This window comes from Pinus tabuliformis, chromosome 9 (genome assembly GCF_031772625.1).
Source record: "Pinus tabuliformis cultivar Carrire ecotype Pingquan chromosome 9, CPIR1, whole genome shotgun sequence".
Lineage (NCBI taxonomy): Eukaryota > Viridiplantae > Streptophyta > Pinopsida > Pinales > Pinaceae > Pinus > Pinus tabuliformis.
This window is the reverse complement of record NC_142307.1, coordinates 2010177437-2010249525: the sequence shown is the minus strand read 5'-3', so window position 1 is coordinate 2010249525 and position 72089 is coordinate 2010177437. Positions and strand designations below refer to the sequence as shown.

Sequence of the window (72089 nt, the reverse complement as noted above, 5' to 3'; positions counted from 1 at the left end):
TCAAAATCTAATTCTAGGGTTCAACGTTACCTTCTGTACCAGGTAAGGGATTGTGTACCTGAATTCAGCAAAGCCCTGTAACCACTGCACAAACAAATGATATGAGAACTCCACATGAAATAACTGACACTATTTTTCATGCCTGTCATGTCAAGAAAAAATATAAAGGAAAAATATACCTGCTGTTAGGTATTTTTACGGCGACATCTCAAGCAAGCTAAGAAGGATAATAAATTATCACCAAAGTATTATGGTCCGTACAAGGTGTTGCAAAAGATTGGTACTATGGCATACAAATTGGAGCTTCCTGTAGCTTCTCGAGTGCACCCAATTTTCCATGTTTCATGTTTAAAGAAGGTTATAGGTGACAAGCTCCCAGTTCAAACAATATTGCCAGAACTTGACGAGGAAGGAAAAATTATATTGGAACCAGAAGCAGTCACAGAAACAAGAACTCGACAGCTACGAAATCTATCAATTTTCGAGTATCTCATCAAGTGGAAGAACTTATCCGCTGAAGATTCCACATGGGAGGATGAGAATTTTATACAGAAGCATCCAGAACTACTCAAGCGTTGAGGACAACACTTTTTTGAAGGAGAGGGGCATGTTAGGTCCCTATAATACTAGTGATTACCCCATTACTATTGTAGTTGTATCCCTTATTAATATTGTTATGCCCCTATTGTCCCCATATTGTTATTACTATGCCCCATAGAATCCCTCTATTGTTATTTTTGTGCCTTTATATTATTATTGTTAGGTCGGCTAGGTTATATTGTGACTCCTTAGACTCCTATATATAGAAAGGAGGTTTTGTCATTTGAATCATCAAAGAATCATTCATTTGTGTAATGTAAAGGAGGTTGCCCCCTCGAAGAGGCTGAATTCTAAGGTGTTGACCTATCTTTTCTATCTTTTTGTGAGTTGGTTTCATAACACCTGCAACCGGTAGTCGTAGAGGAGGTTGTACGATTACTGCGAAATGAAAAATCAAAAAAGATTTGGTCACTTCTGGACGAAATATCTCATTGAACGTACTCCACATTCGCTAGCGTTTATGTTTTATTAAATCCAATGCCAATGGCCATGGGTTTCATCCGGTAGCAAATCAAATCGGCGGCCCAAACAATTCAAATACACACAGAGGAAAAAAAAAGTCATAAAACAAAGAGATCAACCAATACACCAGAGAAAACAAAAATGCAATAAAGAAAATGGAAAATCAATCAGCATGGCCACGCTGTAGATCAAACAAATAAGAGAAAAAACAAGCCAAGCCCTTCCGATTAGGGAAGAAAATCAAATGAAACTACAACTATGTTCGCTTATGAAGTTGTATTTATGAGCGCTCCATTCCCAAGGGTCACTCCAATTTAAATTATTTTGTCTTTTTTACCGACAACTTTTTCGTGATTGCGACAATGAGTGTCCATTATAATTTTGCAATTGTTTTCGTTCGATTCCAAATATATGTTTAGTAAAACAATAAACAGATATGTTTAAAAATAGTGACGTGATGGCTGACAAAGCTTGGGAAAGTTTAAATGTCGTCATTCAATGTTTTATATTATCAACGCAACAAATTTTGTAATATAACGATTCTAGTTGTTGTGTGTGATATAAAGTTGCAACATTATTATTCCTTGCAGTAGTAGGGTAATAACGTATTAAAAAAAAAGTTGATGTTGACATTAAATCTAAGTTGTCCAAAAATTTATGAAACTTTTCCAAAGTTTAACATTATAAATTTAAATTTATTATTTTAAAATCATATTTAAATTCATTTATCTAAAATACTATTGGTTCAATTTTTTCACCTCTTATTATGTAATGATGGCAGATGTACTTCATTATTAATTTGTATTGTACAATTTAATGTACAACTTCCACTCTAAAATGATAGATGTACTTCATCACTATTATTAACAAATCAAAATTAAATATAGTGGCATATATTCGGTACATATTAACTAATCAGAATTAAATATAGTGGTGTATATTAGTCACAAGAAAGCCAAATCTTTGAAATTTCCAACCCCACAAGAAAACCAAAACTTTGAATTAAACATAAATATGATTATTACATGGAAGGTGTTTTAAAGGGGAGAGTTCCTCTTGGGCCTTCATCGTCTATCCACGACAAATCAAGTGATGCCACATACAGGAACTTTGTATCTATAATTAATTTCCGTCCTCTTCCTATGGTACTCTCCCACGTCTCATATTGTTTGCTTTGTCGTCGGGTTTACTTTGTCGTGAAATTGCGGAGAAGGAGGAATGATGACCCAACTGTCATTATAATTATTTATTCAATGTTATTATCTCAGCCGCCAGGCCAGGGATAACGCAATAGGTATAATATTGACTTGACATTAATTCAATCAAATTATGAAATATTACGGAGAAGGAGGAATGATGACCCAACTGTCATTATAATTATTTATTCAATGTTATTATCCCAACCGCCAGGGACAACGCAATAGGTATAAGATTGATTTGACATTAATTCAATCAAATTATGAAATATTTTTCAATGAACTAAAGTATAACTTTAACCAATTAATTTTATATTTTTACCGATTATTTTATTTAAATCTATATATATGATATAATTAGTTATTTATTAGCAAATTCCTAATTTGGCACTTCCCAACAGTATTACCTAAGTTATCTCTCGTTTGTCATTTCATTTATGAAGATATCAGATACCTGTCATATTTGCCTGTGGCAGGAAATAACGTGGAAGCAGCCCGGGTCCTGCAGCACGTATTTTTTTATTCAAAACATAATTGTTTAGCCTTGTGTACGATGTGACTTTCACCCTACTCTATTTAATTAAAATTCTTCACCACCGTGAGCTAAGCAAATCTAGAAATTTGCAATTGAAATTTAAATTGCAAAATGTCTAGAACGGATTAGGTAATAATCCACATCAGCTGTTTTGGTGAGCGAAGCAAATCTGGAAATTTGCAATTGAAATTTAAATTGCAAAATGCATAGAATGGATTATGTAATAATCTTTGAAGTTTTTGAATTGAGGTACATTAAAAATCGTCAAATGTTTTCAACCACAGAAAAAATATTTCTGCCTTATTATTATTCCCTACGTATTAAAAAAAAATGATGTTGACATTAAATCTAAGTTGTCCAAAAATTTATGAAACTTTTCCAAAGTTTAACATTATAAATTAAAATTTATTATTTTTAAACCATATTTAAATTCATTTATCTAAAATACTATTGGTTCAATTCTTTCACCTCTTATTATGTAATGATGGCAAATGTACTTCACTATTAATTTGTATTGTACAATTTAATGTACAACTTCCACTATAAAATGACAAATGTACTTCATCACTATTATAATTTATAGTTTAGTAAGACCTCACATATCCTAACCAAGTGTAATATTAGATCGCCCAAAGGGCAAAGGGTTATTGCACGGATTCTGAACATCTGGTCATAGAGTCTAATAAACATTAATGCGCACAAGTTCTGAGGACATGTACTCCAAGAAAAGCGATGGCGAAGTTCAATAAATTGCAATGGGCACACGTTTCCTAGCCCACGAGTATCCTTTATATTTAGGAGGACAAATATCCTAATAAATGTGATCTTTAACAACTACCGAAAATATACAAAAATCTTAGAGGGGGGCAAGCATAATTAGCATTCAATCTTTATTAATGTATTCGTTGAGATACAATAATTGATTGGTGTTTCAAATTTATCGAATTTTTTGAAATCAGTGTTTCAGTGGAACCATTAATGTTTAGGTACAAATAATTGTCAATGTTATTAACCGTTTACTTATAAGTTATTATTTATTATTGTGCAATCACGAATTAAGTAAGAAGTATGGAATAAACAAACTAGTTTAATACTTAAAATTAGGTTGGCCCTAATCAACATTTATAACATGTGTTTATGTAAGTTTATTATAATGATACATCTTATAACATTTGTGACATGGGCCTCTAATTTAAGGATACTTAAAATAAGCAAGAATATCTAGAAAGTAGCCCTTGTTCAAATACAATAATTAGTTCATACATTTCAGAATTCAATCACTGAACTAAGCTGCAGGGAAACGCTAGCTATGTGGCCTTGTTTCCTGATATCTTCCATGCATTTGTATAAAACCTCATAACTCCTCTCCATTAAGAGAGATTGGCACACGTTCCTATTCTTAATTTTTAATAAATTAATTTTAATTTAAATTAATTTGTATTTTAAATTAGTTTAATTAATTAATTTAATTATTTGTAATTATAATTTAATTTAATAATTGTAATTAATTAATAATTATTTAATTTTAATTATACAGTTAATTTAATATTAGAATTTTTAATTAAAAATGCGTAATTTTAGTTAAGGAATGCATTTTTTAGAATTTTTGTAGTTTTGACACTTCAATTTTGAAAAGACATATCTCAAGATTTAATTGGCCAAATGAAACTCATAATAGCTTGTTGGAAAGATAAGACTGAGGAGAATAATCTAGGAATGTTAAATTTAGCAGATTTAATCATTTAATGACCCAAAAATGTAGTAGACGATAAAAATGACGAATTAAAACAACAATTGGTTTTTTCCTGATTTGATTTGGGCAAATTTCATTGACTTAGGAAAACTGCTACAAGTAATTCATTCTCTAGTATTGATTTAAAGGCTAATCAAATCCATTTGAAGCAATCGTGGCATGGAAATTTCTTTGGATTTTATCTATTTTGATTTAACAATTTCATGAGAGTTTATTTTTCTAATTTCTAATATGCAATTTATTTATTTATTGGTTTTTGGCAAGAGATCTGTTGAATGGGATTAAACGCAACATATTGGGAAAAATGAGAGGGGACCAACAAGGAAAAAGATGGAACAGTGGCAGTAACAACTTCAACAGTTCTCCATTTTTAGTTTTTTATTTTGGTAATTAAATAACATTCCGGATAATGAGGAAATGGTTCCTCTTCCCTGTAACTAGAGGCTCTAAAACACTTTTGTAAAGGGGATTATAGATGTAGGAAGGAGGAAAAAATTCAGAACTGGGTTAATGGGGATTTTCTTTTTCAAATCTAGACTTTGTATTGGGGGCAGAGCTTGCATTATTGCAACTCTTGCTTTTAGTGGCAAAGTTTTTGATCTATGAAACATTGTTGGAGATCAGCCCAAGGAATAGAGCAAGGGACCAAGTTTCATTAGTTTGTAGTTTGAATACTTTTATTTAAATGCAAATATCAATTATGTAATGACATGTTTGTGTAAAGTTTTCTCATATTGTGCATTCTTGTTTGATGTGAGGATGAATGTCTATTGGATTAACTATCTAATTCATTAGCTTCATAGATTTGCTTTTAATTGTATCATTTGCTCAAGTGTTTAAATCGTATTTCTGAGTAAATATTTAGCTATTCAACTCTCGGTTGGGATAGATCTATATCTTCTTAATCGAGATAGATTTAGAATTTATTTTTTTTCACCTGCACTGTAGAATAGATATGCATTTAGATTAGAGTCTGCATTTTAGAAGTCCCCTTACGTAGGGCAGACCTTAGTTGCAGCTTGGATGAGCCATAGAGTTAGCTTAAGGATCTGCTTGGTTGCATGTGCACAAGAAGAGGGTAGATCTGATTTCTCTCTTTCTAATGGTAAATAATAGATATATTATAAGCCAACAAGGAGAGAGAGGGGGTAACTCGACCCAATTAAACTAATTGGAACCACTACATTAAATGGATAAGGGCTTAATTGGGGCTCTGATCGGGTGGTCTATCTCACATGTTGATGAGGTCATTTTCTACCATCAACACCTTATCTTCCCATAATACATTTGCAAGTGACTTATGCGAATTTCTTTGATTTTCATTAACAATTTTCTTGATGATTAGAAGTAGGTTTTATTTGTCAAACCATTACATTGAGGATAATAGTTGATAGAGTATCTAATTTTGATTCCTTTTCCCAAAGAAAATTTAAATAAATTTTAGTGAATAAAAATACGATGTGTTGTCCAAAAATCAAAGATTTTGAATGCCAAACCTTATAATATCTATTAATTTTTCTAATGGAATGGCTTCCATCCATCTGGTAAAGTAATTAGTTGTTATCAAAATGTACTTGTGCAACTGTAAAGAATTTGGATTGATCTCTCCAATGATATCCATTCTGGATTGTTCAAATTTTCGATCTGCCATCACTGGTTGTAATGGGAATGCATGTTTTTTTCTCTTCCAACTGAAGTTGGACAAACATTGCACTTTCTAGCAAGGGATTTGTGATATTACTTCAATTCTTTGAGGTTTTATAACATTTCCAAACTTATAAATAATGAAACCTAAAAATTTCCCTTCAGTCAAGACTAAGATAATTTTCTTAGTATTAAGGGAAAGACCTTATTTTATGTAGCATTCAAAAATATATTTAAGATGATTGAATCTATTTTTTGAGAACACGGTTACATTTACAAGATATATGATCATTGATTTATTGATCTATTGATTAACCCTCTAAAGGAGATTGGCACATTACAATGTGGCACAAACATTAACTAATCTAAATGACATTTTTTTATATACATAGGTGTCCCATTTGGTCCAAAGAGTATTCTTCAATTAATCATGTCTAAATACTAAAATCTTATTATAACCTAAAAATCCATGTAAGAAAGACATCATTTGAGATCTTGCAACATATTGCATAATTTGTTCAATTAGTAGAAGAGGAAATATATCATTTTGAAATGATTTATTCAAATTTCTGAAATTGATATAGATTTGAATGTCTCCATTCTTCTTTCTAACTAGAACCTATTTTAGCTTCTATTTTAGGTTAATGATGTTCAAAATAGAGAGTGTCTAGCAGGAAAAATGATTTTAGCTTGTAATAACTTAATTATTTTTTGGTTTGTTGTTCCAAATTAGGGTGGATTTTGCTCAATTTTTGTTGAACATGTTTAACATTTTGTTTAAATGGGGTTACATGTCGAACAATTGAAATAACATATGTTTTCAAAGCATTGCATGCTCATGCAAATATGTCTTTATATTTTTTCAAAACTCGAAGGAAAGAAATTTATTTTAAAGATGAGCATCATAATCCAAGATTTACAATTTGAGGTTTTTCTTTAGATCCTAAATTAATAACTTCGAACTTCTTCATAGGGGAATTGTTCATTTTACAACTAGGAATTTCTTTTATATATCTTGAAAATATATATATATATATATATATATATATATATATATAGGAATGACATTTTCTAATTTGGCTCGTAAATCTAGTAAAGGTTGATTAATTTCCAAATCATGTTGATTCTCATCAATTATTGAATCTTTATATGTGTCTTAATGTGTAAGGAAGTTTGAAATATGATCATCGTCACTAAAAATTCCCCGATCAATTATATTTTCTAGAATAGATGACCTAAACAATAACTCAATGGAAAATCTATCATGAGAGAATTCTTCAAATGGGATAATAAGTTTACAGGCAACATTAGCAAGCAAATCTACATCATAATTATGGGCTCTAGGTACAAACATAATATTAAAAATAGTAAAGTGAGAGATCAAATCACAAACAATTTGTTGGTAATTCTTGAGATGATTAGAAATACAATGAACGGCATTTCCTACTTGTATAACAACAATCTTAGAATCACCATAAACTTTAATGCATTTGAAATTTAGATCAATCACGCTTTTCAAATCTTGAATTAATGCCTCATACTCTGCCACATTTTTTTTTTTTAAAAAGGGGGATAATCCCCGTAGAAGAAGCTTTATATTACAATATTTACATATCTGTACAACTGATATATTCGTACACTCCGTTGTAACAACAATAACCCGGCAAGAGTCTTACATATGTTGCGTAACAGCAACCCATCATGTCACAATTCGAACCCAGGTGGGGAGGGCAACATTGCACCGTCCCAACCACCCGGGACAACAACGTGGGACAGGCCACATTGTTCATACATTAAAAACACTAATCTGCAAGCTAACATGGTTCTATTTCTATTAGAATGGTGTAGAATACAACATGCTCCTGCACCTTGGTTAGATTTTGACCCATCAAAACATAAAGACCAAAAATATTTATTTACAACCGATTCGAAATCTTCAAAAGCAAGAAATGCACATTTCAAAGAATCAATCTAGGAAAAATTTACAATGTTAGATTGAACAGATAAACCTATGAATGGTGAATGTTCTACAACAAAATTCCCAAAGAATGAATCAATACAATAATCGTTTAAAATGAAATTTTAAAACATTATTGGTTCATTTTCATCTTCAATCTATGTCACAGTACGTTTCATATGTTTCTCACATTTACTTTTATTTGGTAGGCTTACCATTATATGGTAACCACAAATGTGACCAATCCACGACAAAAAAACCATTAAGTTTCTTTGCCCAATCCCTACTTAAAAGTAACCCTTACGACTAGAATGTTGGCAACACTTATGTCAATGATCTGATGAACATTGGGATTGGAGGATAATATAACATGTACATTTTTAAGCTCACTTAATACATTTACCTTTGATCTATCCAATTGTACAATTTATGTAGTAAATTTTTGTGTTTCACCATTAATTTTCTTACATATAGAATATGGTTGAATATTTGATGAAGTACCAAAGTCTTTTAAACAATTATGTACATTTCTATTTAAAATCTCAAAAGTTAACAAAAAAGGTGGTGCGTGAGAGTTAGATTTGTACCCTATGAACATAACATTAGCATTAACTTATTTATTTTTATTTGAAGAAGAATTTTGGATAAATTTTACTTTTTCTTTACTTGAAGTTGGAGCAGTTTGTTTTTCAACATTATTACTCTATAAAGCTTTGAGCAGATTATTTCTCCATTGTTTTAACTTTTTCAATTCAAAGAAGGAAATGTTTCCCTAATTATTTTCATGTCCTTAGTCATATCAGAGTCAAGTTGACCTGATATCACCATCGTCCTTATTACTAATTTATCTTGACGTAGAGTTTTCTTGGGAAGAGTAGAAGAGGATGGACCTTATGTATTTGTCTGAGGACCTATGCTTCTATTTTGAACATCATTAACCTCTTTAAGAGATTGATCCTCATCATCATCATAAATATACCGTCAACAACAACCCAAGTAATATTTACTTCAAGAAAGTGTTAATTAATCTAGTCATTCTCATTTTCTTTTTCTCCTTCATCATTTTCTTATCATCAACATAAGAAATCAGATTACCATGAGGTGTAGTATTTCTCTCAACAAAAGGTCTCCATGGTCTTTTATAAGTTGATTCTTCTACTACATTTTTCTTAATACCAATTATGTCATTAACTATATTTTTAACTAGCCATTGTAAACTCTCCATATCTAATTTTTCTTTACCTTTATTTTCTTTTGCTTTTGTAGTTGAAACTACTTTTCTAGTAGTTGAAAATGTTATTTTGTCTTCTACTAGAGCTTTGCTAGCAATGCTCATAATTTCTTTCTTGATCCAGGGGATCAAAAATATGCTCAAAAATAGAAGTGCTCAAAATCACCTGAAACCAATGCAAATCATAGATCTCATCATTCTGAATCCAACAATGCTTGAATCGCCTCAATCTGACACTGTATGTGAAAGTTATCGAGTTCTTAAGTTTTTGGTAAACATTTAAAAAGTCAACTTGCAGGGTTGATTGGGCTTTTGATTGGGCGAGTTGTATAGTGACGTGGTGTCGGCATCATTAGGCTGACTAGGCAGGTATGGTGGTCATACCTGCCAATCCTGTGTTGACATGTGGCAAGTCGTATAGGTTGAAATGGCAGATTTTGATTAGTTGTTGAGGTTTTGGTTGGACCAATTAGGAGGCACCACATGGCCAAATGGGGGGGTGCCACGTGGCCCTCAGGGCTTGTGTAAAATTTGGTTAAGGGTATGACCGACCTTAGTGGGGGTTGAACCTACGACCTTTAGCAGCATAACACAATGATTTACCGCCACACCATACAGTTTGTTCTTAACATATAATGACAACGATTATTAATAAATTTTAACCATTAGTAGGATTTTTATTTTTTTTTGGGGGAGGGGGGGGGGGGGGCTGCACTAGTGGGCTCGCCTTACCAGCCCTGGCCCCAAGTCACATTGTAATACATAAAACTATGGGCGGGATGAGCACATGGCCCTAGCCCCAAGCCATATGGCGATACCCATGACCAAGCACCGAAGTGGAGGGGGCGAGTTGTTAACTTAGCCCTCGGTCCCATACTCTTTACCATAACCATGGGCGGAGACTCTGGAAAGGAGCCGATGTGTGGCGCCTAACCTGCAGCCACATGGCCCCTCACATGACCAGGATTGAAGAAGCCGACAGGTGTGTGGCCTATGGCCTGCGCCCCTGGCCACATTGAATGCCATGTGACTGTTAAAAGGGTCAGAAGTTGGGGCCACGACACCCAACTAATAGTCTGACAAATTACACCAATCACGGTGGAATTAGCATTGAAAACAAGCCAATTTCTCACCTAGAGGTTCTGCCAAAGGAGGAAAACATTACCAGTTTTTCCAATTTTGTAGATTTGTAGGACAAAGCAAAGAAATGAAGAAAGAGGCCTAACTTGGCCATTTTTTAGCCTTTTTGAGTCCAAGAAGAGCCTACACAAGGGTTTTTGGATGTTATGGACACAATGGAAACATTATTTTTGTGATTTGAGTATTGTATGTTGATGTAATTGACATTTTGAGCATATAATGAAAAGGGCCAACATTGGAAGTTGGACCCGCAAACATAACCCAAGAGGGGTGAACTCCGTCATCAAATTGTTGTTTTGTGATGTTGCATATTGTATATTTTTCTTTCATTATTTCTGCAAAACTTAACTAAAATTACTAATTTTATATGCTTTTGCAATTTAGCTCAAGACATAAACTATCTTGCAAACTTTTTCAGGAAACCTTCAATTTTTTATTTCAAATCAATTTGGTATCAGGGCCCTGGTTGTTTTAAAGGTTTGATTGTTTTTGCAAGTGTGTTTGAATTATTACAAGGTCCAAGTTGAGAAGAGGAGAAGGAGTGCTTGAAGAACCAAACCCTCAAATTGATTCAAGGAGGTCATAAACTACAAAAACTCCACCAGTCATGGCACATGAAGAGGGACAAGAGATGATGTCTAAGGATGACAGAGCTTTCATAAAGGCTTTCTATTATATGTCAAAGATAGTAAAAGTGTTGTACAATGAAAGAAAAACAAGGTTACAATGAGAGAGTTCTAATCAACAAAAAGGTAATGGTGGTGATGGGAGCAAGCCTCCACCCCCACCTCCTCGTCCACCTCCATCTTCACCTCCATCCTCACCTCCTTCTTCACCTCCTTCAACATCTAGACATACTTGATGTCAAGTTTGAATTTCCTATGTACAATGGGGAAGTAAATGCTGAAAAAATGGATAACTGGGTTCGTCAAATTGAAGTCTATTACATGATTCAAAAGATTAAGGATGATGTTACAAAGATCTTGCTTGCTTCTCTTCATTTGGAAAGTTCAACCCTCATCTGGTGGAAGGCTAGAACTCAAGAAGATTTGAAGAAAAGTGGTAAAATTATCTCTTCTTGGAATTATTTTATAGTTGCATTAAGAAGGAAATTTTATCCATTAACTTATGTGGTGTTGATTTGTCTTCACAAGCCACTCTCCTTAAATACATAGGTGGATTACATAATTATTTGAGGCATACTATAATTATGTTTAATCCCACCAATTGGCCTAAACCCAACAATGTAACAAAATCAAGGAGCTTCTTGGGAGCAACCCAATCTTGGAGAAAATTTATCGCTAACTTCTCAATCATTGCAACACCATTAGATTCCTTGAAAAGTGTGAAACAAGTATTTCAATGGGGAGACAAGTAACATAAAGACTTCAACACATTGAAAGAGAAAATCAGTACAACACCAGTTCTAGCACTTCCAGATCTTAAGAAACCATTTGAGATTCAAACCGATGCAAGCAATTATGCTATAGAAGCAATTTTGATGCAACATGGTAAACCTATTTGTTATCATTTTGAAACCTTTACCAATGCAATAATTAACTATCTAATTTATGATAAATAGTTGTATGCTTTGGTGCAAAGCATGAAGAAATGGAAGCACTATTTGATGGGTAAAGAAATGATTATTCATATTGACCATCAACCTTTACAATATTTACAATTGAAAACCAAGCTACAACAAGCTAGACATTCCAGGTGGATGGGATTCCTACAATAATTTCATTTGGTAATCAGGTACAAGAAAGGTATATACAACAAAGTTGTTGATATGTTATCAAGGCCTATTGTTAATGCATCTATCATTCTTAAGCATAACTCAATCATGCATGGAATTTATAATGAACAATATGCTCAAGATGACAATTTTAAAGATGTTTATGCAACTTTGATTCAAGGTAAACATGTTGAAGAGTTGGATTATCATGTTCATAACAAGTTGTTGTATTATCTTGGCAAGTTATGTGTTCCACAGGGTGAAAGAGTCAATGTCAAAAGGGAAGCTCACACTTCTCTTATTGCTGGTCACTTTGGTGTAGGCAAAATGGTTGCTCAAATTCAGAGGTATTATTATTGGCCTCACATGAATGAAACTATTTCAAGATATGTAAAGGGATGATCCATGTGTGCTACTATCAAGCCTAACAATAAGAAATTGGGTTTGTACACTCCACTTATTATTCCTTCTTGTCCTTGGGAAAGTATTTCAATGGATTTTGTAGGAGGACTACCAATGCCAAGAAAAGGTCATGATTATCTATATGTTTTTGTGGATCGTTTCAGAAAAATGTGTGTATTGATGCCATGTAAGAAACGTATTAAAACTGAATAGAACACAATTTTTTTCTTCCAAAATGTATGGGTTCACTTTGGGTTACCCAATTCTATTATTTGCGATCAAGATTCTTGATTTATCGGGAAGTTTTGGTCAAGTTTATGGGAAATCATGGACACAAAGTTAAAGAAGAGCACCACATTTCATCCACAAACTGATGGCCAAACAAAAGTAGTGAACAAAACAGTAGTGCATCTCCTTCGTAGATATTGTGGTAAGCATCCTAAACTTTGGGATGAGCATTTGCATTACTTCCAGCATGCTTACAATCATGCGAAGCATTAATCTACGCAAGTATCTCTATTTGAAGCTTGTTTAGGTTATTTGCCAAAGTTTCCTTTGGATTTCATCTTTGGTAAAAATATTGCAGTAGATCGACATAGTGACGTGGACAAAGCCAAGCATTTCATTGAACAAATTAAGCTAGTGCATCAAAGAGTACACGAATAACTAGAGAAAAGCAAAGCCAAGTACAAAGCAAGACATGACAAGCATCGAGTTGATCATGATATCCAAGTGGGAGATAAATTTGGGTTGTATATCAACAAGGAAAGACTTCAATGTGAAGTTAAAGATCTCAAGCCAATCAGATATGGCCCTTTCAAAATTTTGAATAAGATTGATAACAATGCTTTCTGATTAGATTTTCCACCTTACATGCAAATTTATTCTGTTTTGAATTTGGAAAACTTGAGATTGTATGAGCCTCCAATTATTGATGATCATGAAAAGAATGTTCAGATTCCATATATTGAAGATTTTTCTCCTGAATATTTAGATGAGTTGCAAGAAGACTCAATTCTTGACAGGAGAATAAGGACTTCACGTAGAGGCAATGTGTAGTATCTTCGAGTGGGGCTTAAATGTACCAATACAAATAAAGAAAGGTGGATTCAGATTTAGAAAGTGAGGGAGTTTTACCCTCACTTACTTGCTGAGTAAAAACAAACTTTTGGTGGTCCAAAAACTGTCAATGGGGAGGAATGATCCAGGGGATAAAAAATATGCTAAAAAATTAAAGTTTTCAAAATCACCTGAAACTAATGAAAACTTGTAGATCTCGTTGTTTTGAATCCAACGACGCTTGAATCGCCTCAATCTAGAAATGTATGTGAAAGTTATCACGTTCTGAAGTTTTTGGCAAATAACTAAAAAATCAGTGTGCAGGGTTGACTGGGCTGCTGACTGGGCATGCCATACAATAACATGGCGTTGACTATGGTCAAATGGGCCAATTGTGTGCTGACACATGGTAGGTCCTATAGGTTGAAATGGTGCATTTTGATTGGTTGTTGAGGTTTTGGTTGGACCAATTAGGAGGCGCCACGTGGCCCTCGGGGCTTATGCAAAATTTGGTTAAGGGTTTGACTGACCTCGGTGGGGTTCGAATCCATGACCTCCGAAAACAAAATGCAATGCTTTACCACCACACCACATGGATAGTTATTAACATATAACGACAATGATTATAAATAAAGTTTAACCGGCGACAATTTTTATTGGGGGGGCGAGGTGGCCTGGCCGGCCCTAGCCCCAAGTCACATTATAATACATACAAACATGGAGGATAAGTGGAATGGGCTGAGGTAAGCATGTGGCCCTAGCCTCGAGCCATATGGAGATATGCATGATCGAATGCCGAAGCGGAGGGGGCAGGCGGTTAGCCCAACCCCTGGTCCCATACTCTTTACCATAATCATGGGTAGAGACTCCAGAGAGGGCCTGTGCGTGGTGCCCATCCCGCGGCTACATGGCCACTCACATGACCAGGAGCACGAAAGCTAGAGGGCGTGTGGCCTTTGGGCATACCATACGACCGTTAAAAGGGGCAGAAGTTGGCGCCACGACACCCAACTAACAGTCCAACAGATTGCACCAATAATGACGGAATCACCACCGAAAACACCCTAGTTTATCACCTAATAGTTATGCCAAACGAGAAAAACATTCCCAATTTTTCTAGTTTTATAAATTTGCAGGACAAAAAGCAGAGAAATGAAGAAAGAGGCCTAACTTGGCCATTTTTTAGCGTTTTTTAGCCCAAAAAGAGCCTACACAGAAGTTTTTGGGTATTCTGGATACAATGGTGACATTATTTTGTGATTTGAGCATTGTATGTTGATGTAATTAACATTTTGAGCATATAATAAAAAAGGGCCAACATTGGAATTTGGACCCACAGATGTAGCCTAGGAGGGGTGAACTCCGTCATCAAATTGTTGTTTTGTGATACTGCATATTGTATATTTTTCTCTGGTTATTTATGCATAACGTAACTAAAATTACTAAGTTTATGTGCTTTTGCAATTTTGATCCATTGCGCACAAGACATAAACTAGCTTGCAAACTTTTTCCAGAAACCTCCAATTTTTAATTTCGGATCATTTCTCAACTTGTAGAATTTCTTGCATATTTTCGTTCAATGTGTTCTTAGCTACAATTTTAGTGACAATAAAAATTGATGAAGGCAAAGTTGTAGTGTAGAATCTAATTATAACGTTAGCAGTTGGTTTAGAATCATTAGGGATTTTATTTAAAAGAGTTAAAAACTTATGATTAAAGTCCCTAATCTTTTCCTTAGGGTTCATTTTAATCCTAGATAATTCTAAAACAAGAGTAGTTGGAGATTTATCATCACCAAATTTAGACATGAACACATTTTCAAAGATCCTTTGGCTTATGATTGAACCCGTTGGTAAGGCAAAATACCAAGTTGAAGCTTTACCTTCAAAGATATAAGGAACAATTCTACAAACAACATCTTCTTGTTCTACACTAATCGGGCTAACAATAAGCATAAACTCGTTAATGTGATCCTTGGGTGGTTGTCTATTATCGAGATGAAATTTTGGGAGGAGCTTCTCTAGATGTTTAGGAAGATCATGTTATACTCTAGTGACTTGGACAACACTTAAAGATAACCAAAGCCTTCTTTGCTTTTGAACTTTAGCCATGCTTCTAGGAGTTGAATGTGTTGAAGATGACTCAAGACCAAATAATAAATGTTGATAAGGAGGACTACCTAGAGGAGTATATCCAAGGGGTGTACTAGATGCTAATAAGGGTTCTACCTTAGTATTATAACCTTTTTGCCACTCTTCTTCCCAATTAGAAAGTGGATTAGTTTTAAAAGAGTGAGGGGTAACAACTAACTATTCAACTTAAGTTTTCTCCCCTTTAGTAGAAATGCTATATTTGATTCGTTGTTGGCCAAGTTGTCTAGTCTATGCCCTTGTTAAAACACCTAATTGTTTAAACTGAGGGGGAATAAGCAACACAATATCTTAATGATTCCATAAGTTGGGATCTCTTTTGGACTGGTTTTTTTCTGTAATGGAAGTTTCCCTTTATATAGATGATTCACATGACTCTGCTATTTGAGGATTTTGAGCAAGTATTGACGACACAAAATTAGATCCTAAAGTTGTTTGAATAATTTGAGAATCTTTGCTAGAAACTGACTCTATTGTTTGAATTAAGGATGTTGTTGATATTTGTGAATGCAAATTATTTTTATGTGAAGATTTACATGCCATTTTAGTATTAAAGCGCCAAAATTGTTGATGTCTAGAAATGTTCCTTGTAGATAATGTGGAAAAATCACTCGGTCAAGGAGCCAAATTAGAACCATAGTCATTTGGGTTAGTGATTCTCACTAGTGTGTGGGCCCGATTGGCACTAAGGGATTTCTCCTTGAGAGCAGATTTTCATTATACCTTTTCTAAGTCCTAAATGAAACTTAATCGACTGACATAAAATAAATTAACTAATCTATCTTATTCTAAACGCTAACCATCCTAAGAGCATAAATGCAATTTAAAGTATGAAATTGAAGATTTAAACGATTTATTTTTCGAAATAATTCTTTAAATTGCATAATTTGTTAAAATCGTTAAGAAATTTACTGCATAACATAAATAATTACTGAAAGGAATAAATATAAAAATAACCAACAACAAACATAAACACAAATGTTTATCCGGGAAAACCCCAAATCCGGGGAAAAAACCAACCTAATAAGATCTCATTAGCATTAGCCAAAACCCTGGCCAATCCAACCAAGTGAGCCTTCACCGCTCATCTCCAGGTCTTGCATTACAATGAAGTCCTTCTAGCCTTTTATAGGCTCCATTACATATAGTACCACATGCAAAATACTATGGGTGCACAATACCATGTGCCCTAAAACCATCACTGTTTAACCTGGTCAACTTTGACTCTATCCTGAGTCAAGTTTATCTAACAATTCCCCCCTTAAACTTGACTTCGGGTTCCTTGACTAACTCCAACCAAACCTGCTAAGTGAGACAATCCTGCTCACTCTAGTTCTTACCACCCTCAGAGTTTTTACCCGGGGTATTTTTAACCCGACATCCCCCCTATCAACTAGGTCTAACTAGACTTTACCGGTGATCACCGAGGGGTACACATGCCTTACCAGGTCTTACAGTAGTATGCCCATTTACATGCAATAATTTTGACTTCATTAATTTATTTTTTTGTTTATTGCTGCTGCGATTCTGATCCATCCTCTCTCAATTTGATTTGCTCAAAAACTTCTATCAAACCGCTCCAACTGCGAGCCCGACGAGAACCTCGTAGATTCCAGCACCGGTGGCCTCACGTAGACGAACAATTTTCGAAGCCGCATGAACAATTTTCTTCTGCTGACCTTCTTTAAATAGCCGCTTGAATCCCGAACAATTCGTCAGCATGTTCCAAACCGGTAAATATCGAAAATGCACTGCGATCCCTGGCAGTTATGACACTATCTTCTGTGCATTCTCCTCGAGGTTCTTCCGTGTATGATTGTTCCACCATTATTTTCAAACCCAGATCTGTAAAAAGGCTGCATTGATCTCATCAGGCACTATAAACCCCTGGCATCAAAGAATCCATTTGAAGCCAATATCTGGCTCTGATACCAGTTGTTAAGAAATTTACTGCATAACATAAATAATCACTAAAAGGAATAAATATAAAAATAACCAGCAACAACCATAAACACATAAACACAAATGTTTATCCGGGAAAACCCCAAATCCGGGGAAAAACCCAACCTAATAAGATCTCATTAGCATTGGCCAAAACCTTGGCCAATCCAACCAAGTGAGCCTTCACTGCTCACCTCCAGGTCTTGCATTACAATGAAGTCCTTCCAGCCTTTTATAGGCTCCATCACATATAATACCATGGGCAAAATACTATGGGTACACAATACCATGTGCCCCAAAACCATCACTGTTTAACCTGGTCAACTTTGACTCTATCCTGAGTCAAGTTTATCTGAGAATCTTTGCTAGAAACTGACTCTATTGTTTGAATTAAGGGTGTTGTTGATATTTGTGAATGCAAATTATTTTTATGTGAAGATTTACATGCCATTTCAGTATTAAAGCACCAAAATTGTTGATGTCTAGAAATGTTCCTTGTAGACAATGTGGAAAAATCACTTGGTCAGGGAGCCAAATTAGAACCATAGTCATTTGGGTTAGTGATTCTCACTAGTGTGTGGGCCCGATTGGCACTAAGGGATTTCTCCTTGAGAGCAGATTTTCATTATACCTTTTCTAAGTCCTAAATGCAACTTAATCGACTGACAGAAAATAAATTGACTAATCTATCTTATTCTAAACACTAACCATCCTAAGAGCATAAATGCAATTTAAAGTATGAAATTGAAGATTTAAATGATTTATTTTTCGAAATAATTCTTTAAATTGCATATTTTGTTAAAATAGCATAATAAATTTATAATTCAAATAAATAATTTTTTCACATGGAAAAATCATAATTTTCATTGATAATATTAGAAAATTACATGTTGTAGATGTTAATAGCATATGTAGAAAAGTGAGCATAAGCCACTTATAGTGCAAACTCCAAAAATAAGTATCTGTCAAAGGCCCGAAAAACAGGCTTCAAAAATGTACAAAAAAGGGGCAGAAAAACCCTAGCAAATCAGGGGCCAAAAACCCCACAAAGGCAAACAAAATGCTAGCCGACAACTTGTGACACAAATACACAAAACCATGGCGAACTACCAAAACAAAATATATCCAAGGCACAGGCCGCCCAGAAACCTGAAACAAAAAGCCTTGAAAAAAATAGGGCAGTAAGAAACAGGGCATAAACCCACAATGCAAGCCAAATGCACAACACTAGAGAAGGCAGCACCATCTGGACCACGAACCGCAGACCACGACACCAACCCTCGTAGGAAAACGTGCAAAACGCCTCCAAGAAACAACGATGACAACAAAAGGAAGCCCCAAAGACCTATACAAGAGAAGGAAAGGCACGAACCAGGGGTGGAGGCAGCTAGGGTAGCCACCTCACCCTTACTCCCTCAAACTCTCCCCTTGAATTGCAGGCAGATACCAGAACCAACTATTCTACCATCGAGCAACAACGACAACTTACAGGAAGCCATCGAAGACCATGTCATGAAGCATAGGAGAGGCACGAACCATTTGCAGAGGTGGCTAGGGTTCAGCCTCCTTGCTTCCGCTCCCTCAACTCTCCCCGATCACCAATTCAAATAAATAGTTATATGCAATAATAAATTTAAATTTATTCATACTTTATTCATTATCAATTTAGTTAAATCATATCAACTCAAGATATTAAAAATAGAGTGAAATAATCATGAATAACTCAAAAATCTAATAGTAGTGCAGACTTTCAATATACAATAATTATTCAGAAAAAAAAATGAAAGAAAGACAACAATGATTCAATAAAACCTTTATTCAGAAGCATGTATAACAATACCATACAATTTAAGATAAAGCATCAAACCATTCTAAAGACCTCACAACCTTCAATGGCAAGTCTTGACAATAGTGCACAAGTTTGTCTTCTCCAGAGTATTTGACTCCTATATTCTGATCAAGAAGAGCCATATTTATACAATAAATTCAAATAACAAAAGTAGAGAGGACTACTCCATATTTCCATTAACTAAAACTAGACATAGGTAATTCGTCTGATTAGAATGATTTCATAAAATTTAGATGATTTGTTTACCATGCTATTAAATTCTTCCTCATTGCACCTTGATTTGGTGCTCTCCTTGTGCAAATTATTTTGGATAAGGATCAAATTCAAAGGTTTTATTTTGTCCATGGGATCATTAATTCTAGAACTCTTTGCTCGAGGAATTATTATTATCTTGTATAGAAAACCTAAGTATTGATTAAAATTATAGAATATCCAGCGAATGAGAAGCAATACAAAATTTAACCAGATACTCGTATTACACTAATTTCATGACCAAATCCTTAATTTTACCATAAATCGATTAATGTTGATCTACATTAATCATAATTAAAATCCTAATTAATGATATCAACTATCAATATAATGTCTATTCATGAGTTTTTTTGGGTTTGGTTGATGTTCCCATATATATTCAAATTATGGAAAAGTGTGATAAAAAAACCATTAGCTTAACATTAATTTTAAACTAAAAAAATGTTGATTTATTCGAGATTTTGATTAACATTAATCTCAATTATTTATCGACCTGATCCTAATCAACTTCTTAATTAATTATGATTTAATAGATATCGACATATCAAGATTTATTGGGAATGAACAATTGTAAAATATGTTGATACTCTAATATTTCAATATATGCATATCGAATCTTTCGAGGAGGTGAAAAAATCATGACAACATAATTGATGACGTACTATTGATAGGTAAAAAATTCAATTTTGGACTTTAAAAAGTATGAAAATGAGTGCCATGTGTTAGATGACATCTCAACATTTCCACGTGTTAGATGACATGTCAACATTTTCACGTGTTAGATGACATGTCAACATTTCCACATGTTAGGTGACATGTCAACATTTGGCACATGTCGCAATAGATTGGTCATCAAAGAATGAGGCGACATGCTAACTTGGCAAATTGGTATATAAGGATATAAGGTTTTTGTGAGGTGTCTAGTTATAGAAAAACTATGATATTATATTGGGATATTGAAATAATCAACGTATCAAAACAACTGTCCATGTTGGCATATCGACCAATCCTCCATATCAGCATATCAACAATTGTCTATACCAAAGTATCAACATTTTGTTTGGTTTGTAAAAATCTCCGATATCTTGATATTAGGATATTTGGACACCAATGTTGTTATTTATTATTGTGAAAACAAAATTTGTTATTTAACATATAACTTTGTTGTTATACTAGGGTATCAGAACTTCAGGGATTTGGGAAAATAAACATGAAGAAAAGGCCAAGGTTTGATATTCCGATATATATCAAAATTTGAGGTTTCATCATAAAAAAAAAGAAAGTTCGGAGTAAAGAGGAATTTGGGGTTTAAATAAATAAAAATGAAAGTAATATGGGGTACTGAGTTATCGAGACTTTTGGATAAATAGGTTGAACATTAAACATCCCTTATATTGCCTTATTTACGAAGGGAAAAGTAAAAAGTGCGAAGTGTTCTGAATTTTGGGGTTTTTATTATTTACAATGTGTAATGTAACAATCACAAGTTCAGATAGCTTATACAAATTTTGAAATACTCTTAATAAAAACCATATTTTCAAAAAAACTAAGGGGGTCATATATATCTATATCTATATCTATATATATATATATAATAACAGGAATTGTTGTGCACATAAGTCATAACAGCTTTGTTAGATAATGGCATTCCTTAGCAATTTCCCTTTACACTTGAGCAATCTCCTCTTGCACTGACTGCAGGGTGTGTTCTCTATATTTGTTTACTAAGCTTTTCTACCCATTGTTGGGCACAAGAGCTTCCCTACTCTCTGTAATAGGTGGCTTTGTGTCAAACTTGAGCTCGTTGTCTAGGCATGCTATCCGCAATCCATAGAGTCATCACTTAAGCTACATGAGAAAGATGCACAGAGCTATTTATCATAGAATATGGGTGATAGGGGTGCGAAGCACAAGAGGGACGAGCCGAGTGAGTTATAGCGAGAGGGAGGGTGAGGCATCGTGGGATGGAGGGGGTACAAACCACCAATAAAGCACTAGAGGATGAACCTTGCAAAGTTCTGGGTAGCAAGAAAGGAGAAGGAGAGAGGGAAACTCCGCTTTGCCGAAAAGACTTGAAATCATAAAAGCAACAACCATAAAATCCTCTAATCCTATTGTGGATGTCGAGGGGTTACACTAAGAAACCTGAGAAAGAAAAAATAGAATTAAAATAACCCAAACTACTTGCACCATAATGTGCTGAACACAAAGTAGACTGTCCATGGATAACCATAATAGTGGATGTGACAGTATTATTAAGTGCCAACTTTTTCTTCTTACATGTAGGGTGGCAACACTATTAATGATGAGAGCCTTCCACCTCCAAAAATGACCAATGCATATGAGAGGGCATGACCAGACTGAGTCGTCTAACAACTGAGAACAATTAACCATAGCCCAAAAGGATCTCTAAAATCACAAATGTAAATCCAACATTAAACGAGGAATGGAGGAAAGAACCTCCACCATCTCAAAGGATTTATGGCCATTAAGGGCGGTGGGCATGGGGGTGGGCGTGGACAGTGAGATGCGCTGCCACATCCACTTGCCTTAATCCTTGGTGGGATGACGATCATGTGCCCCCGCTTGTTTAGTTTCAAACACCTCATTCAGGGGAGATACTCACTACTCATTATTATTTATAAATGTAGGTAAATTCATTATCATTATTTAAAAAATGTATATATAAATAATTTAAAATATCTTATTGATGATAAGAGGATCAACTTTCACTCTTACTAAATGTCTTCGTTACTTTATTTTCTTATGTCTTTTCGTGGGAGGATCGAGTGGTTGGCACAATGAGATGTTATCCCCTCCACCTGGTTTCAATACCTAGGGAAGGCATCTTTGTCCCGTCGTGATAAGGCTCAAGGAGTAGGCTCCCCCCGCCTTCGAAGTCTTGACTCTTTGTTAAATTATAAATTTCTGGTATATTTAACTTACAGGCCATCATGATCCTCAACCAAATTACTTTAAGTTACCCCTTCACCATAATAAAAAATAAAAATAAAAATAAAAATACTACACTCCTCCCCACCATAAAATTAAATTATTTGGTTAAGTGTATACGGTAATTCAATTATAGAAGGAAAATTTTGAAGGGTTGGTGGTGTAACGAGATGGTGGGCAAATGTTTTTGTCTCAACTTGGCACATTACTACTAAAGCCAAGAGCTACAAGCCACTGATAATTCTTCTGGATATGTCAAAACCCGTCCCCATGTGGCCACAGCATATTATACCGATAAAATAGAATTTGCAACATTACCGGAGCCAAGGTTACCCATCCAAGTCTAGCGATGTTGAAGCACTCTAACGGCTGGGTGATCGCAGATGGGGCTGATCCAAAAGCATCAATTGCTAGAAACAGTTTCTGGGTTTTACACAAGCCGAATCCTTGTGTGAGGATTCAGAAGGGTCCTTTTAGGTGCAGAGCTCAGCAAGTTGGTGGAGAGAACAGCGGAAACGGTTCCCATAACAGGAGAAGAAGAATTAAATTATCAAATGCAATTGATGGCCAGCAAGAGCATTACACTATTCTCGGATTGCCAATGGGTGCCACTTCTACCGATATCAAGAGGGCTTTCAGACACCTTGCTCGCCAGGTTACTTTCAGTTCTTTTCCCTAATTTAAAATGCTCATGATAACACGCCATTCAATATATATAAAATGATCCCACCAACTTCTGATATAATCTTATAATTTCAGTTTCTGCAATAAGTATACAGGAGATCATGGAAGCTAGAACTATATTGAGTTCTGAGTTTGGTCATAATCAGGTGTCCATCATGTGCATTCAATTGCAAAGAACTCACTGGTAATATGCCCTGTAACCAACCAGCTCTGTGTTGCAGTGGCTTGCAAGCTGGTTACATCCTTAAAGTAATACAGTGGTGCCTCACTGCATTTAGGATATAATTATTTTTGTTCGTTACTGTTGCGTGGGGACTATCCTCCCAGGCCATACCGGTTGATGTGATCCCTCTGTCCAATATAAGGGGCCACTGTATAGGCAAATAGTAAGTTAGCCTGGACTGAGATCGGGTGAGTAATGAGTGAGTAGTATCTGTAGGATATAACGTATATGATTGTCTAATGTTATTACCTTTTGGAGTTTCCTGGAGATACTCTCCTACTTCTTAGGAGTTGTGACCTTATTGTCATTATTGTACTTTGGAGCCATGTTACACATCTGCATTTGGCATATTCAGTATTTATTGTGCTGTTTTGGAGGATTTGAAATACTCATACCTCTAGGTCCTGCGTACTGATGATCCTCTTTCTTTCAAAGGAAAAATTCTGTACCCCTATCCATATTTCAAAAGGTTTTCATGCTTATTATATTACCAGCACCCACAGGTACCCATGCAACATAGCTAAGCAGTCAGAGTCTGGAATGATGATCGTCCAAAGTGACGGTAATCCACTATGAAAAGAAATGAATAAAGATATGGAAGGGAAATTTCTTTGAATTTGAGTTGGTTAGACTTGAGGTCTAAACTTATGCGCTGCACTTGATGAGAGACAAGCGTGTAACAGGCTATTCCAGAGCAAATTATGCAGACCCCTCTTAATTCATATCTGATTGTCAGTTCTCTGTTTGTTAAGATGACTATCCTTTTGTTTCATCACTTCGTTTGAGAGGTTAGTTTTGACTCTAGTTTAGTGGGACCTTCTTTGAGGCTTTAGGGTTTTAGGAAGGGCATTATTGGAGAAGTAGTGATTGAAGTAGCGTGTCCAAGGTAATTCATAATTACTATTTCCCATTTCTCCTTTATATCCATCTCCGTTCTTCAAGATGGTGGTCATTAGTCATTGGGATTGGCACCCTTCATCCACATCTTTGAGTATAGGCTTGGAAACTTGGCCTCAGAGGTTGATGCAGCTAAAAGAAAGCTAAACGCATATAAAACCACAAATAGCAGAAAATGAAAATGCAAAAGTGTTAGTTTCCCTTAAAACCCAGAAACTGATTTGATATTCTCTAAGCATGTGATCAGAAATATAATTTAAACCAATGTTGTTAAAAGCGCGATCGGGATTTAATCGGCGCCGGGAAAAAAGCGGAAAAAATCGTTAAAATCGGGAAAAAATCGGAAAAAAGCGGGAAAAAATCGTTTGGCACAAAAATATTCATTTTTTTTCATCTTAAAAAAAAAAATCGATTTTTTGCATATAAAAGCCCGCTGCCCACGCCTGTCACGATTTTTTGTGAAAAAATCGCGATTTTTTCGAAAAAATCGCGATTTTTTGAAAAACTCGCGATTTTTTCGAAAAAATCGGGTATAAAAAAAATTGCCGATTTTTATGGATAAAATCGGCTGGGCGAAAAAATCGCGATTTTCCGATAAAATCGCGATTTTATCGCGATTTTAACAACACTGATTTAAACTGCTGTTCTGAAACTTAAATTACAAATACACTGAGTTTTCTAACTATAGCATGCACAATGAAAATAAATAAAGCTGAAGACAAACACATTCAACACATAAGACACCAGATATACCCAGGAAACCCCAACTCCAGGGAAAACCTGCAAACTGTGTTTGTTTTTCTATTAGCTTAGCAAAATAATAATCTTCAGAAATTAATACAGCAAGGGAACACTTCCCTTCTACAACAAAACCCTCTAAACAACTGAACCAAACAAAATCGAAACACCCTCTGTGTTCTTTCGCTATTGTAGGACCGCGCAGTTCGGCCTCTCTGCGCACTGGTGCACACTGTACAGCTGCGCAATATAGCTCTCTGTGCATTGGTATGTACTATATGACCACGCTGTACAACCTTTCTCTATGCACACTAGCTCTCTGTATGACTGCGCTAGTTCTGGACCGAGATAAGGCTGTTCGACCCTGTCCTTCTCTCCCTCTTGGTCACTGATATTCCTTGCTGAATGTTGAAACCCTAACTTCCTCTTGCTGAGCTAACACACACACTCTATGCCCTTCGAACTGGCCACTTATGTGCATTATTCCCTCTTATAATTCGACCTAGGCCCCACCATCACTCTCAATGGCTGAGATTAAATCTTGATGAAGGGCTGAGATCTAATTATATGTTGACTTTGGCCTTTTTAATTTTTCCTAAGTCCAACATTAGGAAACAATTAATTAAATTAATAATCTACTAAGTGGTTGTCTTGTGGGTCCCTCTACTAGCCTTGGCACCTAGGCATTACAACTCTACTCCAATCAACACTCCCACTTAGAGAGGAAGGTGTTTTGCACTACGCCCAGCTTGTCTGTAAGGTAAACAAATTTGCCCCTTGGCAAAGCCTTGGTTAAAATGTTCACTATCTGCTCTTCTATTGGTATATACTGGAGTCTAATTGTGCCTCTCTAAACAATGTCCCTGATGTGATGATACGTATCTCGATGTGCTTTGAGTGATTGTGAAACTCTGGATTCTCAAATAGCTTGATGCAACTCTGATTGTCACAGTGGATCACGATGGGCTCTATCTCATGTCCAACCACGCCCACGAGAAACTTCCTCACCTAGATGGCTTCGCATGCTGCCAAATTGGCAACAATGTATTCAGCCTCTGCTGAGCTCAATGCAACTGATCTCTGCTTCCTCCTGAACCAGGAAACAACTGTTGATCCAACACTAAAAGTGTAGTTCGCTGTGCTTTCCCTATCTGTGGAATGTTGAATTTTGTAGCTTGGGAGGTACTTCACAGCCCTGGGTATTGGGCTTGTGTGAGTTGGCACCACAAAAGCTATTTGTGGGCGAAGTACCCAAGCTGTGGGTTTTGTACCTGAAGTGGTGGGCGTGAAACCAAGTTGTATTTTGGAGGTTTGACCATGATGGCAAATGGAACACGCTTAAAGGAACCAAGGGGTCCTAAGGCAACCATGGAAGATTGGTTCGAATGAGAGATGATTTTTGTATTGATGTGTAGTGGGCTTGTGACATAAAGTTAAGGTCGGCTTGGCTTTAAGGAGTGCCCTAGAGAGAGGGCTAGACATTGCATCTAAGAACGTATAAATATAGAAGAGCCTCATCCAATCAAAAGCACATCACAAGAGCAAGAACATCAAGAAGGAAGTGATCTGAGGGAGCCACAACCTAATGAGCCCTAGTCGAAGTTAAGGAAAGGTCTGGTTTGGTCTTATTTCTTGTGACAGGTCTAGGAGAAGAAGGTAGATGCTAGCCAAGGTAAAGGAGGTCATATCTGGGCAATTTTGTGCATGATTTGAGAGCAAATATCTCTCAAGAAGAGTTGGAAGTTGGAAGTGTACGAAGAGTTGGATATAAACGCCAAGATGATCATCCTAGACGCTATCAAGGATCATTTGATACCTCATTTGTCGAGAAAGAGCAGTACCCATGAGATGTGGAAGGCTCTTCAGAATCTGTTCCAGAATAAGAACGAGAACCGACTGTTGGTATTGAAGGACAAGTTGAAGAGCACCAAGATGTTGGATGGAGAAGCAGTGGCACTGTATCTGATGAGATTGTCTCAAGTTCGAGATGAGCTTGTTGCCATTGGTGAGACTGTTACAAATTATGAGATGGTGAGGATTGCTTTGAAAGGGTTCACCGAGGAATGGAAGCCCTTCATCAAAGGGATTGCCGCTAGAGAGAAGCTTCTAGATTGGAACAGGTTGTGGGATGACTTCATTTAGGAGGAATTGCGAGACGAGGACCTTCATATGAAGAAGAAGACTTTAGATGATAGCATGGCTCTTGTAGGGAGAATGAAGGGCAAGCCGAAGAAGGACTTGAGTAAGTTGAAGTGTTTCAATTGTGGCGAATATGGTCATTATTCGATGAGGTGTTATGAAACCAGCTCACAAAAAGATAGAAAAGATAGATCAACGCCTTAGAAATAAGCCTCTTCGAGGGGGCAACCTCCTTTACATTACACAAATGAACAATTCTTAGATGATTCAAATGACAAAACCTCCTTTCTATATATAGGAGTCTAAGGGGTCACAATATAACCAAAGCCAACCTAACAATAATAATATAAAGGCACAAAAATAACAATAGTGGGATTCTATGGGGCACAATAATAACAATATGGGGACAATAGGGGCACAACAATAACAATAAGGGATACAATGACAATAGTAATGGGGAATCACTAGTATTATAGGGACCTAACATGCCCCTCTCCTTCAAAAAAGTGTTGTCCTCAACGCTTGAGTAGTTCTGGATGCTTCTGTATAAAATTCTCATCCTCCCATGTGGAATCTTCAACGAGTAAGTTTTTCCACTTGATGAGATACTCTAAAATTGATCGATTTCGTAGCTGTCGAGTTCTTATTTCTTTGACTGCTTCAGGTTCCAATATGATTTTGCCTTCTTCAACAAGTTCTGGCAATATTGTTTGAATTGGAAGCTTGTCACTTATAACCTTCTTTAAGCATGAAACATGGAAAACTGGGTGCACTCAGGAAGCTGCGGGAAGCTACAATTTGTATGCCATAGTACCTATCTTTTGCAATATTTTGTACGAACCATAATACTTTGGTGATAATTTATTATCCTTCTTAGCTTGTTTGAGGGACACTTGTTTATATGGTTGTAGCCTTAGGAATACCCAATCACCTACATCAAAACTTCTTTCGCTGCGATGTTGATCTGCCTGCTGTTTCATTCTATTCTGTGCCAAGGTGAGGTTATCCTTTAAGAGTTGGAGAACTTGTTGCTGATGCTCGATATGATCTTCCATTGCTTGAACCTTAGAATTTTCTCTTAAATATGATGTGATGGATGGTGGATGATATCCATAAAGTGCCATAAATGGGGTCATTTATGTTGCAATATGGAAGGAAGTGTTATGCCACCATTCAGCCAGGGGCAACCATTTGACCCATTGTGTCTGTTTATCAGATACAAAGCAACGAAGATATCCTTCCAAACATTTGTTTACTATCTCAGTTTGCCTATCAGATTGAGGATGATAAGATGAGCTATGAGCTAACTGAGTACCAAGACAAGAAAATAATTCTATCCAAAAATTTCCAGTGAAAATGGGATCTCTGTCGCTTACAATAATCTTTGGGTTTCCATGTAGCTTTTGAATTGTTTCCATAAATGCAGTAGAAACTGTACTCGCTTTAAATGGATGAGATAATGCACAAAAGTGTGCATACTTGGTAAGTCTGTCAACTACCACCATGATAACACTCTTTCCTTCGGACTTGGGTAAACCTATGATAAAATCCATTGAAATCTCCTCCCAACATTGGCTTGGAATGGATAAAGGTTGTAATAGTCCTGGGGTCTTAATTGTTTCAACTTTATTTTGTTGGCAAACCAAACATTCTGCCACAAACTTTTGAATATCCGATTTAAGGCCATCCAAAAAAAAATCCTTCTTAACCTTGTGGTAAGTTTTTAGAAATCATGAGTGCCCTCCTAAGGGAGAGGTGTGCAATTCCCTAAGAATCTTTTGTTTGAGTTGGGAATTCTTACATAGGTATAACCGATTGATTCGAAATTGGATATTAAATCAAGAAGAAAAGGTATTACAGACTCATGTGCAGGAATGCCTATATTATTTAGTGCAACGGATTGAAAAGATTGCGAATAATATAGACAATGAACAATTATAAAACATAATAAACACACATCTACACAGTAAAAATAATGAAGGAGTTCACCAGACCCCCTGGCTACATCTCCTGGTCCAAGCTTTCAGTGTTGGCCTCTATATTATGTTTTGAAGAGCAGAATATTACAAGTGTGAGCTCAAACAGAGTCTCAACACAACAGTGACAAGAACAACAAGGATTTACTCAAAATCTTCAAGTCTACAAGAGTACACAACTGCTTCCTCTTGCTCTCTGTCTTCTGCCTTCTCTTGCTCTCTCTCCGTTCTCGTCTATTCTGCCATAGAGTGGTTTTTAAGCCTCTTGGCCCTGTTTGTTCGCCTTCCCTATTCGGGCTCTCTAGCTCCCAACGCTGTCCCTTTATCTCCTTGCTGAGCATTTAAACAATCATTGCAAAACGCTTAAGGCACAGGGTAGTTGTGCACAAACGGAAGGTTCTTAGGGTGCGGGTGAAAATCCCCGAAAATACACTTTTCGTTTACACAGAGGAATACACGAAATACACTGAAAACCAATGAAAAACCCGACCGCAACATTAAAGCCAGACTTCAAACGATATAAAGTCCACCCTATAATCCTCTTGGGTCCGCAATTCGCATTGGCTACGAGTCGTAATCCCCACACCGTTGATCTGCCTTCAATCCGACCGTTTGCATCCAACCCGAAACATCAAGTAGCCCACTCAATCTCCACTGTTGATCCATGATCTCCAATCCAATGGCTGACAGCCATTTTGGGTGGCCTACTTGCACAGAGATTACCTGCCCGAAAAAGCGGTTTTCTCTCTCCTGTGGCGTGCAATGTGTCGGCCAGTTTATGGGATCGGGCGGAGCCTTTCCAATATTGCTTACCGCCTGAAGCCCGTCCGAAATGTCGTTTACCACGGAACTCAAATTATATAAAGCCGCATTTATAAACCCTTTCAGGTCCATTCATATCGCATAGTCGGAACTCAAATCCTTCGCTGTTTAATTCATAATTCCTTCGGGTCCGCCTGTGTTAAGTCCTCCCTTTAGGAATCTGCGATGCGATATCTGTAATCTTCGCCATTGATCTGCGCGCTCGATCAACAGTCCACGTTAAGTCGCCGATTGTAGTCGCATTTCCCTTAGGGCTGCCACCGATATACTCCATTGGCCTCTCCCGATGCGATATCTCGATTTAATCTGGGCCGTTGATTTGTCTGATGCCACGACTCTTGTGCAACGTTACTTCAACCTCCGCTTAGCTTTGTTTTCGCCAATTTTTAGTGTTTTTCGTCTACGACAGTGTTTTCCGATAACTAAAGGCATAATGGTTCTGAGGACTTAGGATCCATTTTGGATTTTTTTTGAGGTTTTAAGATCCATTTTGGATCATCGATCCTTGTACCATAACAAATCATTTTTCTAGCTAAATGTATCAGATGTACTGGGATCTTGTTGTATCTTTTGAATGAGTGGCCACACTTCCTCGTCATTCTTCCACTCATCCCTTGCTTCGTTTATCCAATCTAGTTAGATAATAGAAATGGCACAAAGAAATGCTTCCACATCCTCATCCTTTTTTGAGAGTGCATCTGCCACAACATTTTGCTTCCCTTTTTTGTAGATGATTTCAAAGTCATAACCCAACATCTTTGTGACCCATTTTTGCTGCTCTTTTGAAGATAATCTTTGTTCTAAAAAGTATTTAAGACTATCATGATCTGTTTTTACCTTGAAGTGTCTTCCCATTAGGTAGGGTCGCCATTTCTTAAGTGCATGTAGTATTGCCAACATTCCTTCTCATAAACAACGTTATGTAAATACTTTCCTTTGATTGGACGACTTTCGAAAGCAATGGGTCTTTCTTCTTGCATTAAAACAACACCAATTCATTTCCCGAGGCATCACATTCCACAATAAAGGTTTTTGTGAAGTTCGGTGTACCTAAGACTGGTGCTTGGCACATTGCCTCTTTAAGATTTTCAAAGGCCTTTGTTGCTTCTGGAGTCCATGAAAATGTATCTTTCTTCAATAATGTTGTTAGAGGTGCTGCTATTCTCCCATAATTCTTAACAAACTTGCGATAATACCCTGTCAACTTGAGAAATCCTCGTAGATGCTTTATGGATGTGGGTATTTTCCATTCCTTAATGGTTTTAATTTTGCTAGGGTCTACCTTAACACCTTCATGAGATACAATATGACCCAGATATTCCACCCGTTGTACTCCAAAGAAACATTTGGAGTTTTTTGCATATAATTGTTTCTCCTCCAATAGTTTGAGCACCATGTTAACATGTTGGACATGATCCTTCCAAGACTTGCTATAGATTAGTATATCATCAAAAAATATTAACACAAATTTTTTAAGGAAGGGTTTGAAAATGGAATTCATCAAACCTTGAAATGTAGAAGGTGCATTAGTAAGGCCAAAAGGCATGACCAAAAATTCATAATGACCCTCATGAGTTCTAAATGTTGTTTTTGGAATGTCTTCAGTCTTCATTTTGATTTGATGATATCTTGAACGAAGATCCAACTTGGTGAAGTAAATTGATCCATGCAATTCATCCAATAATTCATCAATGATAGGAATGGGAAATTTATCTTTAATAGTGAGCTTGTTGAGCTCCCTATAATCTGGACACATGCGCCATGATCCATCCTTCTTGTGAAGCAATACTACTGGAGCAGAGAAAGAACTTTGACTAGGTGGAATTATACCAGCCTCTAGCATTTATGCAACCATATATTCAATTTCACTCTTTTGGACATAGGGATATTTGTAAGACCTGATGTTTGGAGGAACACTTCCTGGAATCAAATTAATAGCATGATCATGATCACGAATAGGTGGGAGGCCTTTGGGAGTCTCAAATACCTTGGAATGATTGTCCAAGACTTTTTGGAGATCTGGAGAAATGGATGATTTCAACGTGGGAATCTCTAGTGAACATAATTGTGCAATTATGCCTCGTTGTTCTTTCTTTAGAAGCTTTGTCATTTCGTTAGAGCTGATTATCTTTCCTGGTTTCCCTGCGATACCCCTTAATTCAACTTCCTTTCCTTCTGAAGAGAATTTCATGAAAAGTTCTTGAAAATTAAAAGCTATTGTACCCAAGGATTGTAGCCATTGGACTCTTAATACAACATCAACACCACCCATTGGAAGGGAAAGCATTGGGCTATTCAATACATATTCTCCCATCGATAGCTTGATATTATGGCACTTTCCTGAGCAATTATGGTTCCCCCACTTGCAACCATCACTTGACACTCTGGTGCTGGATATAGGAAGCAATTCAATTCCTTGGCTATCTTATAATGAATAAAATTATGGGTACTTCCTGAATCAATCAACACTATTACTTTTTTCTTCTTGATATATGCCCTTCTATCTTGATAGTTTGAGGAGTGGTAATTCCAGCCAATGCATTACAAGATATGGTCAGATTCATTTCTTCTTTTTCTAGGGTTTGTTCCTAGTGTATATCCTCTTCTTTTGATGTTTCTTGTTCCTTTTTTTCCTCCTCTTCACAATCTATGTAAAATAATTTCTTCTCGACACACTTATGACTTTTAGTGTATTTACTATCACAACTATAACAAAGCCCTTTTGCTCTTTTTTTCTTCCAATTTTTGTGGTGTCAACCTTGTAGGTTGTGGATGGCTAGGGGCAACAACACTTCCATATTTATGATTGTGAGTGGTAGGCTTCCTTGTTGACATAATTTTGCTTTTCATTTTTCTTGCCAACCTGAATGCCTTCTCCAATGAATCTGGTTCTCAAAGGTGAACCTCATGTTGGATGTTATCTTTTAAAGTCCCTATGAACACATCAATCCTATGCTCCTCTGGAATATCTTTTACCCTTATATTCAATTTTTGGAAGTCCTCACTGTGCTCCATCATTGAACCCTTTTGTTTGAGATTTATCAATTGGCTAAAAAAAGTGTTGCTTTTTGTATCCTCATAATGTGCTATTATTTCTTCCGTAAAAATAGCCCAAGTGATAATTTGTTTATGAGAGCAAAGCCATCGATACCATACAAACTGATTTGGTTCCAAATATAAAGTTGCAATGCGTACCTTTTGTGTGTTCTGCACATTATGGAGATAAAAAAATTGCTCTATCTGTAGTATCCATGTTTCGGGATCCTTGCCATCAAACTTCCTTATATTGATCTTTGAAACATGGTGGTTCTTCAATCCAACGTTAGAGTCTATGAAATCATGATTAACATTTTTTTTGTTCTCATCATGAGTTTCCTTTACTACCCTTTCGCCATTAGTAAGCGTTTCTTGTAGAAACTTTGTCAAATCTGTCTTCAAATCTTCCATGCCATCCATCTTAGCTTCTATGTCATTCATCTTAGCTTCTACGCCTTTCTTTAAACCATCCATCTTAGCTTCCACACCATACATCTTAGCTTCTACGTCTTTTTTTAAACCATCCATCTTAGCTTCTATTACTTTTTGTGCGAGTGAAATTTGTTGCACTTGGTCTCGTAATTTTGATATATCATGTTGCATTTCTTCCTCTTCTTCATGAGTCATGCTAGAGCTTTCAGGTTGCTTACTAGGTGTTTCCATTTTCTTTCTTCGGGGCATTAATTACCGATAATAATGCTTCACTATGCCCTTTGAATTTATTCAAACTAATTTTTCAAACCAAGCTTATGCAAAAATTTAAAAAAAATTACACACCTTTTTTTCACTTTGTAGGAGCTCGATATTGCATCTGATGTATATCTGTAATTTTGGATCTCCAAGGTCTGAAATTTCTTCCTGCGGTAACCCTCTGAGTAATATTTTTAACCCCGCAAGTCTGATCAAGATTGGATTCTCCAATGAAGAGTTATGCCAAATCTCCCACGATGACCTGAGTATAGACTGGTTCAGTAGAGCGAACTTGTACGACGTGCCGCGGGTCACTATTTCAACCTTAGGTTCTGAAAATGATACCCAAAAAGCTACAATCCGTCCTCTTTCTATAAATTCTTACGAAAATTCAATCTGATGCTCAGAGCAAAAGTTATGACGATTTTCCCAAGGTCACCTGTTTGGAATGTAATTCGGGGGTCTGCAAAAACCTTAACTTCCTCAGATTATATCTCTGAAAATATAGCGAGACAAGATCTGAAATTCGGGCTCGAGGTTCAGACTGATTTCGTCTCAAATGGAATTTTTTTTAGCTTATGAAACTTTGTAGTGAAAAAGTTTTAGCGAAAATGCCACAATGACCTGTTTGGAGCAGCGAAACCCTAGAATCCAAAGCTTTGATACCAAATGTTATGAAACCAACTCACAAAAAGATAGAAAAGATAGATCAACGCCTTAGAAATAAGCCTCTTCGAAGGGGAAACCTCCTTTACATTACACAAATGAACAATTCTTAGATGATTCAAATGACAAAACCTCCTTTCTATATATAGGAGTCTAAGGGGTCATAATATAACCAAATCCGACCTAATAATAATAATATAAAGGCACAAAAATAACAATAGTGGGATTCTATGGGGCACAATAATAACAGTATGGGGACAATAGGGGCACAACAATAACAATAAGGGATACAATGACAATAGCAATGAGGAAATCACTAGTATTATAGGGACCTAACATGAAGTGTCTGAAGAAGAAGGGGAAGGAGGTAGTAGGTGTTGCCACTTCTTCTGAGCTAGATGACCTCTCAAGAAGGTTGGAGAGTGAATATTTTGATCTTGTATCTCATTTCTCTGAGGGTGTCATCGACAAGATTTCATGGTACGTGGACAATGGTGCATTGAAGCATATGAAAGGTTCGCGTGATGTGTTCAAGACTCTAACTGAGTGGGGCTCGAAGTTTTACATGATGGCGGGTGACAAGAGTCAGAAGGAGATCAGACAATCTGGTGTTGTGCCATTCAGGATGGAGTCAGGTCAAATGATGCGAGTTCAGGATCTGTTGTTTGTACCAGAGCTCAAATATAACGTATTGTCTATCTCAGTGATCGAACAGAAGGGGTTTGACATGATTTTCTAGGATGGTAAAGCAAAGCTCAGGCCCAAAGGCTCTAACTCTGCTGGAGTGGTCATCAGAGTTAGGGAGCATGTGTAGAAAATCCACGAAATTCTGATCTGCTAATATGAACAATCTGAAAAATACTTTCTTTTCATATAAACAAAAAATTTCTCTACTCAATTTGCAGTGGAATAGAATAGAAATAAATGCACAATTCACACAAGAGAACACAACAATTTTTCTAGGGAACCCAATTGGGAAAACCCTTGCTTGCTTGAGAATATTATTGAAGAAGAATGAGCAATAGATCTCTTACAAATACACTTGCTTCAATAGAGAATACAAAGATCTCTCAACCTTGGACCAAGCTTGAAACAATCCTGCAAGAATGCTGATCCAACTCCCTAAATCCATATGCAAGGGCTCCTATTTCCTAGTGCAAATCGAGCCCCTAAAAAATAATAATTTTTCCCTATTTTTGTGCGCACTTTCCAAGGGAGCTTCGTTCTCCAATAACTCACACAAGTCTTCTTGGCTCCTTTCTCTCACAAGCTCGTACTCAATAACGATGCAACAAGTGCCTTCGTTCCTCTTTTTATTGCAATTCGAATGGCCAAATTTAGTGAATTTCTAATTGAGTTTGCTTTTGTAATTGATTGAGTTAGCATGAGTTAACTGCTCATGCAACTCGTCCTATCTCTTGAGACTCAACCACTCGTTCTTCTCCTCAATCAATTCACACTAGAAGACCACGAAACTCGACCTTCCACTTGAACACATCAGCTAACTACATCATAGCTCGTCCTAATTTTTAGGGACACCTAAATTTTAGGAACTTGAGCATGCACAAGAAGGAACTTGAATTTGACTCCTTGAATTAAGGCACAAATCAAGGAATCCATTTCTTGCTACTTTTTCAACAGCATGGTCTATGTAGAAAATTTGAATGATTTGCACCCTTAACCAGTTTACAAATTTTGCAAGTGTTTGTCAAGCCCAACTCAAATGTTTTGGCATACTGATATAATTTTTTCATGCATTTATTGGAAACATTAAAGAGTGCTTCTACTATCTAATTTTGCACAACTGATATTAGAGAAAATAACAAGCACACACAATTTTGACACTATGATTTTTGGTCAAGATGACCTTGGAAAAACCCCACTGCCTCTTCGGGAAAACTAGTGCTAGAGAAGGATTTTATTGCTTCTTTAGGAAATAATTACCTGGCTGAAATAAAAGACTTATCTCTCCTTTGTGCTTGTTGGTATCACAGTCAGATTGCCTGGAACTTTTAGCTTTCACACAGTCTTAACTCAGACTGATATTTCTGCCTCAAATACAGTGCAAATAATCTCTGACATAATCATCACATTCTGAACAGAACACATCAGACGTACTCCTTGAAATTCGGGCCTCATTCACTGCCTAGGATACCTCAAATTTTGTGCTACAGGAGCCCCAAAATTCACGCTAGCTGAGTGCTGAATTCTCGGTCTTAACTGAGCATAGATATCTCTCTCAGAAATTCACTGATTAGACCTCCTAGCAACCAACTCTTTCTTCCACTGGCAAACTTGACCCTAGTTTGTTGAACTTTGACCTAAGATGCTGGCTCGAAATTCTCCAGATCTGTGCCAGATAACTGTAGGAGCTTGAGCTAGCATGGAAGCCTTTGCTGTGTCTTCTCCTCCCTTATTCCTTGCAATTTCTCAACCTCCTTTGTCACCTTGCTCTCTCTTCTTAATGATCTCATGAGAATAATGAGCCTCATTCTCCTTTTTCCTCCCTTTTGTCTTCTCCATAAGATAGGAAACCTATCCCTAAGATCTAATGGTTGAGATTTAATCTCAAACCATTTAGATCAAGGGTGGAGATTAATCCCCTACTTGACCCCTCCTCATGTGGTCCCCCGTTCTATTAATGAGCCTCCCTAGTACTTTTTGATGTTTTTGTACCTTGGTCATTTTTTCTCATAAAGTGACTTTTAAAACATAAGTCACTTTAATAATATAAAGTGTACTTTAGTACTTTACACATAAAAGTCACTTTTAAAACACATGTGACTTTAATAACTTAAAGTAAATAGTACTTCACATAAAAGGTACTTTAGCCCCCTTGATATTAATAAACACATAATATCACTTAGATAAAAGGTGATTTATGTGTCTCCCTAGGCCAAAAGGAGAAATGCCTAGGAAACACCTCATTGGTACCATTTTCAACACTCCCTCTTACCGAGGAAGGTGTTTCTTACCACTCCCATCCTATATCTGAAGAATACATGCTTGCCCCTTGGCAATGACTTGGTGAGAATGTCTGATACCTGTTCATCGATGGATATATACTCAAGCTTCATAACTCCCCTCTGAACCCAATTTTTGATGAAGTGGTATCTGATCTCTATATGCTTTGATTGGTCATAAAATACTAGATTCTTAGAGAGTTTAATACAACTTTGATTATCACAGTATATCATAGTTTGATCCAAATTGGATCCATAAAGAATAATTGGAAGAACCATGGCTGTACCAGGTCGGGACAGACTTCAAAGAATTAAGAGCATCGATAAAAAACACCTCTAAACCAGTGGCAGTTGGCAGCCAATGTGGAACGACGAGGACCTTGGTCAAAGCGTGTTGACTGAGGCCCATGGAGACTGTGCGGGAGGCAAAATTAGCCCCTGGGAGGCCCGGATCGGGAAACAGAGGGAGTTTTCGAAAATCCTCAAAATGGGGAAGCCCCGAGCGCTCGGCCGCATGAGAGTCGGGAAAACCGTGGGAAAAAGGCTAAAGGCAAAGGCGGGATCCGCTCCAAAACCAGCAGTATTGATCGGAGGCAGTCTCTTGACTGTGTCTAGGGCTAGGGTTAGATCTCCTTTAGGGCATTGTATAGGTCTCTCCTTGGGTTTGCAATTAGGGCTCCTTCCTTCACTGCATCTAGGCCTTCTCCCTCTTGATCTCTCTAGCCACCAAAACCCAAATGAGTGGAGAGAGATCTTAGGAGAAGTGTGTGTTCAAAATGACTTGAAGACCTCTTCTATTTATAATAAAACGTCGAAGATAAGTTGGGGTAATTTGGTTGCTAGCCGACCTTGACAAATTGTCAAATAACATAAATAAATTCATATCTCCATGAATACATGTCGGAATTGGATGATCTTTAGATCAATCCTACACCTCTCGACGAGAGGAATCCAAGAAAAATATTCACTGCCATAAATAAGAAGATCCACATGGAGTTTGGCCCTAGTTTCCAATTGTAATGCTCCCTCTCAACTAGGGAGAACTCCATCTGCCAGTCTGTACTCTCTGCCATCCATGCAATGCTCTGTTCTGCTCTGTTGAACTATGAAGAAGAAGAAGTGATTGAGAATGTGTCATACCATTCTCTGTTGACCCGAAGTGAGTCCCATATAAAGAGAGTGTCTCATACCACTCTTATTGATCCGAAATCAGTTCCAAATAAAGAGAGTGTCTCATACCACTCCTACTGATCCGAAATCAGTTCCAAATAAAGAGTGTCTCATACCACTCTTACTGACCCGAAGTCAGTTCCAATTGATCCCAGATCAATATCATCTTAGCATAGGGAGTACGGTAGTAACACAATGCGTCCATCGGTACTACTATGGTCCCTATCCTCATTTCCCTACTCATTGGCTAGATGAGAGGTACTTCCCATGAGTCCCAGACTACATGGGTAGGATGTCTTAGTAGGAGAAGGATGAACCACTCATCTTGCCTACATGTCGCCAGGGGTATCCTAGGGGAAGGCTGAACCACTCACCCTATGACTGTGTCTCGGCAAGAGAAGGATGAACCACTCATCCTGCCTAGATAACAGATCACTAGGGGAAGGCTGAACCACTCACCCTATGGTTGCTCATCGCTCCACGATGTACCCCCAAGTCCCCTGGAGCTCCTAGAGCTCAATGTCCATATCATATAGGACCCTTAGGAGAGAGTCTCTCCATGATTCCTAGTCGTTCTCAAAAAGTCAAGAATTTGACCTTTCTTAGGGGCTTCGACAGAATGTCAGCGACCTGCACATCGGTCCCAATGCGATGGAGCTTTCTTGCTCCTCGATGTACCATATCCCAGATAAAGTGGTACCTGATGTCTATATGCTGGGAGCGATCATAGAACACGAGATTCCTCAACAATCGAATCCCCCTTAAGTTGTCACAAAAGATCATGGTGGTATCCAACATGTGTCCAAACAACTCACTGAAGAGCTTCCTACCCCAAGCAACATCACACGAGGTCATACTCGTAACTATGTATTTCGTCTCAGTGGTGCTCAAAGCAACCGACTTCTGCTTCCTGCTCATCTAGGATATCGAAGCAGAACCCAAAGAGAACCAACACCTAGAAGTGCTCTTGCGATCCTCCACATTGCCTGTCCAATTAGCATCAGAATAATCATGCAGCTTCACATTGTATCTCAATCCATGAAAGATTGTGCCCTGAAGATATCTCAAATGATTCTTGGCACCAATCCAGTGAGGGTCAACCATATATGAGCTTAGCATGCTAACTGCAAAACATATATCCGGACAAGAGTTCAGCAAGAACATCAATGCTAGTACGAGTTTATGAAACTCAAAGGCATTTCCCAAATCAGGTATGACATCACTACCACATAACTTCTTAAAGTTAGGCTTCATCAAGGTAGGCACGGGCTTGTAGTTCATCATTCCAAATTTGGAATCCAACTCCCTCTTACTTTTGCAAATGAGAGGGTCTGCACCTGTCAGAAACAGGTCGTCCACATAAAGTACCAGTATGAGAGGTTTATCATTTTCAATCTTAAAGTAAAGGTTCAGATCGGCTTCACTTCTAGTGAATCTCAACTTCATCAGATAGCTATCAATCCTCTCATATCAAGCTCGGGGTGTTTGCTCTAAGACATGGAGAGCTTTTTTCCACCTGCATACTTGAGATTCCCAATCATGAATATCAATCCCCTTAGGTTGTTCCACATCTGAGGTCTTGCTACATGAGGGGAATGGTCCCCTTGTAAGTTTTCCTTCGGTACATCTTAGACATGTACCTTCATGCTCTTCTTGAATTCAGGCATCCCTGTCACCATTTGACTCACATTGGGTAGGGTCTTACCATGAAGATGAGCAGCCCTCCAGTGCCATTGAAGAGATGTGTCACACAATATGGTCCCTAATGGACTTCCTGCAACTTGATACAAATTGCCAATCCTTGAACTCAAAAGCATCTTAAAATTACTTTTTCAAACACGTACCTTTCCATTGATGAATGCCACCTTGAAACCTTTCCATTAATCAATGAATTGATTTACATGAGCAAATGAAGCTCAATAAGTAATACAGAGATATTTACAGAAATAGAAACATCAAGTTTCTATTAGGAAATAGAAACAACCAGTTTCTTCTAATAAACTGCTAAAAAGATAAAACTAGAAACAGCTAATGAGAATGAGCATTAATCACTAAATAGCATACATAGCATTATTCTAATACCCTCCCTTAATGCTCAATCTATTTACAACACCAATAGACCCTTTGAATTTTACAAACTTATCAGGGCCAAGAGGCTTAGTGAAGATGTCGGCGGGCTGCTCCGTTGTGGGAACATATCGCAACTGAACGGATCCGTCTTCAACAAGCTGGCGAATGTAGTGACAATGGGTTTCTACATGCTTTGTTCGTTAATGAAAGACTGGATTCTTGGGAAGTTTGAGCACTCCCTAATTATCACAGAACAAGGGAGTAGGACCTGTCTAGAAAACATGCATATCCGCAAGCATACGTCGAAGCCAAACTGCCTCACAAGATGCCTTAACTGCTCCTCGATACTCTGCTTCTGTTGATGAAAGAGCCACTACCTGCTGCTTCTTACTAGTCCAGGTGACAACACCGGATCCTAGACTAAACACATACCCAGCTGTAGAGTTATGGTCATCAACCGAACCGGCCCAGTCAGAATTTGTGTAACCACTGAGCATAGGATCAGAACTTCGAGTGTACAGAAGTCCATAATCAGGAGTGCCACACACATAACGCAGCACATGCTTTGCTGCTATCCAATGATCAGCCTTAGGAGCTGACATAAAGCGGGAAATGTAGCTCACTGCAAAACTGATGTCAAGTCTAGTGGCAGTAAGGTAGATGAGGCTGCCCACTAATTGCCTGAATAAAATTTCATCCACAAGGGGTGAGGATGACTGAGCTGAAAGTTTGAGCCCTGGTTTCAGAGGAGTCGTGGCAGGTTTGCAATCCTGCATTTGGAATCTGTCCACAAGATTTCTAGCATACTGGGACTGAGAGAGAAAGATGTTATTCTCAGTCTGCTAGACTTCAACCCCCAAACAGTAATGAAGAAGTCCTAAATCTGTCAATCAAAAGTGCTGCACAAATCCTGTTTGATCCCATGGATCAAATGTGTTGAGCTGCTAGTAATGATAAGGTCATCCACATAGACAACCACAAACAGAATATCATCACCAGTATGCTTGATATATAGGTTTGCATTAGATGGAGTCCGCTGAAAACCATGATCTGTGAGGTACTGATCAATTTTCATGTACCAAGCTCGAGGAGCTTGTTTTAGACCATAGAGTGCTTTGACTAATCTATAGAGTTTCTGTTCTTGACCGGCAACCTTGAATCCTGGAGGCTGCGTCATGTAGACTTCTTCCTCTAAGCCACCATTCAGAAAAGCACTCTTTACATCCATCTGATGGACTTTCCAATTGAACTGAGCTGCTAAGGCAAGGACAAGCCGTATGGTACTCATCTTGGCTGTAGGAGCAAAGGTCTCCTCGTAGTCAATGCCTTCCTTCTGTGAGAGCCCTCGAGCAACAAGGCGAGCTTTATACTTGTCTAGGGTTCCGTCTGCTTTGTATTTCACTTTACACACCCATTTGCAGCTAATGGGCTTTTTCCCTGCAGGAAGATCAGAAAGGGTCCAAGTGTGATTCTTCTAAAGACTTTGGAATTCAACTTCCATAGCCTGTTCCCACTCAGGTGTACCCTTAGCATCTGAATAGGTTTGAGGCTCAAAAATACTGTGCAGGTTAGCCATAAGAGCAAAATTTACTGTAGACTGCTGTTTGCTCTTATGTCTAGAAGTTCTACCTGCAAGGAGCTCATTATCCCGGAGATCACCAATGGTTTTAGCCCACCATTTTGGCCAGAGAGTAGAGGAACCAATCTCAGGAGGAGGTGGAGAGGGCTCAGGAACAATAGTAGCAGCAAGAGGACGGTTATTTTCCGGAGGAAGCTCAGGTAGAGTATCATCAAATACTGATGCTGCATCATCCCTCCCATCAGGTGGACCTACCGGAAGAAGAACACTGTGAGGTTGATCCTCAGAACACTGCTCAGAAGGAGGAGACTGAAAGAATCCTCTGTCTTCATCAAATACTACATCCCGACTGAAGCTAAGACGACCAGTGGCTATATCTATCAGCCTATAGGCCTTGTGATGATCACTGTACCTTGTCATCATGAGTTTCTGGCTTTTGGAATCCAACTTAGAGCGCTTAGCAGCTGGAATCCAAACATATGCAACCGAGCCAAATACTTTGAGGTCACTGATCTTAGGCTTACGACCAGACCAAACCTCTTCGGGAGTCTTCCCTTTAACAGCCTGAGTAGGTGATCGGTTAAGAAGATAGACAACAGTAAATACTACTTCAGCCCAGAATTTGTTCGGAACACTCCTGTGTTGTAACTGGAACGAGCCATTTCAACAACCGTACCATTGCGGTGTTCGACAACACTGTTTTGCTGAGGAGTGTAGGGTGTAGTTAACTGGCGTTTGATGCCATGAGTATCACAGAAGTTGGAGAAAGCAGAAGAACAAAATTCCCCCCCATTATCTGTCCTAAGAGTCATGATATTACAGCCAGACTCTTTTTCAACCAATGTTTTAAACTTCTGAAAGATACTAAATACATCAGATTTATATTTTAGAAAATACACCCACATCTTTCTACTGAAATCATCTACAATAAGCAAAAGATATTTGCAACCGGTAATAGAAGATGTATTCATAGGACCACAAATATCAGCATGAATTAACTGGAGTATCTTAGATGTGCGCCAAGATTCTCCATCCTTGAATGAAGACCGATGTTGCTTGCCAGCTTGACAGGCGCCGCATACTCCCAACTGCTGAGTTTGAATATCAGGTAACCCTGACACAAGTCCCTCCCGAGAGAGCTGAGAGAGATAATGCATGTTTAGATGCCCCTATCGCTGATGTCATAGAGTGTTAATAGGAGAAATACGAGTTGCTAGAGCTACTTCTGGAGAATCTCCAATGTCAAGAAGCCTGTATAGACCATGATCCTCTAGGCCAACAGCAACCGTAAGACTAGTGTCCTTGTCGATAATGAAGCACTTGTGCGCACTGAACACTACATCAAGCTGAGGAGAGTTCCTCATAATCTGGCTGACAGACAACAGATTAATTTCCATACCAGGAACATAGTACACATTTAGGAAGATAAGTGTGTGCCCACCAGACTGGATCTGAACTATACCTTTGCCAACCACTGTGTACTCTTCACCTCCGCCGAATACCACGGAATCACTGAAAGGTGAGAAGTTAATAAACTAGTGACGCCTGTGAGAGAAATGGCGTGATGCACCAGAGTCAATGTACCAGGCCGAAGACGGAACATGATTTGAAGACCTTTTAGCCATAAAGGCGTAAAAGGCAGATTTTGTCTGCTCGGAATGTTCTGCAACATTCGCTGTCTGATGGGGCCCTCCCTGTTTCTTCTGTTTAGAAGCAATCCTCTGTCGGCAATCTTTCTTCATGTGGCTGAACTTGTGACAGTAATTACACTGCACATTTTTCTTCCTAGCAGGATCAAAAGGCTGAGAAGAACCTTTCTGCTGAAAAGACTGAGAAGACTGATATTTGGCAGCAAAAGCATTTTCTGAGGAGGCTGATGAAGCACCACTACCAAACTGTTGTTTCCAACGATCCTGCTGCATGAGTTTGGTGCATAACTCTGGAAACTTCAGATCAACATTAGTGGAGGTAATGTTGAGTGTTTCTATGAAGTGCTCATAAGGTTTTGGTAGACTTTTCAGAGTGATGACTACCATATCTTCTTCCTCCATTGTCTGACCAATGGCTTCGAGCTGATCTTGAATATCTTTAATCTTGTTAAGATGTTCCTGTAAAGACATATGTTCTTCCATCATGATGGAGAACAACTGATTCTTGAGGAAAAAAGCTCTGCTTTTGTCGGATGTCTCATGCAATTCCTTCAAATGTTTCCAGATGTCGGCAGTTGTCTTGCCAGAAGGAATTTGTGGTAACTGATCATCAGTTACGGAGAGTTTGAGAAGCATAACAGCTTCTCGATTTCGATCATCAAACTTATCCTGATCAGCACCAGCTGTACCAGGACGGAGTTCTTGGCCCAAAACGAGCTGGTCAAGACGCCTATATTCAAAAATGGTCAACATTCTCTGTTTCCAAATGTTATAATTTGTACCATTAAAGCGCTGATTGCCTTCTAACATTAGATTGGTTAACGAGGCCATTTGCACGTTTCCCAAGACAACAAGACAAAAAAAATTCTGCACGGATTTCAATGTAGATGCCCGTTGATCCGGACAAAATTTGACAGATGCTAGTGTAAATATGAAGGAATGCCCAAAGGAAACTGATTTTTTCACTCAGAATTGAACACTAAGAAGCACAATTTTCTTAAACAAACACTGGGTAGGAACAACTTTTAAATACAACAACAAATTGGGCCCCTAGGTAGGAAACTCAAGACAGATATGAAAAAACAGTGGCACGAAATTTCTGGAAGGGTACAACTCAGTTTGACAAAAAAAATCAAGGCATTGATAGTGGGTATTTTATGCACAGAAATCAAAGCATGTATTAGTTTGAGCTTATGACTGGGTGCTTGATTTTCTATGTAATCTGTCAGTGACTTATACAAGCAGGAAAGGGAGATGAGTTGATTTTCTCTCTGCTGTACAAATTCTCTTAAGAGAAATTAAAATACTCCTTGAAATTTCACAATTGATGGCTGTAAAAACAAAGAACTGTTGCGTACTTACGTGCCCCGACTCAGAAATTTTTGTCGCCACGCGGAGAAAGAAAACGCTAAGGAGCGCACAGGAAGCTGTCAAGAAGACTTGTATCAATCCTACAAAGCACTTTAGTAGGCAGAACGTCCGTATTCGAGCAGCCATTGCAGTCGAAGGCCAAGACAAGCCCGTCTATGGCAAACCCTCCTACAACGGTGTTATCGCTGACAAATTCTCAGGCCGCAAATGGAAGCAGGCAAATGCCACCTGCGCCTTGTCTCTCAAGGTGAGTCACAAACGCAACACTTTCGAAGAGAGGTCGAGGGCCAAGGAAATTAAAAAAGCTTACAAAGGGAGGAGCGGAAATGCGATCATGTCAAATAACACTCAGCTCCTGACGCCCGTGGGCAACCGTGTCTCCGTTGTGGACCTCGTGAAGTCGGAGACTGTGACGCTTCCCTGCGAGAACACCAAGAGAGAAATGAGCTTCGAATGTCCTGAATAGCGAGCCTAGTGCTACGCCTGCGTCGAGTTGAACGAAATATAAGAATCGATCATGTGATGTGTTCTCTGGCGCGAGCGCGGGGCGGAGGAAGCGTGGAAAAAACAGTCGTTCTGTGGCAGCTGTAGCAGTAGCCGGGAGCTTTGAAATGCGTTCGAGCAGCTATCTCCTCGGTTGATATAGCAGGGACTACGACTTGAGTCCAAATATGACTAAGGAATGAGCCGGGTAATGGTGAAACCCCACGCAGAGCCCGTCCTCGACTCAAGTTCGAACAGTGTCAACTAGCGTGAAAACAAGAACTCAGATGCAGACCCCTCGAGAGCAGTTTCGAAATGAAACACAAAATTTTTCACACACTGAAAAATTAAAAAAAAAACTTAGCTCTGATACCATAATCAATGAATTGAATGAATTGATTTACATGAGCAAATGAAGCTCAATAAGTAATATAGAGATATTTACAGAATTAGAAACATCAAGTTTATATTAGGATATAGAAACAACCAGTTTCTTCTAAGAAACTGCTAAAAAGATAAAACTAGAAACAGCTAATAAGAATGAGCATTAATCACTAAATAGCATACATAGCATTATTCTAATATCCATTGCCAAAATGGACACCAGGTTCTTCTTGAGATCAGGTTCATATACCCCGATCCAATTGAAGAGTAACATTCCCTACTCCCTTTATGGGATAGGTGGCGTCATGTCCACGAATAATCTCCAAGCTGGTTTCCTTCTCTATCAAATTAGAGAGAGCTTCCTTGTATCCGGTGAAGTGCCTTGAAGCACCACTATCAATAAGCCAATTTCCCAAAGAGTCCGAAGGAGAGGTAGTGGAGAGGGCCGATATAAGATAATACTCCTTTTGCTTATCAGAAACAACATTTGATTCTTCATACCTGGAGTTCCTTGCTTTCTTGGAGGGTCGACCATTTCCTTGATGTCCTGCATTCCTTTTTCCTTTGCCATTGTACTTGTCATTCCTTCGATTGAAGTTGCCCCTGGAATGATTGTGATCATCATCATGTGATGTGTCCCTTCTATTTGGACACTCCCTCGCATAGTGGCCAAACTTATTGCAAGCAAAGCATCTGCCTTTCCTTCCACCCTTAGATCCGGGCTTTCCATTGAAGTGACCTTTAGACCCTGCATTATTTCTCCTTTTGGCATGAGCGGAGAAAGTAGTAGGGTTGCCTTTATTAGAAGGCATTTCTTGTTCCACCATCCTGGTTTCTTCTTGAATGCATCTCGACATCAATTCTTCAAATCCCGGAATTCGATCATATTGCAAATAATGGTTCTAAATATATACCGCTCGGGTGGGAGTCGTCCAAGGGTAGTGATAGTAAGTTCCCTGTCAGATATGATTTCTCCAATCGATAGAAGATTATTCTTGATCTCGGTGATCCTTAAGAATTAGGATTGAATATCCTCGTCCTTGCCCTTCTTAATATCTTTCAACTTATTTTTGAGGAACAAAATTTGATTTGCATCACTAACCTTGAACATGCTTACCAATCTGTCGTAGATCTCCTTGGAGGTGTTTAGATCGGAGATGTAGGCCACCAAATGCTCGTCAATGATATCTTTGATAATCTTCTTTGCTTTGACTTCACCCTTGGTGTACTTGTTCTTTGTGGCAGCCGGTGCATTTGATGGAGGCTTAGGGATTTTACACTTCACATAATCCAACACTTCTTGTTATTCCAATGTCAAATCAAGAGACATCTTCCATCCGTGATAGTTAGACTTTTCACGGAGCTTGTCTTCAATTGGGAAGTGGGATGAGGAACCCATTGAGCCTTTTGACCTTTCCAACTGTCTTTAGTGATTGCTTTTTCACTCTTGCTTGGGCTTTGTCTTCACCTCACCTCTGATACCATGTTAAATTTAGGTATGTTCTACGCTGAGAGCAATTTATTTCAATTTTTCATATTAGCCCAATGTCAATATTCAGATCAGCAATCACATCAGCATGATAGTAAAGTGCAGATAGAACATAAACATAAACAACAGAAGACAAGCCAAGATGAGGACACAAGATGTGGCACCAGCCAGGGACAAACCCCAATGTGGGGAAACCCTTGATCAATTCTTCTTATATTCTTCAATAGTTCTGCAGAGAGAAAGAGATAGAGTACAATGATTTGAAGTCAATACTTGACTTGCCAAATAGGAGATCAAAGATATTCTCTGTAATGATGCCACAATGAGGTTGCAGATCTGATACCAAGGACTGAAGATATGCAGCAGATGATAGGCCTAGAACAACTCAACCAATTACCCAAAACAGTGAAGCTTTCCTTCCATAAAACTCTCCTTCCTTTGCTGCTTCACTGATCATGTCAAGGGTGCCCATTTGGCATCTTATATATGCTATAAGGACTGAAGAATATCTTGGCAAACCTGATCACTGGTTAGGACACAAGCTCTGAGTGCCACAGCACCCTAAACATATCCAACAGTCCACCTATTGACTGCGGTTAGCCTTCATAGAGTTCCTCCTTCTGTACTCTGCCTTGAGGGGCTGTTATCCTTCTGAACGCAGCACTTAAATGCCTCCAACTGCTGGCTATGGCCTGCGGCCTAGCCCAGCAGTGGACTGAGACTTAGGTCTCCTCGATTAGTGCCTCAGTCAGCCCTTAAGCCACCAGACTTAGGCTCCTCTTTACAGTGGATTCTTCTGTCCAGCAAACTGAGTTCAAGTACAGCTCGATCATGCTCAAACAACCCTGAAATGGGCCACGCTGTCACCTACAGCAATGAGGTTTTATTCATTATGACAGCGGCTAGGTGACTGCAGTTAGGTTGCATATCAGGTCTCCTTCTGGACTGCAACTAAGCCTTCTTATGACTGCTGTTAGGACTGCCTTTGACCAGCGGATTATGCCTCCTCCTGTAGCTGCGTATTAGGGTCTAGTTGCTGCGGAATAGGATCACTCCCTAGCTGTGAATTAGGGCTCAATAGACTGTGGATTTAGGGCACCTTAGGACAGCGTATAAGGGCCTCTTTGAACAGCGAATAAGGGTCACCCTTAACTGCGGATTTAGGGCATCTCTTGACCTGCGGTTACTGCAATTTGGAACAGTGGATAAGGCTCTTTAGCACTGCGGATAGGAGCCTCTTTAGGACAGCAGCTAGCTCCCTCCTCGACTGTGTATGGGAGCCTTCTCTTGACTGCGTCTAGGGCTAGGGTTAGATCTCCTTTAGGGCAGCATATAGGTCTCTCCTTGGGTCTGCAATTAGGGCTCCTTCACTGCGTCTAGGGCTTCTCCCTCTTGATCTCTCTAGCCACCAAAACCCAAATGAGTGGAGAGAGCTCTTAGGAGAAATGTGTGTACAAAATGACTTGAAGACCTCTTCTATTTAGAATAAAACGTTGAGGATAAGTTGGGGTAATTTGGTTGCTGGCCGACCTTGACAAATTGTCAAATAACATAAATAAATTCATATCTCCATGAATACATGTCGGAATTGGATGATCTTTAGATCAATCTTACACCTCTCGACGAGAGGAATCCAAGAAAAATATCGACTGCCATAAATAAGAAGATCCACATGGAGTTTGGCCCTAGTTGCCAATTTTAACAACAACCAACTCCTAAATACTAGCGCACTTGTTCCTCCTATTTCTTAGGAAACAATTTTGACGCTCTCCACAATCAAGGCTCTCTCACAAACTCATGAACTCTGTCTTGATACAAACTTTTATACAGAAAACAATGAATTCTTTTTGCCTTTGTCCTCCTCTATATAGGCCCAATTCGAACATGCAAGAAGACCCAGTTCAAATTTAGAACTCGAGTTCTGATTGACGAGTTAACTGAGAGTATTACTCTTTCTCTCTCCAATCAAAACTGGAGTTGTTAACTCATTCTTCCTTCAATAAAGACTGAAGGCTAACTTGCTCTAACTGAATTGTTAACTGCCACCTCGTTTTGTAGTCAAACTGATGAAGACTCCACTTAATTGAAGCTCCGACTCTACGCATGCTAACTTTATGATTACAGTAAATTGGAAATAACTCATCCTAACTGAAGTTTAACTCATGAGGACAATTCAAAGTCTTCACTGGGTAAGGCACAAGTGAGAAGGCCTTGCTCGCTACATTTTCTACAAACCTTGAAAAATTGGAGCAGTATGCCGGGATGAATTTCTCCAGATTAGTAGTTTTGTAGGAGGTCGTCTATACTTTAGGTACTAGAACCATCCTAGGTAAAAAGCATCAGTCCCCACCACACACCCCCATCCCCTCCACCTCAACCTAAATTGTAGACAAGAAGCTAACTAAGTAGGCATTAAACATAAAATCTAAGTCACCTGACATGGGGATTCGGGACACGTAGGATTCGAGATTCGTGGTGTCGGATTCGGACACGCTGACCCCCCAGAACAGGACACGTTAGGATTCGTTATATATTATTTTATTAATATATATATATATATATATATATATATAGATATTAGAAATTAGATATTTCTTACACAAATTTTAATTAATGATACAACTTTATTGATTTCAAACATAGATCTTCATCTATAGCTATTAGCATGCATAGTACATACAAAATTCAAATAAATGTCAGTGGTACTGGTCACATAAATGATAAATCTATTAAAAATTTAAATCATGATTCATAATTCATAACTGAAAGACAACTTACAACTACAAGATAGTAAGATAAACACACTGAATTGGCTGCCAGTTCCAAACATTCTTTATGTATATTTGCTGGGACCTGGTGTTAATTTATGGTATGTTCTATGCTTATAACAGTTTACTTCTTTTTCTTATTATATTCCACCGATTAGCAATCACATGTACATAAAGTAAAGTGCAGATAGCACATTAAACGATCGACAGAAAACAAGCCAAGACAAGAGACACAAGATGTGGCGGCTAGCCAGGGACAAACCCCACAATGTGTGGGGAAACCCTTTGATCAAATCTTCTTTTATCTTCAATAATTCAGCAGAGAGAAATAGTACAATAAATCTGATTCATATCAGCAGTAGCAAACCCTAGATCAGCAACATCAGCATTAGTGACTTCATTATCAAACTAGGGCAGACGATATCTTGCAAACCATTCGTCGGATTGACTTCATTCCACCACCAAAAGTTGCGGCTTTCAGAGGAGGTTCAGATGAACCTACAGCGCAGTTCCAAAGAGGAGATCTTCTAGGCCACGCAGGTCAATCTTTACTTCTGCACTTGCAACTTTAGTTTTAGCAGTTTCTGGCTTCAAACTAGGGCAGTCGATATCTTGCAAACCGTTCATCGGATTGACTTCATTCCACCACCAAAAGTTGCGGCTTTCAGAGGAGGTTCAGATGAACCTACAACGCAGTTCCAAAGAGGAGATCTTCTAGGCCACGCAAGTCAATCTTTACTTCTGCAATTGCAGCTTCAATTTCAGCAGTTTCCGGCTTCACATGTGTGAGAGAGAGACCCATTTCAGCGCAGTAGAGAAGAGACTCATTTCTGCGTAGTAGAGAGAGAGAGATGTGATGGGATGAGTGAGTCCAAATGAGGAAAAGTCCTCTTATATTTATACACAACGTTGGTGGGTGAATAGATGCGACTGTTGCGCTTTTGAGCCTACATTAGTTGTAGGTCGGCTTGATAATAATTCCATAATCAAAATAAATTCATATCTCCATGAATACTTATCGGAATCGGATGATCTTTATATCAATCCTACACCTCTCGACGAGAGGAATCTAATAAAAATATTATCAGCCATGAATAAGATAACTCACATGAAGTTTTGCCTTGGTTGCCAATTTTAACACTCCCTCTCAACCATGGAGAACTTCATCTGCAATCTGTCTATCGGTCGTTACTATTCATCCATCAAATGCATTGCCCTGTACAGCCTGACCCTTGCCCTGCTCTGCTCTATTCTGCCTGTTCTGCTTTGTCTTGTTCTGCCCTGCACTGATCTGTACTGTTTTGCTCTGTTCTGCTCTACTCTTGCATTGTTCTGTTCTGCTCTGCTTTTGTCCGAATTATGAAGAAGAAGAAATGATCGAGGATGTATCATACTGACTCAAAGTCAGTCTCAAAGTATGTACCACTGGTCCCAGACCAGTCTCAAGTTTCAACCAACCCGAAGTCAGCGTCATAGTGAGTACAACTCCACTGGTCCTAGACCAGTATCATCCTCCACTGACTCAAAGTCAGTCTCAGAGTGCGTACCACTGGTCCCAGACCAGTCTCAGCCGACCTGAAGTCAGCTTCATAGTAAGTACCACTCCTACCACTGGTCCCAGACCAGTATCGCAGTCTCAGAGAGTGTACCACTGGTCCCAGACCAGTCTCAACCGACCCGAAGTCAGCGTCATAGTATGTACCACTCTCACTGGTCCCAGACCAGTACTGCACTGACACGAAGTCAGTCTCGGAGTATGTACCACTGGTCCCAGACCAGTCTCAACCGACCCGAAGTCAGCGTCATAGTATGGTACAACTCCTACCACTGGTCCCAGACCAGTATCATTGATCCCAGATCAATGGAGGTCATCCTAGCGTAGGGAGTACGGTAGATACAATGATGCGTCCATCGGTACTACTATGGTCCCTAACTTCATTTCCCTGCTCATTGATCAGATGAGAGGTACTTCCCATGAGTCCCACACTGCATGGGTAGGATGCCTCGACAGGAGAACTAATCAATCCTGTCCTCACAGGAGAACACATCAATCCTGCTACAATCATCGTGGAGAACACATCAATCTAGGCTGCCATGGAGAACACATCAATCCAGGCCTCACAGGAGAACTAATCATCCTGCTACACAGGAGAGCGAATCATCCTGTTCCACAAGAGAGCGAATCATCTTGTCCCACAAGAGAGCGAATCATCTTGTTCCAGTGTGCACCACCAGGGGAGGGTGAGTCACCCTGTGGTCATATGTTGCTCCAGTAGGAACCACAAGCCCTCAGAGCTCCCAGAGCTCAATGTATGCAACATGTAGGACCCTTGTACAAGGGTTTCTTGCCGACTCCAAGTCGTTTGGGAAAATCACAGATTAGATCTTTCCTCGAGGCTTTGACAAGGTGTATCAACCTGTGATGGAGCATCCTTGCTCATCGACTTACCATATCCCAGATGATGTCTATCTGTTGGAGCAATTGACGAATACGGGATTCCTCAATAATCGAATCCCACCTCTAGTTGTTACAGAGAATCACAGTGGTATCCAATGTAAATCCAAACAGCTCACTGAAGAGCTTTCGCAACCAGACTGCCTCACACGACGTTATGCTAGCAACAATATATCCTGCTTCGGCGGTGCTCAAAGCCACCGACTTCTGCTTCCTGCTCATCCAGGATATCGAAGCAGATCCCAAGGTGAAACAGTACCCGGAAGTGCTCTTATGGTCCACCGCACTGCCTGTCCAATCAACATCAGTATATCCAAGTAGTCTCACATCTCCGGCAGTTTATCTTAATCCATGAGAGATTGTGTCCTGAAGACATCTCAGAAGATTCCTGGCATCAATCCAGTGAGGCTCAACCAAATATGAGCTCACAATGCTAACTGCAAAACATATGTTCGGACGGAGGTTCACCAAGAACATCAATGCGAATGAGTTTTTGAAACTCAGAGGCACTTCCCAAGTCTGGTCCGACATCACTATTATATAACTTCTAAAAGTTAAGATCCTCGAGGTAGTCACAGGCTTGCAGTCCATCATACCGAATCTTTCCAATATATTTACCACATATTTTCCTTGAGATAGGAAAATTTCCATTGGCTTCTGCCACACTTCAAGTCCTTGGCCCTTCATTTCAAATTCAGAAGCCATCTCCCTCTTGCATTTGTGAATGAGAGGGTTTGCACCTGTTAGAAAGAGGTCATCCACATACAACACCAGTATGAGAGGCTTGTCATCTTCAACCTTAAAGTAAAGGTTAGGATCAGCTTCACTCCTAGTGAATCCCAACTTCATCAAGTAGCTATCGATCCTTTCATACCATGCTCGGGGTGCTTGCTTCAGCCCATAGAGAGCCTTCTTCAACCTGCATACATGAGATTTTCAATCATAAATCTCAAATCCTTCAGGTTGCTCCACATAGACCTTTTCTTTGATAGAACCATGCAAGAACGCGATCTTAACATCCATCTGATGTAGGTTCCATCCTTGTGAAGCCACAAGGGCTATGATCAAGCGGATGGTCGTATATCTGGCAACAGGTGCAAATATCATAGTCTATACCTCCCTTTTGGGATAAACCACGAGCAACAAAATGAACCTTATACTTTTCCATACTTCCATTTGCTGCATGCTTTATCTTGTAAAGCCATTTTGAAGTAACAATTGTCTTGTCCAGGGTCTGGGAACTACTTTCCAGACATCATTCTCCATAATAGACTCATATTCTATGGTCATAGCATCCTTCCATAGTTAATGCTTGATGACATCTGGGAATGATGAAGGTTCATTTTGTATGATCGTGCTCATGATGGTCAGGTATCCCTGATAACTGTTAAGTTTCTTACTTTGATGGAAGGTTCCTCAGGGTGCAGCATGTCCTTCAGCATCATCAAGTATCCCCCTAAGCCATGAAGGCCTCTTCCTAGAAGAGGAAGGCTCATGTGGATGAGGATCAATCGGATCCATGGGTTCTACATCAGGCATTGATTCATCATCCTTTTCTTTCGGTTCCCTGGTGTCGGCTTCTTGAGAGCTACTCAAAGTCAGCAGATTGTCCACCTTCCTGAGAGCCATATCTTTGTCAAAGGTGACATCATGACTAATCACGACTTCCCTTTGACCGTGGTGAACATTTCTTCAGGAGTTTAGGAACCCAATGCTTGATGAGGGCATCGATTTTGTACATATACGGCGGTGATTGTAGTTTCAGCCCATAGAAACTTTGGAAGTCTTTGATCATGTAGCATGGCCCGGACAACTTCCATCATCGTGTGGTTCTTCCTTCCCACCACACCATTCTGCTCAGGAGTATGTGGTGTAGTAGTCTCCCTCTTAATGCCAACCTCAGGTATGCCTGAGTAAACCAAATGTAATATATCGGAGGTCTTGCTTTGGCTTGAGGGGAATGGTCCCCTTTTGAGCTTCATTTGGCACATCCCGGACATACACCTTCTTTCTCTACTTGGAATTCGGGCATCCCTGTTACCATCTGTCTTACATCGGGTAGAGCTTTGTAATGAAGGTGGGCAAACCTCCGATGCCAAAGCTCGTGTCACAAGACATGACACCTAGCGGACTTCCATCGACTTGATATAATGAATCAACACTAAACCCAAGAGTAAAGGCATCTTTAACATTATTTTTCCATATACATACCTTGCCATTGCTGAAGGTTACCTTGTAGCCTCTGTCTTCCATTGCCAAGATGGACACTAGGTTCCTTTTGAGGTCAGGTGCATTTAATACATCCTAGAATTTCTAGCCTTCTTGAATGCTTGTCCTCTTCCTTGATTCCCAGCTCTCCTCTTACCTTTGCTGTTGAATTTGTCATTCCTTTGATTGCCATCAGAGGGATTTCGAGTTGCACCACTGCATACTGTACCATGCTTCTCTAATCATGATTATCATCATGCTGCCCATGTCCATGATTTTATCCATCAGAATGCTGCTCAAACTAGTGTGCATCATCATCATGCTATCCTATATGTCCATGATCTCATGTTTCCCTTTATGTCCATGATCTCATTCATCATGATGCTCATGATCTCATACATAGTGACTTGCTTTATCGCAAATGTAACATCATCATTTTCTTCTAGCCTTAGGTCCAGCCTTTCCTTTTGATTTAGTCACGGAATTATTTCTTTTCTTTGCATGAGAAGAAAAGGCAGCAGGACCTTTAGGCATGGGCATTTCTTGCACTTCTTCCCTTGTTTCTTCTTGAATGCATCTAGCTATTAATTCCTCGAAACCAGGAATTACATTATAGTTCAAAAGAGTAGTCCTGAACACATACCATTCAAATGGCAATCCTCCAAGAGTTGTGAGTGCCATTTCTCTGTCAGTAATAGTTTCCCCAATAGATAGGAGATCGTTCTTGATCTCGGTGATTCTTAAGAAGTATGCTTGCATACTTTCATCTTTACCCTTCTTGATTTCCCTCAGCTTATTTCTAAGAAACAAAACTTGATTTGCATCATTAACTTTAAATAAACTCACCAGTCTATCGTAGATTTCCTTGGAGGTGTCCAGTTCAGAGATGTAGGCCACCAAGTGCTTGTCGATAGAGTCCCGGATGATCTTCTATTGTTTTGACTTCTCCATTTTTTCATTTGTTCCAGGCAGCAGCGGATGCATTTGATGGAGGCTCAACAATATTGCCTCTCACATGATCCAACACTCCTTGATTCTCAAGGGTTAGATCGATAGACATCTTCCATCCATGATAGTCAGCTTTCTCACGGAGCTTGTCTTCAGCAGGAAAGAGTGTTGAGGACCCCATAGTTCTTTTAGGATAGCCTTGCCAATATTCTCTTCGATGATTGCTCTTGCTCTTGCTCGGGCTTTGTCTTCACCTCAGCTCTGATACCATGTTAATTTATGGTATGTTCTATGCTTATAACAGTTTACTTCTTTTTCTTATTATATTCCACCGATTAGCAATCACATGTACATAAAGTAAAGTGCAGATAGAACATTAAACGATCGACAGAAAACAAGCCAAGACAAGAGACACAAGATGTGGCGGCTAGCCAGGGACAAACCCCACAATGTGTGGGGAAACCCTTTGATCAAATCTTCTTTTATCTTCAATAATTCAGCAGAGAGAAATAGTACAATAAGTCTGATTCATATCAACAGTAGCAAACCCTAGATCAACAGCATCAGCATTAGTGGCTTCATTATCAAACTAGGGCAGACGATATCTTGCAACTCGTTCGTCGGATTGACTTCATTCCACCACCAAAAGTTGCGGCTTTCAGAGGAGGTTCAGATGAACCTACAACGTAGTTCCAAAGAGGAGATCTTTTAGGCCACGTAGGTCAATCTTTACTTCTGCAGTTGCAGCTTCAGTTTCAGCAGTTTCCGACTTCAAACTAGGGTAGTCGATATCTTGCAAACCGTTCATCGGATTGACTTCATTCCACCACCAAAAGTTGTGGCTTTCAGAGGAGGTTCAGATGAACCTACAGCGCAGTTCCAAAGAGGAGATCTTCTTGGCCACGCAAGTCAATCTTTACTTCTGCAGTTGCAGCTTCAGTTTCAGCAGTTTCTGGCTTCACATGTGTGAGAGAGAGATCCATTTCAGCGTAGTAGAGAAGAGACTCATTTCTGCATAGTAGAGAGAGAGAGAGATGTGATGAGATGAGTGAGTCCAAATGAGGAAAAGTCCTCTTATATTTATACACAACGTTGGTGGGTGAATAGATGTGACTGTTGGGCTTCTGAGCCTACATGAGTTGTAGGTTGGCTTGATAATAATTCCATAATCAAAATAAATTCATATCTCCATGAATACTTATCGGAATCGGATGATCTTTATATCAATCCTACACCTCTCGACGAGAGGAATCTAATAAAAATATTATCAACCATGAATAAGATAACCCACATGAAGTTTTGCCCTGGTTGCCAATTTTAACACCTGGGTTCCCCATTAGTGTATTCCCTATTAGTATTCATAGTTCAGAGTCCAAGCATTGGTTATGAAGAGGCAAGCCAAAAGTTAAAACACAGCAGTTGACTCAATCAATGGGGAACCCTATTAGTATTCACTGTTCAGAGTCCAAGCATTGGTTATGAAGAGGCAAGCCAAAAGTTAAAACTTATTGCCTAATTTAAATTCAAGGCTCTTATTATCATACAAATCCATAGCTTCAACTTTGCTCTTCCCTTTTTTTTTTTCAATTTCTTTTCCTCATGAATGATTTCAGATTTGTCTTTTGAATACACATAATTAAATAGATTCCATTGTCCAGATATAAAGTTTATTGAATTTCATTACAAATCGACCCCATTCATAACAACCGCAGGGTCCATACTATTATAAATTGGTAGCTATTCAGGTTCAGAACAGTCTGGCATGTTTCATGCAGGTTAACTTTCAAAAGCATGGCACTGGATTAACCTTTCACTTTCAAAATTCAGGCATAGCCGCATAGGTTAGTTATCTGAAGTCTGGTATCAAACATAATGAACGCACTTCTTGGCAATGTGTAGTTTGAATGGATATGAACACCGGGTTTTAAACTTTTACCAAGTCAAGTCATTGTTCAGTGATTGATACAAACAATGAACAGTGAGATCAGAAATGCTGCAAATGCACTTACCTGGTGGACCGGTGGTCGATTCTCCTTGCTGAATGCTATACTCCCTGCTGAAACAGCACAAATCACTTGCCAAATGAAAATATTAATGAGCAAACACCCCCTTTTCATACCTGCGCTGAGCTTAGCGAGTCCTGGAAACAGGACACGATTCCCAAAATCGCAACACGCTTTTGAAAATCGTGACACGACCTCGGATTCGACGAGTCAGAAAAGGACACGACGTGTCATATGATTTGGACACGAATCCAGACCGAATCGTGTCGGATTCGCTGGATTCGGGATTCGACGGGCCTCTAGGGCGAATCCGGTTATCTAGCATAAAATACATAACGAAATTATGCATAAGCATCATGTCATGAAACAATAAAGTAGTCAACACTAAGACAGGACACGTAATCTCTGAGAAGAGATGTTAGACTTGTAATAAGGCTCTAAAAGCTTATATTAGGCTGAAATGACTGAATTCTAACAGCTTACCATTGGTCAACCCCTGTTTATAATTTTATACGAGTAGAATCATGTGAACAGAATTTACCGAGAATCATTGGGAAAGATTCTGCCCATTATCACAGGGATAGAAGTAATCTCCCGAAGATTCTCTGTAAGTTGGTGCCAATCATGTGGATTACAGGATGGCTTGTGTTGGAATGTGTTTTGCATGTGGTGACAATCCTGGTCATGTGTTTGGTACTCGTCTGTGTATATCTGGCACATGCTGCTGCAATGCAGTGCTGTAGCGTGTGGTATATCCTTGGTGTGGCTTGTTGTTGACATGGTCATAAAGGAGTTCCTTGTCGTTGCAAGGTACTTCATGTTACAGTCGCTATGCTTGGCAGTAAAACACTGACAAACTTTAGAGTCTAAAACCTTGCACATCAGTTGGAATTCATGCTGGTGCTTGAATCGATAATCGATGTTAGTGTTTAGTCATGTAGGTGCACTTTCCCTCGACAGGAGCTGCTGTTTAACCTTAGTATTTTTCCTTTTTCTTTCAATTAAATTCTCAGAAATGATCTTAATTATTACACTAATTAATTATTTGCTCTTGTTCTTTGCCTGCATTGAAGCCAGTGTCATGGCAATATCGTTTCGATTTATCAGAATTTCCAGGCAATATTTAATTATTGTCTGAATCTTTCGGCTATAAACTGTGTAAAAGTTTTCCCTGTCCGACTTTTTGGGTGGATGCTCCACCAATCATTAGGGACCAGAAAGCTAATAGATTAATTATGTATATTTGGATAAGAAACAATGGTTGTTTGATGCTTGATTCATTTATTTCATATTTATTGTGCATACTGAGAATTTCTTAGGTGGCCATCCAACTTCCTTTACCAGAGTCATAAAAAGACATTTACTTTATGAAATCAACATTGGCTTTTGCTGCATGAGTCCACTATTTCTGGCCAATGATGCTCTCTACCTCATGAGTCTAATTCAGAGTTACTACATTAGTTTATGTAATGGTGTGTTGGTAGTCATGACACTAACCATTTTGGCTACATACTTTTCCCCTCTTCTACTTACAAGTTCTTTCTGATTCGATTATTTACAGTATCATCCTGATGTGAATAAGGAGCCTGATGCTGGAGATTCTTTCAAGAGCATTCGGCTGGCATATGAGGTTAGCTAGTTCATTTTGTTATTTTTTATAAATTTATTCCCATTTGTTAAGTGTGTATGCTTTCGTTTTGTTGCCATCTTCTCCTTCTTGACTTGGGATTTCATGCCACATGGGATTACATCAGGTATTGTCAAATGATTCCACAAGGACGGAATATGACAATGCCTTGAGATTACAAGAACTAGTCAGGAACAATCGGTGGAGAAATTGGTCAGAATCTGAACTGACTGGGGAAAGAAGATATTCTTGGGTTGAATGGAATCGGCGTGCTGCACAAAAAAAATGGGAGCACCGTCAAGAGGACTCTAAGAGTTCATTCTCTTCTTCTGAGGATGAGGACTTTGTGGAAGAAGAGATGGAAGAGAGGGAACCTGTGGAGGAGTTGTTGAAACATGTATTTTTTATAATCTTCTCTTTCCAAACCATTGGGGCACCCATAGCTTTGTCTTTATGTGGTTTTTGTGCTATATTGAATCGGGGACGGCCTCCAGGTTATAAGTTGGCTCATATGATAGCATGGCTTATTGGGGGCCACAGGGGCATTCTTCTTATATTGGGATTATCGTTTACAAGTTGGTTTTGTGGGAATTCCTGTGACAGTCTTGTTGCTTTGATCGCACTTGCACTCTGGATGGGAGTAGAACTTGTAAGGTTTGCACCTATACCTCAAGGTGCCATTTTGGCCATGACATATATGTGCTTTAAATTACAACTTGAGTTAAGCTAGCCATCTTTAGCCCTTTTCATTTATTCTTAGAATATGCTTGTCGGAGCATTCCTTTTCTTAGTATTCACACTCAACAATTCCTGTCTTTGCCTAAACTGAAAGATGATTAATCTGACTCATACTGGAGAAAAGGTCCATTCCTTGTGTCTGATAGCTTTGAAGCGACTTTGAAATACTGAAATATGTACATGGCTTATGATATGGTCGACGGGTAGACATGCCGTAACTTCACTTGTCTTAGTTAAAAAGGGGCATCTGTTTTATTGTACAAAGTATTGCCAATTTCATCTTTTGCTGAATGGCTTGCAACTGATATAGTGAAGATCAATGTTCCCAGGTTGAGAGTTGGATTAGGTATATAATTAGAATTCTTATATTCTGTAAAGAGGGTTGTTCTACCCTAAAATCTAAAGTTGTTCTTGCACTTCAAAAGATAGGGAGTTGTTCTACTGCGTTAGAATATAGGGAGATTTAGGATGAATTACAGTAGAACATGCACAGTGGATGATCGGAAGTATAAGAGGCATGCACAATGTTTTGTATTTGACATGAAAAGTTTCATCTAAAACCGTAATTTTTCGAGTTTGTTTCAGAAAAGGTGAAGAGCTACAAAAATAATTACTTTATAGTTTATACTGTACAAATGTAACTACATTATGCTGTACAATAGCATTTTAATTTCTTGTTTTGATATTTCTGCAAGTCCAGATCAAAATACTGCAGAGATATGGTTACTTTGCTTTCTAGTTCCATCTCAGTTAGGAATCTTAGCTCCCTCTCTCTCTCTCCAGTATCACTTTTTATTCAGAAATTTCCACATTCAAAAGCCTTGCAGGATCTCCGTTCTTCTCCTGAATCTCTGGATGGAGGGCAGCTCAACTGCAAGCCACTACAGCAGTTGGTAACCTCAAGGGACTCAACTGGATTCTAACCTGTGACTTATGGTCTGTTGCTAACTGATGGCTCAAATGATTGAGCTAGACCCAAGGGCTTGGAACATGCATCCTATATTATAAAAAGTAAATGAAAAATTATGCGTTATGGAGCCAGAAAGCCGCTGAATAGGAACTCCCTATAAGTTAGTGTTCAAATGTGAAAGATCCCTACCTTGAATCAAATTAACCAGATGAAATTTTAAACTTTGTTATCAATTCCAATGGCAAGCATTTTGGTTGTTGCCTTTGGATGAATCCTTTAGGATTTACAAAGAATATTAGCTATAGCAGAAGGTTGATCTTTCAACATGTATCTAATCAGGCGTTTCTTGACATAATAGAAAAGGAAATTTGGTTAGAGAATCATGGAGCGACATTGAAGGCTCCAAATGATGAAAGGAATATGGCTACAACTTGATCAAGTAATATATGAAAATGCCGAGGGACTATTTTGGAAATTGTTTGTAACACACAAAGGCATCATAACAAAGACATTATAGAAAGATAGTTATTAGTGGAGTTTACATGTTGACCATTTTTGGAACAGGATTTGGGCAATCTCACCCATGGACAAAGTTGTTTACATTTTAATTCACAACATATTTGTGTTGTCAAGGTTAATGGGACATTCACCTTGTCTTAGATGTGGTTCTCTATTAGAGTCCACTTGCTAGTATTTGAACCTAGTTCAACCATATGTCAAGCTCTCCAACTTGTTGCTAGTCCACATTTGACAAACATGTCGCCCAGGGTTTCACTCGTGGTGAGATAGTTTTTCATTAAAGCATGCCTTCCATGATTTGAACTAGGTCATCCCAATGACAAGCACTCTAGTTTGTTGCTAGATCAAAACTTGACCAACATGTCTCTAGGATTTTCACGCAATCGTAGATGCGGTTTCTCCAAGCGTTGCCCACTAGGGTTTGATATCGGGTCATCCTCAAAACAAGTGCTCCAACTTGCTTCTAGACCACAACCCAACGAACATGTTGCCACGAGTTTCACTCGCTCTCGGATGGAACTTTGCATTGGACCTTGCTCACTAGGATTTGGACTTGGTTCATCATTATGAATAACACCCAACTTGCTACTACATCAGATCCCAATAGATATGTTTCATTGGATTTTATTTAATTTTTTTTGTTGACACTACTAGAAACATATCCCAGGGAAATACACCACATAACATGGAGTTCCTCTTCTTCGATACCAACTCAAAGGGGTCTTTATTCTATGAAATGAAATAAGGATTTCCATATTGCCTCATCCCTTTTTTAGCATGCCATTCGGGTGGGAGAAACCACAACTATAATGGAACCTTTGTGGATGGTTTAATATTCAAGTCAAACTCACCAATGAACAAAGGCCTCAGTACAAAATTTTGGCCCGATGGTGATACTCCTACTTTGTGGTTAAGGGGTGGAAAAATCTAACATCGATGCTTATGTCCGTGTTATGTATAGAGGCTCATCATATTGTTATTTTGATGAAAGTATTTTTGCATCAACAACAAAGTTGTGTTATGCTCAAACTTTATTTTATTGTATGTTGTATGTGCTTGGAGATGGCCTGTATTGAATCAAATGTTTATTTATTTTTGTGCTTTATTGGATGTTTTCTTTTTTCAAAAGAGTTCAGAGAAGGAATAATTAGTGGTGGAATGATATGCCTGTCTTGAAGTTCATGGGATTTTGTCGTGGAACTTGTTGAGAATTGCTATTTTTACATTGTAACAAGTTTTTATCTCCATTAGGAGTTGCATACACATAAATTTCAATGGTTAGGCAAAGTGCGGGGGAAGACAAGACATTCGTAGTGATGCATTTCTTGAATAAGGGGGAGGCATTAGAGTAAGTCCATTAGTGTTTAGGTTATTGTGATTTTCATATCCTTCATTATAATGGAGGGGATTTTGAAAAATGTGGATGTTTTTGACAACATGCCCACTGGAGGGTTATTGATCTTATGTACTACTCTTCTTTGATAATCATAGTGATAGTTGTCGATTTTTGGTTGGGGTGACATATAATGCTATGCACCATGATGTTAAATTGTTTACCTACTTTTAACAATTGATAGCTCATCCACTCGTATGATAAGCTCCATTACCAACTCTTTTTTCCATGTTTTAGAGGTCAATGGTTTTGATGAATTTCTATACATACAGGATTTTCCTTTAGTGATTAGTATGCATATAGTATTCTTATATTGTGTCCATGTTTAATCGCCATGTTGCGGTATCCTTTATTGTGGAAGCTTGCATTATTAATTGGTATTAATGACAATTTTGTATTTTGATGAATTGGCGACTTGTCCCTCTATGGTATAATTTGGGTACATCATGGGGGTTGAGAATATGGGGGCTTATATAATTAATGTTCATATTCAAATGACCAATTTCCCTTACACCTCCAATCAAGGATATGTGATAAACACAAGCAAATCTACACTATTTTTTCTTGAAAGAAAAGGATAAATTGTTAGAAGTTGATTAATTGTGTAGCATTGTAGCGTTATGATAGAGAGTAGGTGAGATCAATACCTAGGACCATTATGAAGCATTCCAACACTCAAAGTGGAGCTACTCCAACAATAAAAAGCAACAAAAAGAAAGAAACGACAATGAAAGAGAACAAGGGTTGAGAGCACCTACACACCTATGTTTGGAATGCACGATCAATTCTTAAATGACGGAGGAAGATATCTCCGTGTAATAATACTCTAAATAGTAATATGTTTGTATTGATAATAGCGTGGATTCTTAGTGAGAGGAAATACCCCTTTAAATACAACTCTCATAGTTAAATCTCTCATTCATATATATAACTAACACCTACTTATTGACTTAGTGTCAACTTATTATAAATAATCTCAATTAACTTAGTGGTGGGGTATTAATGTTCTTACAAACAAAATTAAATCATGCACAAATTATGTTGAGGCACACAACATGCCCTTACTTCTAATACAGCTTTATGTTATAAGCCATTTATACTTATGTTATTAGCCTCTTATTTGATGTGTACATGATAAAGGTAGTTCTACTTACACAAAAATGGCATTATTGACTTTTTGGGTCATTACTAGCCTATGGAAGGCAACAACTAATGAAATAAGTACATGCATTACATCCATAACTCTTCTTGTTATTACCTTAAGCACTTTGAGATCACAACATAAGGAGAAAGTGGATAAGATTGAAATTGGTACTTGAAGTCATTATCTTGTTGTTGCACTAATAACATAGTCATAACAACATGCCATTGCTTTGGTACTATTGCTCTCAGTATCTATTTAAGACATGTGTCATCGAGCTAAGGAGAATTGGTGACTTCCCAATGAGACTAAGCACTTGTGGATGTCATTGCCACCACAATAATCTTCATGGTTTCTTTCTACTACATCTAGCTTTACAATGACAAGGTTTATGAGGGGTCGTTCATTTTGGATAAAATTTTCTATAATGCTTATTAGCTCTTCATTAGGTTTAATTGTTGCAATATCTTGTACATCCCCTTCATGGGGAGGTTATCATTATGCACAATAGGAGATTCATCAAAAAATGGAAGAGATTCTTGGAAGGGAATGTTGAGATATCAATGCTAGTAGGATTAGGGTTAGATTTCTCTTTCTTGATAATTACTTGTGAATTATGTTGGCTTCTTTTACTTATTTGTTATATAATCTTTCATCAAGCAATTACCAAATTATGTGTGCATGAAGATCACAAGAACATAAGACAGAAGATGTAGATACTTTTCCAGGGAAAAACCCCTAGCTAGGGGAAAACCCAGTCAAAATTTCTTCCTGCAATAGTTTTCGTTGAGACTCTTCAACCTAGACAAAAACCTCCTCCACACTAAGCCAACCTCTCCTTCTTCAATCCAACCTTTGACCTAGTAGTAGCAACACTTCGACCCTAGCAACTTCGACTTGGCAGCTTCCGACATTAGCAACAACTTCGACTTGGCAACGTCTAGCATCAACAACAACTTCGACTTTGACAAGGAGACTTCGATCTCCTAAACTAGCCCACACGAGAGAGAGAGAGAGAGAGAGAGAGAGAGAGAGAGATACCAAAACTTCGATTTTGTCCTTCCCTTCCTTCTTGACCAAACACACACTCCTTTTAGCCTCCTTCACCTTTGCACTTTTCTGAGCTTATAGCTTCCAGCGTTAGATATCGAACTATGTGAGAGAGAGTGAGATGCTCCAAATGAAGTTGAACTGCCTTGTATATATAGCCTTCCAATGAGGTCGAATTGCCTTCCTTGAGGCCGACTTGATCTTCTTGAGGCCGACTTGGTGTGGAGGTTACATAATTCATCTTTGACTAAAAAATAATTCTTTTTACATCATTCGAAAGCCCAAGAAGGGTCTCATAAAATATACAATGACTCTAATGACTCTTTATTAATCCTAGGAGTCCACAATGGGGACTTTGACTAATAAAATGATGACCCAAGCATGAAACCCATGCTTTAATAAGTCATTGTAACAATAATAAAAATTCTTTTGACAAATACATTTTATGAAGACCGAACCTAGTTACATTTTTCAACACTCCCTCTTAACTAGGGAGGTATTCATACGAAAGATCTCAAACTATATGAACTATGAAGAATTTAGGCACCACAATGCCATGGACTAGATTCCTGACCAGGGCAATCTATCTAAGGTCTCTCAATAGTTTAGGCACTGCAATGCCATTGACTAGATTCCTGACCAAGGCAATCTATTTAAGGTCTCTTAACAGTTTAGGCACTGCAATGCCATTGACTAGATTCCTGACCAAGGCAATCTATCCAAGTGGGACTAAGATGGACTAAAGCTTTCAGCCTTTCTAGGTACCATCAGGGTTACTTACTAACCATCAACCCAGGGATCTAGGTGCGTATCCGAGGTCAGAGCTCCATGACCAACGCCACCCTCCATACTTTGGGAAATAAAAATCAACACATAATGCTGACTAGATGTCCTCCTAGGCAATGCTTCTCACACAAAGCCTCAACTTCCCGATTATTCCAATTAGCAACAAATCCGATCTAACATACCGACAACAAATCTCTCCCAATCAAACTGATCGACAACTCTAAGCATGTAGAACATGCTATCAAACCTTTGAGAGATTTACCTGTACAAACACAACCCCAATCAGTAACAAACTTTCAAATGTACATAAATAGATACAAACCTCCAGGGTCTTCCAGACAACTTGATGTTGCTTCTCATCTTTTCACAGTAGGACTTAGAGCTTTCCCAATGAATCTTGACATAAGATTCCTAACAATGCAACTTCCTTTCCTACTTCTCATGCAACAACATATTTTGCAAATAGATCCGACTCTTCTTATTTTAACAGCCCCTCAAAATATGTTCTCTATTTTTCTTCTCACTCATGGCCTTCACTAAAACTTACGACTATTAGTCCTAGTCTAGTGCACGACACATGAAATAGAGAACCATATCCATCACTCGCTCTTAATCAAGGAGGATCTAATCATTCTTATGCAAGGAAGATATCCAAGTTCCCTCTTAACCTAGGGCGATCAACTTTCTTCCAAGCTCCCTCTCAACTTAGGGGGCTCAACTTCTTTTCTATGACATCAAATAATCTTTCATGGCTTCCATGCTTCTCATCAGAGTTATTATAATCATCATCATTCACATCATGCTTATCACATCGACTTTACTTTATGAACATTTTCACCATCTTGAAGATTATGTACCTGCACAAATTAGATAGAAACTACAACCAAATCTATAGAAGCATGAAGTTAACCATATCAAAATCACAGAAGCATTCAACTTTTGACATAAAAAAACTCAAACTTAGAAACACACACTTCAACTTCTTGCTAGGGTTTTTGTCAGAAACCCTAGACTACTTCATCAAGACATTGAGCATTTCATAACAACCTTCATGACATCTAGGGTTTCAATGTTTCTTCTAGAGGTATGACATACCCTATTATAACATATTACAAACCCTAGAAACAATTCAAACAAATATAGATCTACAATTTATCTAACAACTTTAGAATTCATATGTTCCTACTAGGATTTCATATAAACCCTAGATTTCATACATGAGATTTAACAATCAAAACCAATCACAACTCAATCAACAACATGACTAGCTTCCATTTGGGTTTGTTGTAAACCCTATATTTTACTATTTCTCAATAAACATCAATCATAACTAGAATTCAGATTTCAGTGATCTTACACAAATCTCAAATTATCACATTGTCATCATATATCAAAGATTTGGACTTCTACTAAGGTTTAATTACAAAACCCTAGAATTCATAAATACTATCATCCTAGAGAATCAACCTTTGACTAGGGCTTAGTTCCAAACCCTAGGAATCATGGCCATCAACAATTAGGTCAACTCATATATCTAGGATTTCATCATCATGCACAAGCATATCATAACATGTGTTAGTCAAACCCAACTACACAAATATCAATAAGAGTTAAACATATAACAAACTTGATCAGACTAGGGTTTGATAAGACAAACACACATATACCAAGGATTTCATTTCTAAGACATTATAAGGGCCTTGCTTATACTAAACCCTAGGGTTTCAATACAAAACATAGCAAAACCTAAATTATCAATACTTCAAAGTTTCCAGATTTTAGACATTACCATTCAAACCTAATAAGTTAGGGTTTTCATACCCATACCAAAATTCCAAGCATGACATCATCAAAGCATCAATCAATTTCTTCAGATTTCATCAATAACCCTAAATAGGCTAGGGTTCCACACATTATCATTGACATACCCTTAAGTTAGGGTTTTCACAGAGAACCTTTCTAGGGTTCCACAAGAGTAATCAAAGATATGAGGATAGATTTATATAATGATGAATCACCCAATCAAGAATCTTTAAGATTCAAGAAAGCTAGACACAATGATGTTAGTAATAGTTTATCAAGAATAAGTATGAAGAGAGCAAAAACTTATAGTTTAAGACATACTTTTGTTTCTTAACAAACCTTGTAATTCCAATGCTTTGTCTTATGAGGCCTTCTTCCATGTTCCTTGAATATTCAACAAGTCTTTTCTAAACAAAAATATGACTAGAAATGTGATTAGTATTTAATATAAACAAACTTAGATAAGTAAGGGAAACCAAATATAAAAGACAATACAAGGAGTAATATGCTTATCTTTGGAGGTTGGTAAGGGCTCCTTCTAAGCTTGAGGGATAGTAGAAGGATATGCAAGGGATAGAGTCCCTAAGAGTTCCTAGCAAATAGGTCTTTGACTTCTGGTCTTTGGCAAAGTTTGCTTGAACTCTGTCCCTTTTTTCTTGGCCCTTTAGAATTCTTGATTTCTTTGTATACTTCTTCACTTTTCCTTTTACTAGATCTAAGACTTTATTCTATTCGAGGATGAGATCTATCCTCTTCTTCCAAGCATTGTAATTGAATGATTCTTCTAATTTGTTCTCTTTCTTTTGTTAGACATTGTCCTTAAAGATAGTAAGCTTATTTCCTTATAAGGTCTCCTTATATGATCCTTTAATCAAATTCTTGAGGTTCCTTAGATTACTTTCAATAGATCCTTAAATTGTCTTTTTCCTCCTCCTTCATCTTAGCCCCATTCTCCAGTTTTAATGATGTTGATCCCAAGCCTCTAATAACTTTTGTTATCTCCCAATTCCACTGTATGAGAAGATGATTCCTTTGATAAAGTGTGAGGTTGTTTACTCTTTCTTGTCATATGCCTAGATGCTTCACTGTCAATAATCCATGCATTATCATTATTAAGTGAACCTGTAAGTGCAACTAAGAACCCTTGACTTTTGACTTTGTTGAATAAGTAGTAGAAGATCTTTTTTATACAACTTCCTGCAGTATTGAGTCCCATTCTTATCATAGAGGGAGTAATTATTTCCTTCAAGTCAACGAAGTGATCTTCAATCTTCTTTGGCCTTAGCTCTGAAACCATGTTGAGAAATCAATGCTAGTAGGATTAGGGTTATATTTCTCTTTCTTAATAATTACTTGTGAATTATGTTGGCTTCTTTTACTTATTTGTATATAATCTTTCATCAAGCAATTACCAAACTATGTGTGCATGAAGATCACAAAAACATAAGACACAAGTTGTAGGTACTCTTCCAGGGAAAAAACCCTTATCTAGGGGAAAACCCAGCCAAAATCTCTTCCTTCAATAGTTTTCCTTGAGAATATTCAACCTAGACAAAGACCTCCTCCACACCAACCCAACCTCTCCTTCTTCGATCCAACCTTTGACGTCGTAGCAACAACACTTCGACCCTAGCAACTTCGACTTGGCAGCTTCCGGCATCAGCAACAACTTCGACTTGGCAGCTTTCGGCATTAGCAGCAATTTCGACTTTAACAAGGAGACTTCGATTTCCTAAACCAACGCACACGAGAGAGAGAGAGAGAGAGAGAGAGAGAGAGAGAGAGAGAGATACCAAAACTTTGATTTTGTCCTTCCCTTCCTTCTTGACCAAACTCGCACTCCTTTTAGCCTCCTTCACCTTCGCACTTTTCCCAGCTTCTAGCTTCTAGCTTTAGATATCGAACTATGTGAGAGAGAGTGAGATGCTCCAAATGAAGTTGAACTTCCTTATATATATAACCTTCCAATGAGGTCGAATTGCCTTCCTTGAGGCCAACTTGGTGTGGAGGTTACATAATTCTTTTTTTGACTCAAAAATATTTCTGTTTACATCGTTCGAAAGCCCAAGAAGGGTTTCATAAAATATACAATGACTCTAATGACTCTTTATTAATCCTAGGAGTCCACAATGGGGACTTTGACTAATAAAATGATGACCCAAGCATGAAACCCATGCTTTAATAAGTCATTGTAATAATAATATAAATTATTTCGACAAATACATTTTATGAAGATTGAACCTTGTTACATTTTTCAATAGGGAAGAGTAGAGCTGCTTTGAACCCTCTTCTAAACCCTTTTCACAAGGTGATTGATCATAGATATGGGGAGATTCCTTTATTGTAGTTACATTTTTTTCCACTACCTTAGATTTCAATTATTACTTCCTTTTTTCCAATGGCATCTGTGGGTAGTGATGCCATAATTGTCAAGAAATATGGGTAGATTCTTTTTACATAACTCATACATGCATTTCCTTTTGTTACTCAGGTTTTCTGATAAAATTCCCTTTGATGATTGCCCACATTTGTTGGTCCCTTATCTTCTCTTGCTGATCAATATTTTGCACCAATAATATAAACTCTTTGCTATATTTTTCCAAATTCAAATAGTGATAAATTTTTCATTATATATTGGAATTGAGCATATAGAATATCATTTCAAAGATAAGCAAACTTACAAAGTGAAAGTCAAGCCTTTGAAGTTTTTCTGCAGATTTGTTGGAAAACCTAAAGATAAAGTAATGATTGTAACAAAATATCCTAAAAACCATGGATTTTAAATACATAATATCTTGGTCATACAACCTTAAATTTAAGAAACTGGTTTTTGAAACCTTGTATTTGAGAAGAGTCTACATGTGCAATTAGTTTCTTAATATTCTTCTAAAAAAAGTCTCAAAAATGGTTGAGTATTATGACCTTTTCCTTTTTTCTTTACCTATTTGTTTTTTAATTTTTGAAAGCACAATGAAAGTGGAATTAACTGGATTTAATGCCAACTTGAAGCATTCCAATACTAGAGAACTCCTCCAACAATTAATAAAATGAAAAAAAAACCAACAATTAAATAAAACAAGGGTTGGTGACACTTGCATAACCGAGGTTGGAATGCACCTACAATTTTGAAATGATGGAAGACATCTCCATGTAATACTACTCCAAAGAGTAGTGTGTTTGCATCAATAATAGAATGAATTCTTAAAAGTGATCAAAGTGACTCCTCTTCACACAACTTTCAAAAGATCATCTCTCCACTAACATAGTGGTGAGTCATACATATAAATAACACTTACCCACTAATTTAGTGATGGCTCATTAATATGAATAATCTCGACTTAGTGATGGAACCTTAACGAGTTTATAAACAAACTAGGTCACATATCCATGTGCCATGTAGAGGTACACAAATACATTAAAATTATGTATGTATATTTTAGAGTAACTATAAGTATATTAATGTGGAACACATTTCCATTCAGATATGGCTCTATAATAAATAGCTTGCAATTAAGGACATTACATAGATAACAACTACAATTTAGAGAGAGCTCGTAAAGCATGACATTGAAACCACTTTTAATTTTCCATTTTTGAATTTTTGAACTTTGCTTGCTTTCATCTTTGGGAATGAATAAATGATGAGAAAATATAACAACTTTACCAAGGCATTGATATAGCTTATTTAAGAGAAGATAGCATAAAAATGAAGTTGATTAGATCAAATCATATCAAGTTCACCATGGAAGTTGAGTTACACAAGAGCCTTTCTTTTGACTAGGAAACCTAATGGTTTCCTTGTCCATTAGCTTTATAGGAATCAAATCCACACCAAGTAATATTTGCATGCCGA

The 72089-nt window shown here is 38.1% G+C and overlaps 1 protein-coding gene across 1 annotated transcript; it reads left to right on the top strand.

Moving 5' to 3' along the window:
- The first annotated feature begins 23042 nt into the window (after positions 1–23042).
- LOC149157128 (Chaperone DnaJ-domain superfamily protein) lies at positions 23043–60968 on the top strand. The gene is made up of 3 exons (XM_089439103.1): positions 23043–23513; positions 59831–59899; positions 60024–60968. The coding sequence occupies exons 1-3, from the start codon at positions 23208–23210 to the stop codon at positions 60624–60626; spliced, it is 978 nt and encodes a 325-aa protein (XP_089295229.1). The 5' UTR covers positions 23043–23207; the 3' UTR covers positions 60627–60968.
- The last annotated feature ends 11121 nt before the right edge of the window (positions 60969–72089 follow it).

Excerpts from the sequence above, each read along its gene's own strand:
- LOC149157128 (XM_089439103.1), top strand. The coding sequence starts at position 23,208 with ATGTTGAAGCACTCTAACGGCTGGGTGATCGCAGATGGGGCTGATCCA. Across the intron at positions 23,514-59,830 it reads TCAGACACCTTGCTCGCCAG|TATCATCCTGATGTGAATAA; the intron begins GTTACTTTCAGT and ends GATTATTTACAG. Across the intron at positions 59,900-60,023 it reads GCATTCGGCTGGCATATGAG|GTATTGTCAAATGATTCCAC; the intron begins GTTAGCTAGTTC and ends GGATTACATCAG.